Source organism: Ambystoma mexicanum, chromosome 2p, assembly GCF_040938575.1.
Source record: "Ambystoma mexicanum isolate Mex_15411 chromosome 2p, UKY_AmexF1_1, whole genome shotgun sequence".
Lineage (NCBI taxonomy): Eukaryota > Metazoa > Chordata > Amphibia > Caudata > Ambystomatidae > Ambystoma > Ambystoma mexicanum.
In genome coordinates this window covers 1,455,101,469-1,455,173,557 of record NC_090923.1, presented here as the reverse complement: position 1 = coordinate 1,455,173,557, position 72,089 = coordinate 1,455,101,469, and the positions used below count along the sequence as shown (strand labels likewise).

General features: G+C 46.1%; 1 long non-coding RNA gene across 1 annotated transcript; it reads right to left on the bottom strand.

The window, feature by feature from the left end:
* Positions 1 to 50,087: 50,087 nt before the first annotated feature.
* LOC138566080 (uncharacterized) lies at positions 50,088 to 58,783 on the bottom strand. Its single transcript, XR_011301835.1, has 2 exons — positions 58,715 to 58,783; positions 50,088 to 50,431 (listed from the first exon to the last, which is right to left on the bottom strand). It is a non-coding gene; the product is annotated as an uncharacterized lncRNA (long non-coding RNA).
* Between the last annotated feature and the right edge of the window lie 13,306 nt (positions 58,784 to 72,089).

Below are 72,089 nucleotides of genomic sequence, written 5' to 3'. Positions count from 1 at the left end.
CTCTTGATTCTATTAAAGACAAGGAGGCGAGCATTAAGCTTCATCTTCTTTATTCTCTACTCTCAAGCAGTTTTAACAAATATAACTTTGTACACTTTCAATTTAAATTTTTTATTTTTTTTTAAACAAACATCAAATCCCATCAATCCTGCAGTCCCTTAGTCTCTGGCCATGTGACCCAGTCCTTCCTGTTCCTCTGTCCTTCCTCTTCTTTGACTGCTTGAACTTGTCCTTTCTCTTTAACTGCGCACTCAACTGTTGAACTTGTGCTGAACTTCCTGCTTTGTACCAGTTCGATCTCTCACATACGAGCTTTCGAGGCTGTTCTAAGTGACCTGCTCTGATTCGGGCTTTCAGCTGTTCTTTTGCTCATCTCCTAAATCAATAAGAAACAAAATGGTATACGTTAGGGCAGGAATACACACCCTATTCTGGAAGAAATAGCCATGTTAATTATCAACAGTACTTCACAACCTGTATTTCATTATTGCATTCATTGTTTATTCGGGATGGGAATTTAATGCTCGCCTCCTGCTCTTTAATAGAATCAAGAGCTCCCTGCGCTATTAGCAGGGGGAATCTTCATTCTATGTCAAGACGGAGGCGAGCATTAAGCTTGTTCAAAGCTTCTTACTACTACTCCTGCCATTGCATTAATAGGTCGGTAGTAAAACGTTCTGAAAGTCGTATCACTAGCCCAGTCTGCGGCTTTCATGATGTCTTGTAATGATGCACCTAGTCCTAGTGCTTTCGAGGCCATCGCTCCTCTGGCTGAGTGTGCCCCGAATCTTGTAATGTCTACACCTGCTAAACTCATAATGTTTCTGACCCACCGTGCTATGGTGGCTGTTGCTACTCCTCTGTCTGGCTTTCTGCGCGCAATTAATAATTGAGTCGTCCCTGCCGGTCTTAGTTCGGCTGTTTTATTTTCGTATTCCTTTATACATGCCACTAGGCACCATTTCGGGTGCTCCTGCATGTACGGGTATGTGATGGTACGAGAATCCGTTTTAGTTCTTCTGGCTAAGCTGAACGTCACGCCTTCCGGCCCGTACGTTCTCCTATTCACTTCTAAGACTCTCACGTCTGCTACTCTCCTGCATGACACCAAGCATAGTAGCATGGCTAGCTTTTCGGACAGCTGTCCTAGAGAGAGATACTTGTTGTCGGGCCAGTCCGCAAATAGTTTCAATACTATTGCTACATCCCATAAAGATTCATATTTTGGTTGCGGTGGTTTCCTGAAACGTATTCCTCTTTCCTCTTCCTCGAATTACTGCTACGTTCTCTCCCACCGGTACTCCTTCCACGGGTAGGTGGCCTGCTGATATCGCAGATCTGTATACCCCTATTGTTCTGTATGCTTTGCCGTCCTGGAGGAGTTCCGCTAGGAAATTCAAGATCTCGACTAGAGGGGCAGAAACGGGATGAATATTTCTCCTTCTGCACCATGTCGACCATTTGTTCCAAGCTGCGTCGTAGCTCCTTCGAGTCGATGGAGCCGATGACTCTGCGATGAGACTTGCAGCTTGTGCCGAAATGCCCGGGAGATTCCAGCGTCTCCTGCTATCAATGGCAGTGTCCCCTTCACTCTCAGAGGGTGATATGACCCAGCTGGGTCCGTGAGGAGGTGTTCTCCTTGGGGCAGTATTCTCGGGTAATCTACCAATAGTTCCATGAGTGCTGGGAACCATACTTGTGATTTCCAGATTGGAGCTACCACTATCAGGTCCGCTGCCTCTCTGCGTACCTTTGCTAGTACTCGGTTCATCATTATGAATGGGGGAAAAACGTAAAGCGTGTGCTCCCTCCAATCTTGTAGGAAAGCGTCCACTCCGGCTGACGCTGGGTCCAATCTCCAAATGAAGAACCTCTCTTTCTGAGCGTTCAGCCTGGACGCAAACAGATCTGTGTATATTGGGCCCCAGATCTTTTCCAGTTTCTGAAAAATCATCCGGTCCAGCATCCAGTCGCTGGAGTCTGAGAGATGTCTGGAGTTCCAGTCCGCTACTACATTCAACGAACCTGGTAAGTATTCGGCTACCACCGAGATCCCTGATTCTAGGCAGGAATGCCAGAAATCCTTGGCTATTTCCGCCAGCAATTTGGACCTTGTCCCACCTAAATGGTTGATATATTTGACTGCCGAAATGTTGTCCATTTTTAGCAGGATACAGGAGTTCACTTTCCCTTTCGTAAATGCCCTGATCGCAAAGGATCCGGCTAGTAACTCTAGACAGTTTATGTGTAATTGGAGTTCCGATGCGCTCCATCTCCCTCCTGTCTGGAGATCCCCGCACCAGGCTCCCCAGCCTGCTCTGCTGGCATCTGATTCTATTATCAGGTCTGGGCGGTCGCCGAAGATGGCTCTGCCATTCCAGGCCTCCATGTTCGCTAACCACCATTCCAACTCTGTCCTGGACTCTTGATCTAAGAGTACCAGTCGGTGGTAGTGTAGGCCTTGCTGAAGATGCCGTATCTTCAGCCTCTGAAGGGCTCGGAAGTGTAATGGCCCTGGGAAGATTGCTTGTATTGACGCCACTAATAAGCCTACTACTCTCGCTACGGTGCAGAGTTATATGCTCGTTTTGCTGAGACATGCTCTTATTTCTCTCTTTATGTCTCTGATCTTTTTGTTTGGAAGTTCCAGTGTTGCCGACCTGGTGTTTATAATAAAACCTAGGAATTCTATCCTTCTCGCCGGAGCCTTCTCAGACTTCTCCCAGTTCACTAGGAAACCTAACGAAGTTAAGAGGTGTACTACCCATTCGGTCTGGTAGACTAGAGTCTCTCTGCTGTCGGCCATCAGTAGGATGTCGTCTAGATATATAATCATGCAAATTCCTTTTTCTCTGATCGCTGCGGCTACCGGCTTCATCACTTTCGTGAAAGCCCACGGCGCCGAGGAGAGCCCGAAAGGCATCGTTGCGAACTGCCATAACTGTCCGTCCCAGTCGAATGCTAGGAATGGACGGAAATCCCTCTGTATAGGAATCGTCAGATAGGCGTCTTTCAAGTCTATCCTCGCCAGCCAGTCGTTCTGTCTGAGCGAATCTTTGAGCTGGTGGATTCCTTCCATTTTGAAGTGGTTGTAGGCCACCCAGCTGTTCATGTGCCTTAGATTTATCACTGGTCTCACTTTGTCTTTTCGGTGAACCAGGAACATGTTGCTCACAAATCTTGGAGGCGCTATGCATGGTTCGATCGCCTGTTTCTCTGCTAGGTTTCGCAATTCCGAGTCTAGCAGCTCTTTCTCGGTCAGCGTAGTGACTACGGGGCGTGGTGCTTGGTCCTGAACGGGGGTTTCTGTGAATTCTATACACATGCCTTTTACCGTTTGACGGACCCAAGCGTCGTTGGAAAGCGAGCGCCAGTTTTCCCAGAATATCGCTGTCCTCCCCCCTACTGGTGGATATGTAAAGTTTCTCACCTGTGGGGAAGCTTTGTCCTCTTCCCTGTCATCTGCTTCGTCTTCCTCTAGGGAAGCGGCCTCTTGTGGGAAAGAAGGTATCAGGCTGCCTGGATTCCCAGTATTGGTTTCTGTTGTACTGAGGCCTTCTGGATGCTTGGTATCGACCGGTCGAGCGACCTCTGTAGCGACCGGCCCCGCCAAAAACTCTCCCTGGGAAAATTTTCTTCATCGAAGCCTGAGCTTTCTCCAGAGAGGTGTAGGTCCCTACGAACCTCCCCATCTCCTTACCAAACGTCTCTCCAAACAATAGGCCCTGCGCTGCCTCGCCGGCTTCGTATGACGACAGGTCTCTTAGTTTCCGGTCTATTTTCAAGAGGAGGCCTCTCCTGCGCTCCGATGAAATCGTGCAGTTCGCATTTCCTAATATACATACGGCCCGTTGGGCCTAGTTCGCTAGCACTCCTGGGTCTACCTCCTCGCCTGTATCTCTTGCTCGTTCAGCGAGGTCCATTATTTTGGCTAGCGGACCTGCCAGGTTGAGGAGTTTTTCTTGGCAGCTTCTCCAGGAGCGGTCTATGCCATTTCTTGGGTCTCTGTTCGATTTGGAGACGAACAACAACATTTTAGGGTCCAATTCCGGGGCTCCGCCACTTTGCCCGGCAGGTCTGGTCTCGGACATTCAGCCCTCAGTCTTTGTCTGACCTCTTTTTCGAGAGCTTTCCTCAATCTCTGCGTCATGTATTTCGCCACTTTCAGCGATGGCACCCACTCCGAGGATCTCGGATTTCTGATTTCTTCCGGTTGGAACATGTCCGCCGTTTCGTCCTCTTCTAGGTGGTGGAGTTTTCGTTGCCTTTTCTTAGGCGGAGGTTGGATCCCCTCATCCCCTTCGTTATCTGCATCCGCTTGAGTGGATGCGGGGGATATCGGCGGTTCCTCGTCTGGGAAGCCTTCTGGGGGTTCCTCCTCTGTACAACCCATATTGTCTTCCCCTGGGTAGGGGGCCCAGAGGCTCGGCACCTGGGAATCTTTCATGAACGCTTCCTTTAGTCTGAGGAACGCGTCCGTAGCCTGTGGGGCTCCTGCACTCGCCCATGTCGGTTGGCCCGTGGGGTCAGAAGAGTCTTTGCTCTTCCGGGCCCTGTTGCACCCCTTAGGGTCGTTAGACATTGCCCTTGTGGACGCGCTATCTTCCTGCTTGGTGCGTTCTTCCTTCTGGCTCAGGAATAGTTCTATGTTATCTAGTCTTTCCTGAAAAGGCCGCACTCCTTGTGCCACTGCCTCTGTCAGTGAATCTCCCAGCACTTCTTTGAAGCTATAGGCTAGGTCTTCTTGGTAGACTGAACAGGAAGGGCTAGGTCACATGGCCAGAGACTAAGGGACTACAGGATTGATGGGATTTGATGTTTGTTTAAAAAAAAAATGTTTAAATTGAAAGTGTACAAAGTTATATTTGTTGAAACTGCTGGAGAGTAGAGAATAAAGAAGATGAAGCTTAATGCTCGCCTCCGTCTTGACATAGAATAGTCTTTATACAGCTGTCTTCATAGGGGAACGTTGCCTTGGACATCCAACTGAATGTTGCTTTTTTCCTTTGGAATCTTCCTCAGGTTGTAACCATGGATAGGTACATCAGTCATTGTGCTCTTGCTGCTGGTATTTCAGATGCTATAAACGTTCTGGAGCCACTCATGGCATAGGGGATTAGTGAGCAGACATAGCAGCTCTTCCCAGTGGTTTCTTTACCTACTTTGGTCATGTGCTTGTACCACATATTGTTAGAAACTTGAGCAGTGTCCGTGAAATATAGGTCCACCCCTCCCATGTCTGTATCACCACAGCTTACCTCTCCTTACTGTGCTTACAGTGCTCCTCTGTACACCTCAAATGGTCGTTCCACCTGCTGGAGTTGGGGCAATGTTAGTAGAAGAAACAGCGGTAGCACTAGATACAAGGGATACTCACCAAAAAAAGAAAAAAAAAACAGCACTTGGAAATAAGAGACAAGACAAAATGAACACTTTTTTAATAACCATATCCATTATCTGTGCTGGTTGGATCCTGATGCAGCTTGAAGATATCAGTTGCCCGCCTGAAATGCGCAAAACTGAGCGTTAATGTATTAGTATTATATTAGTTCAAACCCCGTAGACCATGACAAAAATGAACAGTTCCCACACAGCTTTAAACCTAGGGTCACTGAGGACTGCAAGGACGGATGGGTTTCCTCTTTCTAACTGTGGGTAAACTTGAGAAAGGTATGCTATGAAGATATGGAAATACATATTAGGATGTCGTCCCTGAGACCTGTTGGACCTTCTAATAAATTGGACAAAATGGCCTTGGAAGCTGTCAGGATGGGGATCAGTGGGAAGCATGAAGGAAATGCAATAAAAATTGTTGCACCTTCACAATGAATATGCAGAAAGAAAAATAACAAACAGACAGTGTACCCTCGCTCTGGATGTGTAGGGAGTCCTTGCCGAGTGGGGTGTCCTCTGCTCGTCAGTGCTGATTCCAAATTATTTCTTTGCTCTTCTTGCTGAGGATTGTTGGCCCTGTCGATGTCGGTGGCAGGTTAGGCCACTGCTTTGTATGGCTTGATGTCACAGAGGTGATTCCAAACATTCTTCCCAACTAGTCTTTCCCCAGTCGTTTGGTCAATTGTTGAAGACCCATCAATATAGAGCACGTCTCCCCCTCAAGTGCGTCCTCCTGTACCTTGCGAGTGTCACTGAATTCTTACAGGTTTGCTGTCCAGTCGTGTGCATAGTCACCCTTCTGTAAAACATGGGCGAGAAAAGTCGCCGGGTTGACAAGTCTGCATCTCACTATCTTGAGTGCTGGGTTAAATAGTAACACCTCATAGCCCGAGGTCCTCTGTGTTGTCAGTGTGCTCTTTGGTCTTTCCAGTATAGCAAAGAGAGCATGCTACACATAGAGAGTAGTGCTGCATCCCATGGTAATACTCGCTGATTCGTCCACTGCGAATGCGGCTACAGCCAATGCTTGTTTGCATGGCTAGTGTCTCTCATTACTGGGTCTAATTTCCCGCTATAATAGGTTAGTGGCTTGTGCCCCTAGCTGGTCTTCTGTGTCAGTACTGCGGTCATAACTACTGCGTCGGAGTGAGAGAATAGAAAGAATTCCTTTTGATAGTCTGGGATCCCTAACACTATAGCTGTGCATATTGCTTACTTGAGCTTGGTAAATGCCTCATTCATCTCTGTTGTCCATTGCATTGCCTTCTCCCCTCTTTGTGCTTCCTTCAGTGCATTTAATAAGTGCCTAGTGTAAGTGCTGTAGTCGAATACCCATGCCCTGCAGTAGTTACATAGTCCCAAGACCAGCTACATCTATCTAACTGTTGTGGGCTTTGCTGTCCTGCGTATTGCATCTGCTCTTCTCCCAGAACAAACGGAGGACTCAGCTAAGGGCAAGTTAGACTGTCGTTTATTTAAAAAACCAACAGGGATCATACAGAACATTAATAAATCTCAGCTCCCAAACCTGTGTCAAGTCTTTTTGTTGCAAATTAACATCACAACATGGGCTCTTCCCTGAAAACCCTATCCCACTTTGTGGTTGGATGATTGGAGTGGTACACCGTATGGATTGCCCCTATGGATCTTTGTTGATTGGCCCTCTCATGTCAGGTGGCTGGCCTGCCCCTTCCCCAAGAAACTATCTATTATATTGTTGCAGGGTCGCAGGATTACCATTGGCCCCTGCCATCCACCCCTGGATTTTTGTCCCCCGATTGGCTGGAACTGGTCTTGCAAGGCCTGGGAACCAGCTCTCTTCTCAGCTCTCTTTGCATCTCTTCGAGGTGATGAGAAAGACTATGGGCCTCATTACAAGGTTGGAGGTAGCCTTGCCGGTTTTACCGGCAAGGCTACCCCCAAACTCGCATCCGGCTCCGGCACCTATGAAAGGGGAATCACTGGGCCATTCTGACCTCGGTAGACGCGGTAATTCCCCTTGCGTGGGTGCTGGAGCTTGTACGTCCCCATTCCCATTTGAACCCCCATAGGGCTCAATGGGAATGGGGAGGATGGTAGCAGCGGTACCGTTCATAACGGTCCCGTTGCTACCATCATGTTCTGCTTGCGGGTGCCGGTATGGCCACCTGGTCAGACCAGGTGGCTGCAAGGGCGGCCACAAGCAGAAGTCCTAGTATGGCGGTACAGTAGCAACAGTGTCAGTAACGATACTGGCGCCATTGTTGCCTTGCAGCCATACTCCTTTTGAGGCCCTATGTGTTCCCAATGTATCTGGTAGCCGTCCTGCAGGGTCGCAGGATTACCATTGGCCCCTGCCATCCACCCCTGGATTTTTGTCCCCCGATTGGCTGGAACTGGTCTTGCAAGGCCTGGGAACCAGCTCTCTTCTCAGCTCTCTTTGCACCTCTTCGAGGTGATGAGAAAGACTATGGGCCTCATTACAAGGTTGGAGGTAGCCTTGCCGGTTTTACCGGCAAGGCTACCCCCAAACTCGCATCCGGCTCCGGCACCTGTGAAAGGGGAATCACTGGGCCATTCTGACCTCGGTAGACGCGGTAATTCCCCTTGCGTGGGTGCTGGAGCTTGTACGTCCCCATTCCCATTTGAACCCCCATAGGGCTCAATGGGAATGGGGAGGATGGTAGCAGCGGTACCGTTCATAACGGTCCCGTTGCTACCATCATGTTCTGCTTGCGGGTGCCGGTATGGCCACCTGGTCAGACCAGGTGGCTGCAAGGGCGGCCACAAGCAGAAGTCCTAGTATGGCGGTACAGTAGCAACGGTGCCAGTAACGATACTGGCGCCATTGTTGCCTTGCAGCCATACTCCTTATGAGGCCCTATGTGTTCCCAATGTATCTGTTAGCCGTACCACTTTTGCCTGTGAGAGTGCTCTCCTTATTGCAACGTTGTTGACAAGTTCATGTGTTACTGCATGTCTGTGTTGCTGAGAACTATTCGTCTTCCCACTGTGGGTGAATAACCATTGTCTAGCTCGGCCACATCATGTGGTTTTAGGACCACGAAATCAAGCTCTTCTGGTCTGCAATTTATGAAGATTTATTCTGTTTTTCTGCAGATGGCCCTTGTCATTTTCAGTTTGGAATGTGCTGCTTATCTCTGACCTTGTCTGTGAGCCCTGGCCTTCTTGTTCTGTGTAGCTTGGTTCTGCTTTCCCTCGTCTCTCGTCCTGCAGCTTGTGGCCTTATGGGATCCTCGTTATACATAGACTGTGATTTCTACATATCTATACCATGCTATGTCTTCCCTAGGTTAGTTGTATTTGGTCCTTCCAGGTTCCTTATGTGATCCTGTATTTCCATAAAGTTAATGGCCCTAAGCATCTGCAAGCTTGCTCTGCATCTCTTCGTTGCCTTGCGTTCAGCGTTTCTGCACTTGGCTAATGAGAAAAATAATAAAAACTTTTGACAGTATGTATATGTATCCGTCCTTTATCTACAGAACTGTGTAAGCATGTTCTTTGTGTATTCACGGGTGTGTTCGTGTAATATTGTGCATGGCTGCAAGTGTACTTCGTGACTAACGTGGCTATGTCGTGGTGTCACTAATGACGTTGTTGAAGCACCTGTATCCATAAAGACATTCGCTGGGTAAGGTTTAAAGGACTGTCTGAGGGAATATCTTTCTGCATACGTGCCAGTCACTGGTCTTCCTGGGGATTGGCCGAATAGTGATGACTTTGTGCATTTTTGACCCTTTGGGCTGTCATGAGGAGGGGCATTCCAGGGACCCTCTCTTCACATGAGGTCAGTTCCAGTCACTACATGGGAGGTGGTAGGTAAATGACATAAGGGCCTTGATGGGAAGAACTGATCTTGCCAATCATAGGACGCTATCCCATACACTGGTTGGTCCAACTGTGTCAGTGCCATTTTCTATGTTTTCATTTCATTATTTAATTTCTAACACTTGGTTTTCTCTACCAGGATTGCCTGCTTACATTCAGAGAGTTGGGCTTTTAAATTTGACACTGAGGTTTGGCTCGCTCACAGTACTTCACTAGGAGCCACCAATCGTTCTCATATTTTCTGTACTTCATCTTGAAGAACTTTGTATTCTCTCTGAGAGTCTTGCGATATGCACACATTTTCATGGTGATTTTCATTTAAAATAGCCAGTTCTCTTTCCTGAGCATCTCTACTCTGTACTGCCTGTAATAGGTCAACCTCTGCTTGTCTCAAACGCTGCATCAGATCTATATTTTCTTCCCTGATTCTGACCAGTTCCAGATCAGGCTGAACTTTTTCTATATCCTTTTTCAATTTTATAAAAACAATTTCTTTGATCAGCTGCCATTTCTGTTGCTTCAGAATATTTACATTCTGTTGCATTTGATCAAACTCCTTCTGTGAGTCAATCTCTTTTATGATGAGCTGACTATTTTCATGTTTTAGTTCATTTATGGACACTTTTAAGTCCATCATTTTGTCCAACAAAACTCTATTGTAGATAGGCTGGTCATTCAATTGGTGTTGAAGGTGGCTTGTGGTTTCTACACTCTCTTTATGTATGTATTGCAGTGTAGCGAATTCCATTTTCCGCCTACACTGGCTTTTTGGGGAGTTTTAAAATAATTTTTAAGTTGTCAAATGATGTTTTTATATTTGAGTTCTGTAATTTTGCTTTGTTGTAATTTATTTTCTATTTGTGTGAGTGACTGCTAGGTTTGTAGCAGACTCACACCTTTATTTAGCAATCCCGCTTCTATTAATTGTAAAGGAAAATACAACTGAGCTATGAGTTGGACCATTTTATTTTGTTCTTCACAGATATTTTTGGTCATTCAAAATTCAGCAGAGCTTTATATACAATCCCACCTTCATTTCAAAAGTCTGCGCCTACTAATGCAACTTCTTGCACCATTCTGGCATGCCAGCACCTGGCCTCCTGCTCTGGCCACTCACCACAAATAAATTACTTGGCTAGGAGATGTTTCCTGGCATCTTCCATTTCAATGACACTCATTTAAAAAGTGGCTTTTTTGCAACCTTCTAAACTTTCTTTACACAGGAACAAACACCTTGCACTTTATTCCTGCTAAATTTCAACAATCCATGCCAAATCAAATTATTTTTGTATTAACTCTACACAATACACAATATTATTCCTCTGGACACCTACCCGACTCTCAGGGTTCCAGAAAACAGTGGCACTTTAACAGTGCATCAATAACCTGCTATGCACCTTACAGATGTTGCACCACAATGAATAGCCTATTAACAATGCACTTGTCATGAATCAAAACAGAAAGCTATATCCTGGATGAGCCCCCATTTATGTTGTAGATATGTAGGGGTCAACAATTAATGCTCAGAATTCTTTCTCTCCCCAATCAAGAGCACTACACCAATAACTTAATTTATCAGATTTTTCACTAGCTTTGCTTCTGTCTCTTTTCATACCAATATCAGCCCTCACCTCCGTGCAATAGAAAAGCCAAGAATGAGACCGGTGTGCAGAAAAAATATCTATTTATTATTTAGTCGACAAAATCAATATAGCACAAGAATGATCACTAGACACGCCAACTTACTCTGTGGCACAAACTTCAATGCAAAGAAGTTGAACACTATTAACTTTTGATAACAGAAGTCACAAAATATCCTAAATTCAAAAATACTTTAGTTATAATTTTCATAAACATATTACAATCAATCATTGAAATCAAAGAATACATGAGTACAATAAAACAATAAAAGGAAAACAAAAAGTATCCAATACCACACAGAAGTAAAGAATCACTTCCTCAATATTAAGTCTAAATATCCAAACTCAGATTATTTAAAATATTATGAAACAACAAAGAACAACAAAACAACAAGACAAATCAAGACAAAGACAAGACATAAAACATACACCCACATCCCAACCATCTCAGAATAAGAAAACACTCACACCTTGACGTATAATCATTCACTTCCATAAAATTCATTAAAAGGTCCCCAAAGTTCTTCAGAAATTGTTCCTTTTTGCTGTTAACGTAATAAGCACTTCTCATACCTTGAAAGAATCCTCATATCACACAGCCAGTCCTCCAGAGCAGGTTTCTTCCTCATTTTCAACAAGTCTATTTTTAATCCTGCTCTCCGGTAAAAAGAGACACATGTCGAATGAACACAAATTATGGGGTCACTCACAATACACCTAATGTAAAGAATTGAGCAGCGACCCTGGAAGTGAAGTAACAGTTTAACTTTACTATATTTTATGGATGGGGTTTACTTTAAATAACATGCAGCACTTTTCAAATGGCAAAACACATTTAATGTGCAGCGCCATTCCGCTCTGACATCCCTGTGTGCATTCTATTTCTAAAAGGGTTCTACCAAACCAACATTTAACAATATATAACAATATATTTAACAATATATCGTTATTTACACTTCGAGAGATGTTGTAGATTTTGAACTTCCACAAAATCACCCTGTGTCATTTGGCTATATATATATTCTTGGTAAGAAAATAATAGGGATCTACTTCCGTATGCAATCCAATAAATAAGGGGAAAGTATTTTTTCAAACAGATCACCAAAATACTTGGTTCTGTGGGACAAGTTTACTTACATTGCATTGAAGATCTCTGGGTTTTGTGCTCAGGAAAAAACATCAAGCCTCCTGGATCATCTCCTGGTAAAGGACACAGACCTGGTCAGACTCCAACATCCATCCCTCTATTTGGCTCTCCTGGTTATGGCTGGTTTTCCTCTTGTTCCTTCTATCTCCCAAGAAATGTTGGTTCTCCAGCAATTTTTCAGCTGTTCCCAATCAGATCATGTCAGACAGCTCTCTCCTATTTCCCATTAAACGTCTCCTTTTAAACCTCAAATCACACCCCAAAATATCTAAATTATCAGGTGCCAGCTCATTGGCTCATGATTTGGATTGGACATGTATTTGTCCTCCCCCTTAATCAATGCCTCTCCTCTTCCCTCTGAGTGTTCGTGAGGTTATTTGGTTCCATTTCTGGGAAGTATAACCCCACCCATCTGCATTAGCATTTCTGAGCCCTCCAGTTATGAACTTAAAAATCTACAACATGACAACTTTTCCAATTTACAAATAAGAGTCACAAAATATATTTCGAAGGGATTGTGTCCTCCGACGTATTCCTTATCTTTGATGTTATCCATTCCAGCTTTCTGACCTCGGAAATAAATTTCAGTAGAGGGCGCTGCGCGTCGACAACCTTTGAGTCCGTGTTCCTCGGCAGCCTCCGTAACAGCACCAACGTCATCATGGCTATAAATAGACTTGCTCAGCGTCCGTTGCTCAGTTCTGTTTATCCGCGCTTCGTGGGCCTCGGAAACGGAACACTTGGTTCCTTTCTTCAGGAAAACCTTCTTATTCTTTGAACATTATTACCATTGCACGATGGCTTCTTCATCCAAACCATCGACTCCACGGTCCGGTTTCAAAAAGTTTTGTGACTGTGGGAAGAACATGTCATTAACAGATCCTCACAGGATCTGTTTGTGGTGCCTGGGATCGGAGCATCACTGTTCGGAATGCGAGGACTGTATGTCCATGACGGCGAAAGCCTTGAAGGAGCGTAAGGGGAAGTTAGAAAGAGGTAAGGGCTTTTAAACTTCTACTCCCTCGAAAGTTTCTTCGGCTGAGTCGAGACATTCATCTCCTCATCGACAAAAGAAACATTCTCGTTCAAGGTCTCGAAGCAGTTCTCACCAGTCTTCGAGATCAAAACATTCTAAGAAGAGGCGTCGTAGATCTCCCTCTTCTTCTTCCTCTACTTCCCCAGAAAGAGTCAACTGCCCCAAGAAAAACAGCTCTACGGCTAAGTGGGAGGAATTCTGTAAAAAGATGCTTAGCTTCTTTGAGAAAGTGGCCTCGACCCCCTCAGAGACGTCTAAAGGTGATACCCTGGGTGAAAGACCCAAAAAATCAAAACACTGCGAGTTGTTGAACCCGGCGAGAGAAAGTACTTGAGAGCGTCATGAACCCTCGAGTAAAAGCAATAAGACTGCGTCATCAATGCCGTCGTCGAAGATTCCTTCGAGTCACAAATCTGCATCATCGATACCTTTGTTGAAGGGCCCTTCAACGCATAAATCAGTTTCATCGATGCCGTCTTTGACGCCACTGTCAATTCCGATAAAAAACAAACCTACAACTGTCACTATGTCACAGGCAGTAGAGGTGTCGAAGGCTTTGACCATGACGTCGAGGATGCCACCGACAATCTCAACGACACCTCGTAGGATTCCGATCCTCTCGAGTGCATCGAGGTCTTTTCAAACTTTTTCGACACCTTTTTCAGGATTGTCGAAGCCTACGACATCCACGTCGACAACCTTGACACTTTCTCAGGCAGTGACAACAAATGTAGCTCCTTCTGCCCTAGAAATGGGTTTTAAACCATATCCTAGGTCTGACTATTTTAGAGCCTTGTCCTCTATATATGAGGAAGGGGAGGATTCTGACAATGAGAGACCCTTTGGTTTACAACGGACTACTATATCCATGCCAGAGGAATTAATCTCTGAGGACAACAGGTTAAAAGACCTTCAAGAGTCTCTACATGAGGCAAGTGGTTTAGATACTTCTCCAGAAGTATAGTTTGCTAAACCAGACCCTGGAGAGCATGCTGAGACTCATTATAGGATTCTGATGGCCAGAATAATCAAATTCATGGGGTGGACTATACCTACACCTTCTTTTCAGCAGGATGACTTTACTGATATTTTAGATAAAGGTCCACAGGAGGATCCTGTTGTTCCTTTTCATACTGCTCTGCAAAGAATAATATCTGCTAATTGGGAAACTCCTGAAGTTAGCCCTGCAGTAAATAAAAAACGTTCTGCTAAATGCAGAGTATCGGCTGCAGATCCTGAATATCCGAGCAAGCATCCAAATCCAGAGATTTTGGTTGTACAAGCTGCAACTTCATCTAACAGTAAGTCGGCATACCCTACTATTCCACAGGACAGGGATGATAAAAGATTTGATGCCATGTCAAAAAAAGTTTTTTCGGCATGTAGCATGGCGCTTAGGTCGATTAACGCCACTTGCACGCTAGCAAGATTCAGCCACACACTTTGGGAGTGTGCTTCATCTGCGGCTGACTGTCTCCCAGAAGGAGAAGAAAGGGATGCATTCTTAAACATCATCAGGGATGGAAAAGATGAAATGTGCGAGTCCCTCCATACAGGCATTGATTCTGCTGACAGCATCAGCAGGGCCATGGAGGCAAGTACCACAATCCGCAGATGTGTGTGGTTGCCGAAGTCTGGTTTTGCTCCAGATGTACAGGCCAGACTTCTGAACATGCCCTTTGACGGCACGTCTTTATTTGGAAATAAGGCTGATGACAGCCTGGAGAGATTACAGACATCAAAGGCAGCAGCGAAATACCTTGGGTCTGCAATCCGGCAGACTCCAAATTGTCCCTCAGCAGCTTCCTGGAGGGGTAGGTCCTTTCGCTTTTACTCCGCATTCGGAAAAGGCAGAGGACAGCCAGCTCAAAGGGGCCAGAGACGATTCACCCGTGGTGGACGGGGAAAAGGTACAAAAGCCGCAGCAGCAGGTGCCACTTTACCCTCGGCATATGCGTCAGCCGCCTCTAAACCCCTCTGAGGTCTCCCCTCACAAGACACCAGTAGGGGGCAGGTTAACTCAACATCTGGCAGAATGGCAGGCTATTACGTCAGATGCTTGGGGATTGGAGACAGTTGCCCAAGGTTACTGCCTGCCCTTCCTACACACTCCTCAGAGTCATCCACCAGGGAACAACTCTTTGAAGCTTCCAGACCCGCTCCTTATGCAGGATATTTTAGACCTGCTAGAGAACGGTGCCATAGAACCGGTACCCGTAGCGGAGAGGAGCAAGGGTTGGTATTCCCCCTAATTCCTAATACCAAAGAAGTACGGAGGACTGAGACCCATCTTGGACTTTCGAGAATTGAACAAATTCCTCAAGAAAGACAAGTTCAAGATGGTAACCCTTTCTCAGATCCTTCAGGCCCTCCAGCTTCAGGTCTGGTTGGTATCTCTAGACCTTCAGGATGCTTATTTCCATATGTCAATCCAACTCTAACACAGGAAATACCTGAGGTTCGCAATTTGCAACTCTCACAATCAATTTCGAGTTATGCCATTTGATCTTTACCAAGCTAATGTCGGTAGTGGCTGCAAGTCTAAGAAGAGAAGGGATCCACGTCTACCCCTACCTGGACTATTGGTTGATCAGAGCAGTATCTCCGGAACAAGCTCAGATCCAGCTAGATCCATCTAGATTATGTCTGCCACTTCCTTCACAAGCTGGGCTTCTCCCTCAACTTAAAGAAGTCACAGATGATACCATCACAGAGACTCCAGTTCATTGGAGCAGTCCTGGGCACTTTCCTGGGGAAAGTTTTGCCACCAGAGGTGAGGGCTCAAGATATTCTACAGATGGTCATCAAGTTTCAAAATGCCCAACGTCTACCAGCCTTCGACTTTTTGAGGTTGCTAGGCTGCTAGGCCTCATGGCATCCTGCATCTTCCTAGTGCCAGAGGCTCGCCTGAGAATGAGATCCCTCCATTGGGCACTAAGAACCCAATGGTTCGCAATTCTCAGGAAGAATGTCAGATCTCCTACAAGTCCCGGACAGAGTAGCTCGAGACCTTCAGTGGTGGGGCTGTCGGGTGAACATCTTGAAAGGAGAACAGTTTTGGCACCAGGGCCGGGGATAACAGTAGTCACGGGTGCCTCACACACGGGGTGGGGAGCCCATGCCAACGATTTGACCATCAGCGGTCGTTGGTCTCCATCAGAGTCCAGACTACACATCAACCTGTTGGAGCTGAGAGCAATCAGACTAGCGCTGAAAGCTTTTCTGCCATCAGTACAGGGAATGAATGTCCTGATAATGACGGACAACACAGTGGCCATGCACTATCTTAACAAAAGAGGAGGCGTAGGGTCACTGCCACTGTGCAGAGAGGCAATGCAGCTCTGGTTTTGGGCAATTCAAGAAGGAATCTCTCTATCGGCAGTTCACCTAGCCAGAGAGAGAAACTTGACGGCAGGCCCTCTGAGCAGGCAGAGCACAGTCTCCCACGAGTGGGAGCGAGCTCACAAAGTCCTTCAAGAGATCTTCACCCTTTGGGGAACCCCTCAAGTGGATCTGTTCACCACCAGCATCAACAGGAAGTGCGATCAGTTTTGTTCAAGGGAATTTCCATCGAGAGGAGCTCTAGGGGACGCATTCGTAGTGGACTGGGAGTTTCCACTTCTGTACGCGTTTCCTCCAGTCCATGTCCTTCCTCAAATGATCAGGAGGTTGAGAATATTCCGGAAAGCCATGATCCTAATTGCCTTCGATTGGGCCAGGAGAACGTGGTACCCGGACCTTCTAGTCATGTCCATCTGTCCTCCGATTCGTCTTCCCCAAAGAGAGGATCTTCTCTCGCAGAAGGGAGGTCAGGCTCTCCATCCAGACATCAGAACCCTCAACCTTCACGTTTGGTTTCTGAAAGGTTGAGATACAAGGATTGGGATTTCTCGGATGACGTCATGAATGTGTTGTTATCGGCTAGAAGGCCAGCAACAAAGACTTTATACCGCTGCTGTTGGAACACATTTTGCAGCTGGTGTAGAGAAAATAATATTGAACCCTTTTCATGCAATACACCAATGGTGTTATCTTTCTTGCTTTACTTGGCAAATTCAGGTCTTCAAATTGGTACGATCAAGGGCTACGTCGCAGTGCTGTCTATCTTTAAGCGTACTGAGGAGGAGCCTTCATATTTCAAAATACCCCTGGTAATTCAATTTCTGAAAGGATTAACTAATGTTTATCCCCAAAGCCTTTTCAAGTCCCATTGTGGGACCTAAATTTAGTCTTAAAATTTCTGATGGGTACTCCTTTTGAACCACTTAATTCCTGTTCATTAAGATTTCTCACTCTTAAAACTGTTTTTCTAGTGGCTCTAACTTCCGCCAGAAGAGTGAGCCAATTACAAGCTCTATCTTGCAAACCCCCTCATACAATCTTTCATAAAGGCAAGGTTGTTTCACAAGTGAAGCCTAATTTTCTCCCAAAGGTGGTCTCTGAATTCCACATTACTCAGAAAATAACCTTACCTTTGTTCTATCCTCCTCCCCACCCAGGGAAAGAGGAAGAGAGGTTATACAGGCTGGATCCAAGGCATGCCTTGAGTTTGTACATTAGCAGACTTGCTAGGATAAGGCAAGCAGACCAATTGTTTGTAGGATACGCTGGACACAAATTAGGATTGCCAATCACAAAACAGACCATTTCAAGATGGATCATTTCAAGCATTCGAGAATGCTACAAATTGGCAGCAAAAGAACCCCCTGAACATCTTAGGGCTCATTCAACCAAGGGTATTGCAGCCTCTTCGGCCCTCCAAAGAGGGGTCCCAATTAAAGATATATGTGCGGCTGCCACATGGTCGTCCGCACATACTTTTACCAAATTTTACAGCCTGGATTCCTCTTCTAGCCCAGAGACAAGATTTGGGAACGCTGTGTTGCATTCTGTACATCTTTAAAGGGAAATATGTCATCTTTACTCCCACCTCCTCTTTACACTACTGCTATGGGAGTCTATCAAAGATAAGGATTACGTCTGAGGACACAATCCCTTCGAAGAACCAGTTACTTACCAAACTGGTAACATTCTTTCGATGGGATGTTCCTCCGACGTATTCCTTATCGCCCCTCCCATCCATCCCCGCAGTAAAACTTCCCTTGTAGTTGCAGCTTACGCTCCTTCAAGGTTACTAACCAATTAATGCAAAGCAAATCTGAACTTTTATACTCATGATGATGTTGCGCTGATACGGAGGCTGTCGAGGGACACCGACTCGAAGGATGTCGACGCGCAGCGCCCTCTACTGAAACATTTTTCTGAGGCCAGCAAGCTGGGATGGATAACATCAAAGATAAGGAATACATCGGAGGAACATCCCATCGAAAGAACGTTACCAGTTTGGTAGGTAACTTGTTCATTTTTGAATTGGTCTGATCATGCCGGATGTAATCATTACGACCCTGGCGGAAAGTGACTGACCGGACCGCCACAGCGTAAATAGCGTTTCCGCCATTGCACGATGGAGCAAAGTGCGGCTCATTCCGACCCATCGGGCACGAGCACCACGCCAAGGCGGAAGTGCAAAGTCCGCGATGGCGGAAATGACCCCAAAATGGCCCACACCGCCGCCGTACGTCGCCCTAGGTGCAATACCGCCACCCATCTTAGCGGACACCGCAGTGAGCGCCAACCGGAAAGTACGGTGACCGTAAATATACGGAAACAGAAGTAAAAGCATGGTCCCGGAACGGGAAACATCACGCCGTACACGTATAAAACCACAAAATCCACACAACCATTAAAAACACTACCCTGAGACACATCCCAACCCGTCATCCACCCTAGTGAAACCAAGAAAAATGGGAAAAGTAGCGAAGAAAGCGTGCGACCGCAAGCGGCAGGCCCACTTCTCCCGTGAGGAACTCACCGTGCTCACAGAGACCCTCCAGGAGAATGCTGCCGCCGTCTTCTCCACGCAAATGACCAGGACGGCACTTGCGAACAAGAAGGCCATATGGGCCCTGGTGGCACAGCGGGTAAGTGCGGTGGGGACCGCACCCCGCAACCCACAGCAATGCAGAAAGCGATGGGACGACCTGCGGATACGCGTCCGTAGCATACTTTCTGCCAACCGCAACATTGCCACAGCCACCGGGGGAGGATCGGAATCACCCATCAAGTTGACCCCCTGGGAAGAAATCTGTGCCTCCACCATAGGAATGGAGAGCATAGAGGGAGTCGGAGGGATGGAGAAAGGAGTGCAGACATCCGAAGAATCAGGTAGGTGGCCCAAATAAAACAATGCCAAAACCACAATGTCCAATCATGTGAAGTACCACGTGCCCACATAGTGCAACAGTAACACATGTCCAGGAGAACGTCCACATACATAGGCCTGATAGCACACTTTAAAACTCACATCACATACATAAATAATTAAAAATCCTAAAAACACCCTCTACACGTGCAGCAGGCACACCCTAACTGCAGGCTGCCAAACAACTGCACCCTCACTCCACACACAAATGAAACCACCTCCAAGGCCCCGACCCAAATCACCCTCAGGTACCACCCCAATGCATGTGATACGTTGCCATTCCAATTCCCACAGACCCATTAATAACGCTCGCCCTCCTTTACTCCACCACAGGGTCCGATCTAAACGACGAGCTCCAGGACACCCCTACCAGCACACCTGCAAAGAGGGCCAAGACCAACGGCCAAAGACCCTCCACCTCAGCTGCACGCATCACGACACGGAAGCAGCACAAATCAAGTGGCAGCACAGAGGAGGGAACTCCAACAGGCACCCCAGCAGCCAGCATGCCCACAACACCACCACCACAGGTCCCCCCAATGGATGCCACAGTAGGCACTGCTTCTGGTGGCAGCAGCACCATAGGGGACACTGCATTAATGGCAGCATGCTCCGACACAGAAAACGGGGATGTCGAAGTCAGATCCATCCATGACCTGTCCCAATCCCCCTGTCTGTTCCATCCCGTACACCATGAGGATACCACGCAGGGGCACCCACAAGACGACGACTGGCCATCCCCCACAAGCCCTGTGGCAGGGCAACATGAGGCGAACAGCCACTCTGTGACACCACCGCAAATGGCCATGGCCCAGCAGAGGCAACAGTCCCTCGACCAGTTAATCGTGCAACAGCAGCAACTGGCCACGCTCCTCAAGGACCATGCCGATGAATGTGGGGGCACTAAGGCAGACATAGAAACATCAACTGAGACACTTAGGGCAGAAATGGAGAGAAGTACAGAGACACTAAGGGCACAAATGGAGAGTAGCACCGAGAGCCTGAGAGTCCAAATGGAGAGTAGCACCGAGAGCCTGAGAGTCCAAATGGAGAGAAGCACCGAGAGCCTGAGGGGGGAACTGCATGCGACGTCCAAAGACGTATGTGCCGAACTTGCCGCAGTGCACCGTGTGCTCACTGAGCTCTCACAAACCCTTAGGGACATGCATGGACGTGAGCAGGCAGAGACATCATCCGTTGCAAGTTCCGTCCAGGGCAGCCCCCAACGTAGATCTGGGAGGAACCTGCGCTCCACAAGCAGGGGTGCCCCTGATACCCGCAGAGGGGGCTTGCAATAGCGACTGCCCACTGACAATGAGCATCTTTGGACACTGGTGTTCGGGGGGGAGGTAGGAGGGTGGAGGGGGTGTGTTGGGCTCACTTGGGTGGCGGGTCGATAGGGTGTTTAACATGATATCACATATGCCATAAACAATGCACGATCAACCAATGAGATGTGTGGACATTGATCTTTGTGTACGAGGCCATTATAGGCGTACAGTCCATATTGTGCATGTACCAGACACACACAGTGCCACGAGTCCCGTGTCCATGTATCAGCCACCAGGCGTGAGTGCTAGAAGCATGCATCTATGAGATGCTGACGAATGTCACGGCCCTCCTGTGCCTCGCAGACTCCTTGAGGTGCTGCCACATCCCCACCCTCATCATGACCATCTTCAGGTGCTTGCAGTTCTGCGTCAGGGGGCATGGGCACATTTCTACGTACGCACATGTTGTGTAGCATGACACATGCCATCACCATCTTTGCAACCTTCACATGGCGGTACAGGAGTGCCCCGCCAGACCTGCTGAGGCATCGGAAACGAGTCTTCAGTAGGCCGAATGCCTGTTCTATGACTACACGGGTACGTGAGTGGGCATGGTTGTAGTCCTCCTCATGCTGGTCCCGTGGGTTCCGGACTGGTGTGAGGAGCCATCTCTTCAGTGGATATCCGGCATCACCTGTATGTGGACGATAAACGAATTATGTGGAATGCCATTGCTACGTACGCACCCCCCCCCCCTTCCTGCCAGGTAATTGCCGCATCACATACCCCACATCATCATGCATGAAATGAGACTCACCGAGTAGCCAGGATCTGTTCCCTGCGTGTCGCTCCATGTAGCGTGGTATTGTAGAGTTCCTCAAGACCATAGAATCATGGGTTGATCCAGGGAATTGGGCACAACAATGTGTAATGATCCTGTTGGAGTCACACACCATTTGTACATTCAGAGAATGAAATTGTTTTCGGTTGCGGTACTGGGCCTCCATGGCATGTGGGACGACCAATTCCACATGGGTGCAGTTGATGGCACCAATGCAACCCGGTATGCCGGCAAGTGCATGGAATCCCACTTTTGTGTTGGTAATTTCCTGCTCCGAGCGTGGTAGAGAGATGTAGTTGTCTGCGTGCTGCAGGAGGGCATCGAGCACTTGCAATAGTGTCCGTGAGAACAGTGGCTGTGAAATGCCATGCAACTGTCCGACTGTGTGCTGGTAGGTGCCTGTGGCCAGGAAGTGGAGTACAGACACCACCTTCAGTAGGGGTGGGATGGCGGTTGGGCTATCTATCATGCTGACAAGGTCAGCCTGTGTCATGTCCACAATGGCGGTTATGGTGTCCCGGTCCAAACGGTAGAGGGTGTGGATCTGCTCATCAGTGAGGTTGAACGGATGTGCTCGGAGGCGTGGGATTGCGGGCTGCCTGCGTGGTGGTAGTGGCTGTGCTGGCGGCCCTTGCTGGCCCTGCCTTGCCCTCCTCCTCCTCCTGCGTCTCCTCCGTGCGGCCGGTTGTAGTTGGTGTTCGTCTTCTTCCTGAAGTTGGAGTACTTGCAGTGCTATCAGGTCCCCCAGGGCCAACATAGCTAGTCCTGCCGGTAGCATTTCGGAGTGGGTGTGGTTGTGGGAGGAGACTGGGTGTGCAATTTATGTGTTTTCAGGCTGTATGGCCTCCACCTGTGGTGATTCATTCCACCTGTGCAAGCTGCTCTCCCCTTTGGGCGAGCACGTCCCGCACACAACGCTGCAATTCGACGCATGGCATCTTGCTATTACAATCATGTATTTGTACCCGATGGCAGTGTAACATTGGTTGATATGTTCATTCGGCTATGGTCCCATTGTTTCACATACTATCTTTGCAGTCGCGAACAGACTTGTGAAGGGTCAGTGGAACGTAGTACTCGAGTAACGGTGGACCCTCATGCATCACTGTACCGAGGTTCAACGACGGGCGGGGCGTCCCATTTGTGAGTGAAGGCAGTTGCCATTTTCACACACAGCCGCACTAGATGGATTAATTTGTGATTTCAAGCGGCCACAGATGCCTTTTCGACGTGATGTTGCAAATGAGGAATTCGAGGGCGGCGCTTTCGGTTTTCAGCTAGCGGCGAGGATATGCCCACAGGTCTGACTGCAAATATAACGTTCTATTGTTCAATGTCCTTGGGACAGGGGCCATGGCGAGGATGCAATGATTGATATGAATAGTTTGGGATGCGCAATAGCGAAGTGGACGATGAGGCCGGACGTTCCCATATACATGTTACTTCACAACACTGGAATTACGGGCTGGGGCACAGTGGATTTTGCAGGCTGCATAACGCACAGACTCAATGGAAATTTCACATGTTATGTGAATATGGAAACAGGCGTTTTCATTACGGGATGAGGGAATGATGAATGGATGCATGGACAGATGATTTGATACAGAGTTTGCCATGTACAGGGCTTCTTGGAATCTGTCCGCCTCCCCTGCGCTATGTGATGCAGGGCTGCCATAGTGGGACCATCGTCTATCTGGCCTTGTTGAACCCTCCCTGTCTCGACGCGCCTTCAAACACTTGTGTCTATGCACGTTACTAATCCCATCTAATGGATTCTGTCTTAACAGACGCACGCACACAAACACTCGTTTGTGATGGTGTTTTCACCTCGATATAGATAGTTATGATTCGCAAGTGGTTTTTGGGTGGTGATGATCCTTTGGAGTGGGCTAGCATGCATATGGCTGTGGATTTGGTGTGATCATTGAAGTGAGTAATTCAAATGTAGTTCTGATGGCCATACTATTCTTTTTCATTTCATTTGGTTGACAGGTATCTCCTCCCCTTTTGCCACTGCCATCTGTATGCCACTCCTGCAGATGGATTTTACTCCCGACACCTGCTGCTTCGTGTTAATCAATGGAGCAGCATTACGATCTTATTTCAGCTGGACTAGTGCCTCCCTATTGGGACGGCCCTGCGGTTCTAGGCGCTTCCATGTTGCCTTTTCGTACGAGAATGTAGCCCCTGTGTACCATGAAGGAACAGGGCGTCACACAAGAAGTAGCTGGTCATTTATTGCGGATGCAGCCCACAATGGTGAAATGTGTTTTGGAGTTCATGGCCTAATGGCTGTATGGGCTTGGTGAATTTGTTGTGCATTAAATTTCTATTCTGATATGAACCGTGTAGCGTTCTTCTTTGCAAGTGATGTGGCATATTCCTATTTGGGGAGCGATGTATTGTGAGGAGATCTGCATTGGGTTCCAGCTTCGGAGTATAGTTGCGTGGTACTGTGCTGGGCGCGTTTGCCTACGAAGCCCAGTGAGGTCAGGGATAAGGGCTGCCAATATGACTGTTTTAATGATGTCATGCTCAGGGGCGGGGGATTAGCTTTTGTGTAACAGATGCCGGTCAGCCAGGTGGATTGGTGGAATGATGTGATTTTCGGAATATTGCTGGTCACAGGTGCCTGTGTTTGCGTGCGTTTCTTGGTGGGAGACTGAGGTCATGTCCATTGGAATAGCTTCTGTATTCGTGCCATCTGTGCCCTGCAGCTCCCATTGGCCCCTCTTGATATTCATTTGTTCGTTGGCAGGCATGGATGACTAGTACATTTCACTGGTTGCATTGTGTGACTTCATTGCACCTACGGGGAGTTGTACAATGTGGCCAGGGAGCGGTGTACAGGCACTCAGTGGGGCCGTTTACGGTTGGTTCGCGATGCCGTACTTCTCACCATGGCGGAATGGTACTTTCCGCCGTGCTTGATGGCGTTAGGTGCATGTCCGCTAGGGTCAGAATTCGCGTACCGTTGCGCCATGGTGGTAATTACGGTTTGGCATGGCGCGCGCGCGCGTACTTGGTGCAGTTAGCATTGGCGTTCACTACGGTGTCGCTAATGGCATCGTACTTTGCGGTGACGGGTCATAATCGCACCGAGCGCTATTCGATGGCGGTATTGCATTTCCGCCATCGTTTTTCGATCTCCGCCAGGGTCGTAATGAGGCCCTGTGTCTCATTTTGTCACAGAGTTACAAATGATCAATATTTTGCGATTTATTTCAAAAAGCATAATGATTATCAACACAAGATTTTATGGACAGTTCTCCAGCATGAGGTCTGGCATGGATTCACATTCTCATGAATATTCCCCGTTGTCGGGCTGGGAATCCTCAGTAAAAGAAAAAACAGTTTCACTTTCACTTAAAAACTGTATTTCTCCTTTAAACCAATCACTGTCCTCTGGATCATACTGCCCCCATCCAATGACAGTCCTCTTGCTAAGCCCCTCCTCTTGCAGCCATCTTCAGATTTTTACGGCACGTTTCAGTGTTGGGAGTCCTTGAATTTGCTCTCCAAGCTATTTGTATGTTTTTTTTTGTGTTTTTGATGGAAAAAGTTATATTTTTGTTTCAAAGAAGTCTGTGTGATCTTTGATTCTCCTGCCGGGACCCAGTTGTCGGTGAAGTACTGTGCCCCTCAATGCGAAGATCGTCGAAAATTCTAGAAGGCCATCGGGCCTACTTCGCGCCCTCCGACTATGATGGAGGAGAAGGAGGTAAGGTCTCTCTTCAGGCTCTGCACCAAATGCGACGGAATGTGTTTATGGAGGACAAGCACATGCAATGCCTCTACTGCCTTAACCCAGACCACAAGGAGGTGTAGTACAAGATATGTATTTTGTATTTGTTTATAATTTATATCGCGCACCAAACCCTGAGGTAAATGGGCACTTGAGAAACTTAGTGGTTACATACATGATGAGGAAAAGCAAATTACATTGCAATCAGGTGTGGGGATAGCGAGATGGACCCTGGTTACAGATGGGTCAGAAGGCAGGAGATAATGTACAATGCAGTAGAAGAGATAATATACAATAGTGAGGATGACCCATACAGTACAGACAGTGAACAATGCATAAATAGGTGGTGGTCAGAAGAGCATAGTACTGGGATCTTAGTGAGGGGGCTTACTGCTCAGCCAGTTTTTTATTTTGGCTTTGAAGGCGAGGATTGAAGGTTCTTGTCTGAGAGGGATGGGGATTGAATTCTATCGTTTAGCAGCTTGGACTGGGAAGCTGGCTCCTGCGGCTGTTTTTAGATTGAATCTTGGTACCACCAGGCTGTGGGCATGAGATGATCTGGTGGTGCTTGCTGGAAGGTGTTTACAAATTTTGTCCGACAGGTATTTCGGGTTTGTGAGACATTTGTGCATGATGGCCAGAGTGCGTAAAGTGATTCTGTCGCGGATGGGCAACCAGTTGACGTTATGTCTGTGAGTGTAAATATGGCACGATCTGGGAATGTTAATGTTAAAGGCATTTATACCGCGCACCGTTACCAACGGATTTGGTCCCCAGGTGCTCAGGCGGATCTGTAAACAAGAAGACGGGGTGAGTTAGTCAGGTGAAGAGGGAATAGGAAAGTGAGAAAAGTGGTGTGCTGTTGGCAGCTTCAGATTCACTGCGCGCTGAGCATTGGTGTGAATATCAGAACGATGCACGACCTTGTGTGCTGTTGGTGCGATTTATGTGTTGTTTGTTTGTGGTTGAGGTGTGGTGAAGTGCATGCGGTTTGCTGAGCGAGAAGGTGGTTGTGTGGATTTTCATGTGAGTTAGGTATGCAGAGATGTGAGCATTGGATTAGTGGGTTATATGTCCTCACTCACTAGATGTGATACGTGCTAATTTCCAAGTTCTTTGTGAATGTGGCGTGTGAATATCTCTACATTTCTATCTAGATGCAGCGCTGGCTAATATTCACTTTCCTGTCTAAATGTGATGCAAGCTAATATTCACAATTTTCTAAATGTGTCAATGGCTAACATACACAATCCTGTCTAACAGTGACACAGGCTAATATTCACAATTCTCTCTAAGTGTGGCACTGGCTAACTTTCACAATGCGGTCTAGATGTGTAAAGCTTACCTGAACTCTGCGGGGGTGCCCTGGCAGCTCCTAGTATCTTCTACTTTTCTTTTCTGAAGTGGCACATAGATTCTGTGGAAAAATAACAAATATTTCCCCTCTCAATAAGGCTTTCCTTGGTTAATCAATTAACACTGGGAATAGCTCTCTCGCAATTATAAGCTCACCTTTGATTTTAATTTTGAGAGCTATCCATCCTGTTCTTACAGGGCCGCTAGTCCTGAAGATGCGGGAACAGAGGGTGGAAGGATTGTTTCTATAGAGAAAGTGAATACCTACTTTGGAGTGTAGGAAGGGCTATTATGGAAGTCTGAAGGAAGATGGGGAAATGGTAACCTAATGTATGAACTACTGGGATAGGCAAGCCTACGTGGAAAGCTGAAAGAAAAAACAAATATCCAAACTTTAATAACCACGGGATACACTCTCCCTAAACTGCGGTTAGGAGCGCTTCAGGAGGGAACCAATCCTGTTCAGACAACGGTCAGGAAAGGAATCCCAAAGTAGCAGGAAAACAAAGGGTTAATTCCTAAGAACTACAATAGACAGCGGTGTTCTGTGCAAAGTTACTGAGGCGCGTAACACAGGCAGTGCACACGACCTAACTACTTAATATAATTCACCTCAGAACAAATTCAAAAAGACGGCAGTGCCCGTGCAACGTTACAGGGGCGCGTAACACCGGCAGTGCACGTGACCTATCTATGTAATGTAATTCACCTCAGAACAGATAAACTGCTAAATACAAGACAGAAACACTCCAGGCAATATGACGCCATGCAAAGAAATAACAACCCAGTAAGCGGTACTTGCGTGTTAAACGGTAACTCTTCACTCGCTTCAGAGGGGACACCGTCTGTGACTAAAAATAATTCACTCTAATATAGATGGGGACCAAGGACAAGAACAGAACTAAGGGCGGAGGCAGAGAAGGGAAAGTAAATAACAGTAAAAATGATGGGGAACTGTGGAAATAACTTTGACAGGAATCAGCTGTTTCTGGGGAATCGCAGTAAGCGTTTATCTGCAAAGCAGTCTATGATGCGAAGCGCGAGCCTCCTTGACGGCTGGGCTAATATAGGCTAACAAGGACAACGACTAGACCAGCAAGGTTAATTCCTGAAAGGCACAACCAGGCGGCCATTAAAGAAACCCGGAAGCCGCTATTTTCAATGGGAAATTACTGTATCAGTATAACTAGGGCAATACCCAATTTCCATTCAAGAAATACCCCTCTAGAGGTCTTTTCCCTGGACCAGAAATAGAACGCTAGCCTGTGGTCATGAGAAGATGTGACGCAGGCTAATATTCACAATTCTCTCTAAATGTTGTACTGGCTAACATTTATAATCCTGTCTGGAAGTGACGCAGGCTCTATCACATCCACAGCTCTCATATCCACAGCTCTATCAAAACGGGCACTTGCTAACATTTGCAATCCTGTCTAGATGTGACCCAAGCTAATATTCTAATTCTATCTAAATGTGGCACTGGCTAATATTCACAATCATGTCTAGATGTGATGCAAGCTAATATTCACAATTCTCTTTAGGTGTGGCAATGGCTAATATTCATAATCCTACCCAGATGTGGCAATAGCTAATATTCACAGTCCTCTCTAGATGTGGTATTAGCTAATATTCACAATTTTCTCTAAATGTGGCAATGGCTAATATTCACAATCCTGTCTAGATGTGATGCAAGCTAATATTCACAATTCTCTCAAAATGTGTCAATGCCTAATATTCACAATCCTGTCTAGATGTGCCGCAAGCTAATATTCACAATTCTCTCCAGATGTGGCAATGGCTAATATTCACAATCCTGTCTAGATGTGGAAATGGCTAATAGTAACAATCCTGTCTAGATGTGGCAATGGCTAATATTTACAATCCTGTCTAGATGTGCTGCGAGCTAATATTCACAATTCTCTCTAGATGTGGCAATGGCTAATATTCAAAACCCTGTCTAGATGTGGTAGCTAATATTCACAATTCTCTCTAAATGTGGCAATGGCTAATATTCACAATTGTATCAAGTTGTTAAGCTGGTTAGTATTAATATCCTGGTCTGCTATCTTCTGAGGGTAGGTTAAGTGGCAGGGCTTCTGGAGTAGAGTGATTGCTCTAGTCCCCACCCAGGTCACACCTAACTTGATGGTTGCTGATGGCTGACGGCTGGCCGCTGGCCTCCCCTGCGTACACCTGCTGACACCGTTTGGAGCTGTCACTGTAGAAGCCCCCCTTTGCCTTGGGGCCCTTAGCCGCAGGGGCTGCCGTGCAGAAAGCTGCCGTGGGAGGGTGTGTTAAGTGCAGTGATGGAGCCAATCAGGTGGGTTGGTGGGATGCACGAGGGAACAAGCCGAGAGGGGGAAGCGGGAGACCAGGAGGGAATCCACTGTGCATGGAGCGCATTTAAAAAACAATAATGCCCAACAACGTGGATAATGCTTTCAGGAGCCCACGGTGGCTCTCACTCACCTTAAATTCCACAGCAAAGTGCTTCATTTAATTGCCGTGCAGGCCTAGAGCCTCGCTAGGTGAATGCTCGCAGATGAGCCAATCAGTTTGGTGGGCAGGACACAGGAGGGAACAAGCCTGGGGACCGGGAAGCAGGAGACCAGGGGGAATCCACTGCGCATGGAGCTCATTTAAAATAATAATGCCCAACAACGTGGCTAATTCTTTCAGGAGCCCAGGTTGGCTCTCACTCACCTTAAATTCCACAGCAAAGTCCACAGAGATACGCCTCGGGTTCTCCAAGAAGACGACGCAGGACAGGCACAGTAGACTTGCGGCGTGGCTTAATGCCAAGGCATCTGACCTGTGCTCCTTGCAGGGTCATCCCTCATCCAGGACTAGCCAGTCCGAGGAACAGTCTTCTAAGTCCTTTGAGGGCCCCTCATCCGTGGGACACAAGATAAGGCCAAGAGCTGCAAGTCCGAGTCCACTGGGTTCGCCGCAGAAGCGGGTCCCAAGGTTGAAATGGCACGACCGACATCACCTTCTGCCTCCATTGCCAACCGGCAATAGAGCTCCTCTTTGAAGAGGAAATCCTCTATCCCCGGCTAAACTGTGGGAGAAATCAGAGAAGCCGCGGACGGAGGAGATGAAGGCCGAGCAGCCCAAGCAGGCCCAATCGACACAGGCTAAGACCTAGTCAGTGACGGAGTTGGTGACTGCTACTGTCACAACAGCTTAGGGTGCTGACCCTGACAAAGTAGCCCCTGCAGCTCAGAAGGTGTCCCTACCCCCCAGGCGTGACACCGCTGCAGTGACTTTGGCAAAGTCTGCTGGCACGCCAGAAGGGGGAACCGACTCAGGCCCCAGTTTAAGACCCTAAAGGATGAGGGGAGGGGGATGGGGCGAGGAGGCCCCCAATGCAACCCCCATAGGCCGTCACCCAAGCCATAGAGGTCTCGTCTACAGACAACGAAGAACAGGAGTCCTTACCCATGGTCTACAAGGATGTTGAGCAGGAGGACGACAACGTCGCAGAGCCTAGTTTCCCTGTTCCGCCTTTGCAGCTGAGGGACATTTTCATGGACGTACTGTCGGCCCTCCAGACCTTGGTGTCAGAGATCCAGATGAGGATGCCTCTGGCTCTGGCACCTGGGGTACCCTAGGTCCCCGATCAGCCACCACAAAATAAGAGGACGTGTCATCCGACGCCCCCATTTCAACCTCTGCCACCTCGTCGGGTCCCTTCTCCCCCAGCAGACCCAGACACAGGCACAGGGACGGATATGACCACAACAACGACAGACAATGACGAGGATCTCGTCGCAGCGGACAGCAAATCTCCACATTTGGATGCTCCACATAGGGTGTCCCCACCGGATGAGGTGGGATCGTTCCACTCCATGATCTCCAGAGCCTCTGAGCTCTTCTAGCTAGTGCCTGAGGAAACCAAGAAGGAGGGCTTCTTGTACCAGATGCGTGAGGCCAAGAGGAAGACGGTCATTGTGGTGCCCCTTCTGGACGACGTTTGGGAAGAGGGCCTGGCCCTCATGAAGAACCCTTGCATGGCTCCAGCCATATGGGATAGGCTGGAGAAGTGCCTGAGGTCACAGCCATCGCCGTATTCTGTGGTATCGGCGGCCACGAGAAACGGTCAGCCATCCCGTCCTCGTCATCTTCGGTCCCTTTGGACAGCGAGGGGAAGAGGACGGATGCCAGGGGAAAGAAATTGATTTATACCGCAGCATCCACTATCAAGGTGGCCAACCCACTGACAATACTAGCCAGGTACGACAGGGAGTTGTGGTACAAGCTGGGGCCTATTCAGGAGTTGCTCCCCGATGATAAGAAGATGGAGGCAATCGCTCTCTTCCAGGAAGCGGAGGTAGTGTCTGATCATGCCATCACAGTGGCATTGGGCATCGCCAACACAGGGTTCCAGCAAATGGGGAACAGTGTCTGCCTTCGTTGCCAAGGCTGGATGAAGGCTACAAATTTCCACCATGAAGTCCAAGCGAAGGTGCTGGACATATCTTTCAAGGGAGAGAACCTAATTGGGAAAGTCGTTGACGAGTCCCTCCAGGCCATTAAAGCGGATACAGAGACGGCCCCTTCCCAGGGCATCCTCCAGCAGCACCGCTCTTCTTTTCGCTCCTCCAGGCGAAAGTTGAGCAGTTCTTCAAAAGGCTTCCCTTCATCGTACCGTCAGAATTCCAGATCCACAACTCAGGAAGCCTACAGAGGCTGTTCCCAGCGGAGGACAGCGTTGCGGTCGCCTGCAGGGAAGGACGCTGGCTCCGAAGCAAGCCTGAACTGACCGGAACTCGGGCCCCCACTTGTGCACCCCGGTGGGAGGCCAGCTGATGAGGTTCATCAGCGAGTGGATAAAGATCACCACCGACAGATGTGTGCTGGACAATCTCGCCCAAGGACACACCCTGGAGTTTCAATGCAGTTGTCCGCGGATCCCTCCAGTTACCCGCTAAGAGTAGCACATCCCTCTGCTCCTGGACGAGGTATGGGCCATGCTGCGAAAAGGGGTGATAGAGCTAGTTCCCCAGTGACTCCAGGGCTGCGGAATCTGTTCCAAATACTTTCTGGTCAGAAAGAAGACCAGGTGCTGGAGGCCCATCCTAAACCTACGACGTCTGAACAAGTACCAGAAATCCCAAAAATTCAGGATGGTCCGTTGCAGTACATGCTCGGCCAACTGGAAAGAAGAGACTTTGTGACGTCGTTGGACCTGGAGGATGCCTACTTCCATGTCCCCATTCACAAGAAATATAAAAAGTTTCTACGTTTCGTAGTGCAGGAACAGCACTACCAGTTCAAGGCCCTACCTTTTGGCTTGAAGTCGGCCACCAGAGTGTTCACGAAATTCCTGGCACTAGTAGCGGGCCATCTACGTCTACAGGGCATACATGTATACTCATACCTGGGCGACTGGCTGATTCGCACCCGCTTGTGGGAGCTGGCCGAAGGACACCCGCAAATGACCATCCGGCTACTTACAGATCTGGGATTCTCCATCACCTATCCAAAGTCCTGCTTATTGCCATCACACAATGCGCTGTTCTAGGCACCAGACTCAATACAGTGTCTTGCCTGGCATCGCCCTTGGAGGAGAGGATAGGAGCCATTCTGGGGAAGGTGCAACGGCTGTCGTCGATGAAGATGGCCACAGGGCGGTCCAGGAAGTCATTGCTGGGCATGATGTCATCCTGCATCTACCTCATCCAGCTCTGCAGGTTGCAAATGAAACCCCTTCAGGAATTCCTGGACACCCGCTGGATACAGGTGTCTGGAAGCTTCACGGACAAGATATTTCTCAACAACGAGTTCCATCGGGCAATAATATGGTGGGGCGCTCTCTTCAACATCGCCCAAGGCAAGGAATATCAGAGCCTGCTATACCAGGAGACGGTCACCACAGATGCCTCCCCAGAGGGAAGGGAAGTGCACACCAGATGTCTGCACTGCAGGGGCCTGTGGTTGCTGGAGGAGAAGGAGGAGAAGGATCTTCATAGCTACATCCTTGAGCTTCAGGAAGTGTTCTGGGCCCTGAAGTCGTTCCTCCCATTTCTGAAAGGCAAGGTGGTGAGGATCTTCATGGACAACACCACCACCTTGTTTTACATCAGGAAGCAGGGCGACACTTGATCCCCGGCGCTCCCCAAGGAAGCACAGGACTTGTGGTGCTGGGCCATCAGACAGGGGATGTTCCTCGTCCCTCACCACCTGACAGGTGTCAAGAACACCATTACAGACTCCCTCAGCAGGGAACTGCGCTCCTGAGTGGGAGCTTCATCAAGAATAGGTGGACCACCTGTTCGTCAAGTGGGGCAAGCCACTGTTTGTGATGGCGGCGAACTCCAAGTGCAAGAAGTTTGCCAGCAGGTTCCACCAGCCGAGGAGCCTAGGGGATGCGTTCTCGTTCCCGTGGGAAAGGCTGTTCCTGTACACGTTCCCCCGTTCCCTCTCCTGCTATGAGTCATGAAAACACTCAGTGTCCATGCAAGATGATACTCATTGCTTCAACGTGGCAGAGGCCGATTTGGTATCCAGACCTTCTCAGCCTGTCAGTTTTGCCTTCGGTCAAGCTGCCAGTTGTTCTGGCTCTTATCACCAGAGAAGGAAGTGTAATCCTTCATCACGACCCAGGATCGCTGAACCTAACGGCTTGGCTCCTGCAGCCCTAGAGTTTGGAGGATATGAGTTGCCTACAGACTGCAGGGAGGTCCTCGCCAAGGCATCGTTGACTTTGAAGTGATATGGTCACAAGGGGAAGTGTTTTATACTACTACGTCCCGTCCCCTTTCCTCCATACTTATGGGACATCCCTCCATCCTGTGGGATGGGACCGGAGCACTTTGAAAAAGCATCAAAATTTAGCACATTTTTTTGTCCTTCCTCTCTTTCTGTTTGGGGCACAGCACGCGGCAGTAACCCCACCCATCTTAGCTCTGCTCCGCACATCAGCCATCAGTCCTTTTCTCCGCTCGTTCGGGTCTGGACGCACTTAGCATCTGCAGAAGTTTTTCTTTCTTTTTTCCTCCTCTCTGGCTCTCGCTAGCGATCGCGTAATAGTCGTTTAAACTAGACTTTCCAGATTGTTCCTCCTGTCATCGACGCTTCACGAGGGCGGATCCCCATCCTCTTTGTTTAGAGTGTTTGGGTCCGGATCACCGTTCGGACTCCTGGTTTTATTGTGATTCCCTTTCGGTCCGGGTACTTCAACGTCAGTTAGAACGTTGGGAGGAGATGTTTCGACGTACTCCTCCTTCGCATTTTCAATCTTTCATCGACAAAAAGAAGAAACACCCGGTAGGTTTTTTACTTTTCAGAGACACCTTCCTGGGTTCTACCTGAGCTGGGAGGAGCGTCGACCGCTCTATCACCGGGGCTTGCCCCGAGGTGCCTAATTGTACCAGTGTTTTCTCTGAGGGTCTCCTTAAGGGGCCTGTTGATACCGGTGTATGCTCCGAGGCCCCTCCTGTGGGGGCTGCTTGTAGACCTAGTTCTACTGAATCGTGGGGTACCGGAGCTTGCTCTGAGGCCTCTTTGCCGGCTTCCCTCAAAAGTACCAGGGTGCGTCCCGAGGCCTTGGTTGGGCTTGGTGTTACCGAACGCATGTTCGAGGCCTGCACTTTAAAGGCTACTACCGGACTTGGGTCCGAGGTCCCTCGTACAGAGGCTAAGGAAACCAACATTTCTGAGAGGCCCGAGAAGGCCTTATCGGTGAAAGCTGTTTCTCACCGTTCCCACTCTTGTGGCGATGCCAGAACTGTTGAGGGGGCAAGGAGTCGAAGTTCCTCCTTTACCGGCAGTGCCGAGGTCCTTCCTGTGAAGACTAGTTTGGCTATTGGTATGTTGCAAAAACATTCCAGACCGCATAGCAACGGCTCAGCCGAGGTTCCTTGCGTAAAGGCTAAAATGAAGACCCCTTATCCACCGACGGGGACCCCTGCCTCACTTCCACACGTGCCTTAGTTGCCCTCAGGTGTCAGCAAAATGGCGGCCGTTCCCGCCACAACCACGGCGGCCATTTTGGCCGCTTCTCCCACAACTACGCCATCAGCCTCATGTGTGGGGAGCAGTTCTGTAGGTGAACATAAGGTTCCATTTGCGCACCCGTTCCGTCCAGTTTACGACTGGAACGCTCGAATGCCTCTTCCGCATAACATCTCGCTGCCTGTGGGTTCGGCGCCCTTGATTTATGTGGACACTTCAGGGGATGGGCTGTCTTGGCAACCCTCTCCTCTGCGTCCGTAGAATTATCCCCCTCATGGGAAGCCTTCTCCGGCAGCTCCAAAGCTTTCTCTGGAGGACCCTTTTTTCGGCAAATTTCAGGTACTCATGCGTACTGACCCATGAGGGAGTATTTCAAGGGTCTTTTTAGGGAGATATGCCCGCCTGCGCCTCCGACTCCACCCGCGCCTCCGGTGGTTCTGCCAGCGCCGACCTTGCCTACGGTGCCTCCCCAACCCTTCCGCCCTTGCTTCCACTTTCCCACGTGGACAAGGCATTTCCTGACACGTTTCAGAAGGACCCTGACCTGTCGGATGATGCGCAGGGCTATCAGGACAGTGAAGACAAGCCCTGCTCTATTAGCGCTTTTCACGACCGGGTACTGGACATGATGTGCCTATTGGATGTTCAGTGCCTGAGGCACCCGCTCCGCTTGAGGGTGTGCTTTCGGGGGTGTTCACCTTGTCTCCTTCGGAGCGTACCGGCCCGTTCTTGCAGAAGGACGTTTTGGCCGAGGTCCATAGGGTCTGCGAAAAACCACACTCTGGACTTTTAGTCAATAAGAAAATTGAAGCGCGATACAAGCTGCATTCTTCGGAAGAGGTGGCCCTATCACCTTGTCCGCCCCCCTCCTCCACGGTAGTGGCTGCGACCACTTTACAATCCAGGCCTGCAGCATCCTCTTCTACAACGGCTACTCAGGTCCTGGGGAAAGAGGACAAGCTCCTCGACTCCCTTGGGAGGAAGATTTTTGCTAACTCGGCCCTGCAGCTCCGGCAGGCCAATGCAGAACTGGTTTTACCGGGGGCGAATATGAAGATGTGGAAAGGTCTGTCGGAGTTCGAGGAGTTTATTTCCGTCGAGAAGCTGGAAGACTTTAAGGTGGGATTGTCCGATGCCAGGGTCTTGGCCCAGGATCTGCTGGAGGCCGCGGCTCATCATGTCGACACTTCGGCTCGGGGCCTGATGCTAGGAGTTGATACCTCTCGACAGGCGTGGTTGCATGCCACCAAATTCTCAAAGGAGGTGCAGGAGAAGGTGTTGGACCTGCCGTTTGACGATAAGGAGCTTTTCCATTCCACAACGGATGTGGAGCTGACTAAAACAAAGGACAGCACCCAGACAGCTAAGTCCTTGTCCGTCCTGGTTAAAACTCCTTTTAGAACCCAGAGACCGTTGTCGCAAAGCCGGCCTTCCTCTGGTTTCAGAGGGTTTCTAGATCGGGAATCCCGCAGAGTGGATACCCCTTTGGGTAATTCCCGCCGGAGGCAGCAACGGACTTGGTTTTTCTCCTGCTCCTCAGCCTCCTCCTCAAGTTCAGATGGTAACACCAGTGAAAAGCCTGCCAAATGATGGTTCTCCGTTCTCGCACGGGAGGACGCATTGCGTCTCATTGGGAGGCGTGGCAGACCATCACCGAGGACAGGTGGGTCTTGTCAGTCGCTCGGGTGGGCTTCCGCTTACCCTTACCCCCTACTCCACCCTTCAACCCTCCTTTCCAGCAGTTGGGGTCACCCTCCCTAAAAGCCGAGGTTCAGAAACTGCTGGACCTCAGAGCTGTGGAACCCGTTCCCCTTGGGGAGCGAGGGGAGGGCTTTTACTCCCGGCTGTTTACAGTGCCCAAACCCAACCAGGCTGGCCTGCACACCATCCTAGACCTTTCCCAGTTCAATCTTTCCCTACCCCAAGAGAAATTCAAAATGATCAATCCCGGCCAGATACCGTCCTCCTTGCAGATGGGCGATTGGCTCAGCATGGTGGACTTTCAGGATGCGTACATGCATATTCTGATCTGGAATCCACACAGGAGATATCTCAGTTTCTCGGTGGGAGAGGAGCACTTCCAGTTTCGAGTGCTTCCTTTTGGCCTCAGCTTGGCGCCACGTGTCTTCACGAAAATGATGTTGGTGATTGCAGCCTATCTTCGTCTGCAGGGTATCCATGTGTATCCGTATTTGGACGACTGACTCTTACGCAGCCCTTGCCTGTTGAAAGCAGCAGGCAATCTTCAGTCTCTCCTTCAGCTCCTGTTCCATCTTGGGCTGTCGGTAAACTGGCGGAAATCTTCCATGACGGTCTCACAGGACTTGATTTTCCTGGGTTTCCGCTGGAACACGATCGACTACAGAGTGTACCTGATCGGGGACAGAATGGCAGATCTGGTGGCCACGTGTCAGATGTTTGTGCAGTCGGAGAGTATGTTGGCCTGATGGTTCCAGAGGCTTCTGGGCCTCATGGCCTGGTGCGTATTGGCTCTTCCTCTTGCTCGTCTCAAGATGAGGCGGACTCAGATGGCTCTTCCGAGTTCTTGGCGTCAGGCTGTGGATCCGGACTCCAAGTTGATAATGATTCCGGCTTCCATGAGAGCGGACGTGGAGTGGTGGTCGTCTCTCAGCAACCTGCCGGTGGGGGAGGGTTTTTTGGACCCAGCCCCTATGGTGATGGTCACAACTGACTCCTCCCTTCTAGGGTGGGGTGCAACGTTGGATCTTCTTCAGGTCTCGGATCTTTGGTCGCCTCAGGATAAGCTCCTCCACATAAATCATCTAGATCTTCTGGTGATTTTCTAGCGCTCAAAAGCGTTCACACCGATCATTGCCAACAAAGTGGTCCGTATCCGCACGGACAATGTGGTGTCAATGTATTACATCAACAAGCAAGGAGGCACAAAATCTCCCCCTCTTGTGAACCTGTCCGTCCAGATTTGGGAGTGGGCGGTTCGTCATGGTGTCTGGCTAGTTGCAGTACACATTCCGGGCCAGCTGAATGTCACCGCAGATGCCCTCAGTCGGCGGACGATGGTCAACTACGAGTGGGAATTGATCGCCGAGATCCTCTTAGGGATTTTCCTGCGTTGGGGCACTCCAGAAGTGGACCTCTTCGCGACAGCAGCAAACAAGAAGCTTCCTCTATACACCTCCAGAAACGGTCTGGGAGCCTCCTCTCTGGGGGATGCTCTCGAGATTCCATGGCACAACATGAGGGCTTACGCTTTCCCGCCTCTGCCTCTTATTCACCGGACAATTTGCCAGCTGAAGAACGCAGTGAACTGTTCTCTCCTGCTCATAGCCCCATGGTGGCCGGCCAGGTTTTGGTGTGTCCACCGATCAGGTTACCGTTGAGTCCCGATCTTCTTCACCAGGGGGATCAACAGCTGTGGCACCCCTCCCCACAATCGTTCAACTTGGTGGCATGGTGCCTGAGTTCAAGTCTTTAGAACATCTCAACCTGTCTGCAGATAACATGCGCATTATTCAGGCAGCCAGAAAACCCTCGACTAGGTCTCAGTACAAGAGCAAATGGCTCAGGTTCGGTCATTGGTGTTTACACAAACAGCTGGATCCAAGGGCGGCTACAATTGACACTGTACTGTCCTTTGTATCCCACCTAGCAGAGTCAGGAGTTCACATTCTGTCCTGCAGAACGTATCTTTCGGCAGTATCTGCCTACCTATCTACGGACCAATGTTCTTACTCTCTGTCTAATCCAGTGGTTAAGAGACATTTCGCAGGTTTGACATGCCTTTATCCCCGGCTCGTGTTAGGGAGAATTCTCATTTTATGGCTAATTTCCCTTACCTATAGAGACCCCCAGAAGCTTTGCTGGATTTGAAGGGTTTATTTTTTTCTCCTGCTAGGAGTGAGACCCTTTTTCCCACTTTTAGGCATTTTTGATATGTGTGTTCTAGGCTATTTTTGTGTTTAATACCTATGGAGTTTCTCTCCCCTCCATAGGAACCATTTTTATTCACATGTTACACAGCACCCTCCATGCAGTGACACCGGGGTGTCGTAGCGACCCCCAAACATAGACTCCATACCCTGGGACTGACTACTGTCTCCCAGGGCATGTAAAGTCCCCATTGACTTTATTAGTCAATTTTTGTGAACTAAACCAGTACAACCCATCTTACTATGGAAGTACTGGGAAGGGTTAATAGTTTTTCCCTTATGTTCATTTTCGAGGGGGTACCGTACAGTCCCTCTCTCAAAAGTTTCTGGCTGGTGGCAGTGGTTACTACCGTACATATTCGACCGCGAATATTTCCCTATGGGATTTTCCCATTGTTCGAGGCTACTACATTTTCTGACAGCCTCTAACATACCGCTGGTGTATTTTAATATTAACTTTACTCCGGTAGGTTTTATTTGCCAGAACTTTAATATAACTTCTTTCTCGTGTCTTTCTCTAAACTCCTAACCCAGGTCGGGGATCCTTTGATTGTCCTTTTGGCAGGCTTCTGCCAAGAAGCCCTCCTTTCGGCGCCACTGAGTCTAGGGTGGGTCCATTGTGTGGGAGGGGGAGTAGGACCCCTGGACAGGGTTGCCTCAGCAACCCATGTCGCACTCTATCCTGATAGGCTGGAGGGTCTCCCACCAGATGACCACTCCACTGTGTGAGTGACAGCTAGGCTGTATGAATGGGGATCTTTTTGCATAAAAGCAGGGTCCTGAGGACTGGAAGAGCAAGACGTTGCCACTGGAACTAAGAAGCCGAAGAAGAGAGAAGCCAAAGACATCTGCAACGACTGAACCACCGGTGAAGCCCTGCTGCAGCGTCTCACCACTTTTCTCCACACGACGAGAGAAGATCTTCATCTACAAGAGCCTTCTTCCCTTGAGCTGGTGGGGCCAACCAGTTTGCCAATCGCCTTCCCGGACCTGCCTTGGTCGAATCACCAGTACCCAGTACTTGGAGACCGGAAAGCCAGGCACCCATCCACCCGGCCCACGATTTAAAGGTGCGTACCTTTTATTCATCAGGCAACACCGCGGCTGGTTTCAACCCTGGGTAGTGCAGTAACTCGAACCTTCCTCCACGACGAGAGCCTCTCTTCCTCTGCTGGATTCCCCGAACTGCAGGAACTACCAGGAACAACCGCCACCGCAGGAGCCACTTCTTCATTTTAAAGGTACATTGTTCCGCCAGGCCGCCCTTTCTTCGCGGTAGCTCTAAAGGTGTTTTAATCCTTTACCTACCTGTTGGGTGGCCGCCCCGCCCTCTTAACATTGTCTTTCAACTTCTGCACCCACCTTTTGAAATCGTTAACCAAAGACTTGACTGCAGCTATAAGAACATTTTGCTCCTGGGCCCTTGCCCTGTACCACTGACTCTGGCACAGGCCTACTGACTCTGGCTAAATTTGTTAGAACTGCCTTCTCTAGATTGCTTTCAGCTAGAAATGTGTTGGTGCACCTACTTCTTATAACTACCCTTTCCTTCCCACTTTTAAACCTTGTGAAATACCATTTTGCTCAGTTTTCATTTAAGTATTTCCTATACTGATGCACTGCCTTGCTTAATATGGTTCACAAACTTATGGAAAGTGTTGCTAGGGTGTGTAAGAAGATATTTCTGTATAACTTGTGTTTTCCCTCTCTTGTGAGAAATTGGTAGCGTGCCATTTGTGTTTGGTTTACACTGTGCTGTTTTGCTCAGTTTTCACTCTTGCTCAAACTTGTCTACAATTTAACCAGGGAGTTGTGTATACTTTCTTTGACTGAATTTAACTTGCTTTAAGAACTGTGATAGAAGTGTTTAACTAGAAGTGTATAAAATAAATATATATCTACTTTTTAATACAAAGCTTTGGTCAGTGTTTCCTTGTGCCATAGTACTGTAGGCCTATTGTGTAAACCCTGAATACTGCTCATCTCCCTCTTGAGGTGGGTCTGACTGCTCAGCCACAGCTATCAACTAAATCTTTGTGGTACAGACTGATACCAAACAGGATTTATTGCTCTCACCTGTAGTCTTAATCTTCTGTAGTGCTTCCTAAGGGAACTGCACAGGATTCTGCCTAACAGTTCGTAATCCGCACGCGTCGTGGAATCTGAATGTGGTTCTTACGGCGTTGTGCCATAAACCATTCAAACCAATGGCCATGGTGGACCTCAAGCACCTGTCGTGGAAGGTGTCCCTTTCGGTTGCCGTTACCTCAGCGAGGCGTGTGAGTGAGCTCCAGGCTTTGTTGGTGGAGCATCCCTTCTTGGTTTTTCACAAGAATAAGGTGGTCCTACGGACAAACCCTTCTTTCCTGGAAAGGTGGTCTCTGATTTCCATCTGAATCAATCAGTCTCCCTGTTGATCGCCTTCCCAAACCCTGCTTCAGAAGCGGAAAGGGTTCTGCACTGCTTGGATGTCAGAAGGGCTCTTAAAAATTCTATCTAGACAGAACTTCCGAATTTAGGAGCTCTTCTCAACTGTTGGTGACCTTTGGTAATCCACAAGGTAAGCAGGCCTCTAAGGTGACTATCTCCAGTTGGATCGCTGCTTGTATTACAGAGTCTTACACTGTCAAAGGGCTGCAGCCTCCTAAAGGTATTCATGAACACCTGCTGCGGGGCAAGGCAGCCTCAGTTGCCTTTCAGAAATATATCCCCTGGGAGACCATCGCAAAAGCAGCTACTTGGGCCTCCCCATCGACTTTTTGTAAGCATTACTGCCTAGACCTGAGCTCCAGATCTGATGCTCAGTTTGGCCAGGCCGTGCTGAAGAACCTTTTTCAGTAAGGGGTTTTCCATCCACCCGTAGTTCCTGTGAGGAGTACTTGGGAATCTCCCATAAGTATGGAGGAAAGAGGACGGGACGTAGGAGTATAACCAGGTTACTCACCATAGTGACCACGTTACTCCTAGTCCATAGTCCCCTTAATCAACAATTATGAATTCCCCATAGCCCCTATGGTAATCTAAAGTCATATGCATAATTTTAACTTCAATTATAAATCACATTTCTTTTCTCCACTTAGCTGTAGGTCCCACCATCTGTTTCTTTGTTAGTTTAGCCTGCAATAAAGAAACACTTGAGATTCTTTCAAAGTTAATGGCCGGAACCTGGCGGTCTTTGGTTGCATGTCATCCTAGCGAGGGACCACAAATTGAATTATAATTCTGTGTATTTTTCACATCCATAAACTGGGTGTTTTGTTTTCACAGTGTGGGTCAAATCACCACCTTAGCATTTTGGTCAGGCACAAACTTTGTCCCTTTACTGGCTCTTGGGGGAAGGCAGAGCTTGACCCTTGCATCTGATGGGGGAAGATAAATAGTTCTTGGCCTTCGAATCTCATGGGGAAAGGTCATTTGGGCTAAGCACAGCTTTTACCTCAATTATTCCTAGGAACAGATAAATGCATGATGCTTTTACATTCTGCATGTTTATACATTAAATCTGCTTTACATCTGGCAGTAAATAAGAGACATCTCTTAATTTTCCGTGTGCTGCTTGTGTCGGGTATATTTCCATGGGTTAAAAGGTTGCCACCTTCATTAAAGTGGGTCCTCATATTAATTCTCTCAATGGAGTTTCCTATTTAAAATGTTCATTGCTTCCAAGCTGCAGATTGCACACATTTCCATGAGAGCTCTCTGTGTTAGCAAAGCTGCACTTTAGGCATCAGTCACATGTAATGGAGAGTCGTTTCAGGCCTTTGGCAAATAGTCACTCAAATACAGTGCCCATTTAGTGCATAGACAAGGGGGTGTTAGTAAATAAAGTGAAAAGCTGTCAACTGTATGGCCATCAGTTTCGCCCTGTGGGCTTACCCCTATGTACTTTTTCAAGGCAAAAATGAATGTATATGTTGTCCAAGCACAACTTTAACAAAAACAATTCTACTCAAAAAGGTTTTTTGAGGAAAGGAGCTTCAGCGGATGGAACAAGAGAAAAAAAGACAAATTGAAACAAAAACGAGAATGTTTATTTTTCATTATTACGTATGAGTAAGTCACTGTCCGCTGAAAGAGCTATATATTCATTGGACTTACCAACATGGTATGTGCAACACTTACCTGGACTCCTCTGGAGCATAATATCTTCCCAGCCTGTGCACCTGATATCTTGGAGCCTTTAGGATTCTTTTTCAGTGTTAAACAAACAAATGACAACTATAGAAATGCTATAACCTCTATTAACTGAGAAAATACTACATGAAATGTGTATCCCCTTAATCACTCCCTTCTAACTCTAGGGCTGCATTCCCTTCTCACCTGTGTTTTATTACTGTGGAGCTGTCCAGCCGGCTTTTCTACAAGGGCATGTTGAGATGGAGAAACAATAGTAACTTGGCTTGCTGATGAACTCTACAGCTTCTTGCCTTGAAATGTCTATTCTTTTAAGAATGAGTCTTTGGGTAAGTAAGCAGGTGAAGATGCTGTAATTTTTAAGGGTTTGAGTTGATTCCTAGGTTGGAGAGATCTCTCTTTCTAATTACTTTGTTCTTTTTCTCTTTTTCACAGGTTCTAGGAATTCGGGGAAAAGAATTATGGCTGTGGATGGCTGCAAAGTTACTCAGGATGAGAAAACATTTTACAACCTAAGTTCGCCAATACGGAGTAATTGCAGCCTTCAAGGTGGAGCGCGGTAACAACTGTGAGGTGAAAACTTGGAGAACCTTCAGATACGTAAACGCTCTTTAAACATTTTCTCAGTTAAATTGCTAAGTTTGTTTTTTAATGAAATACCTCTTGTGTTGTCTGCAGGTTTTCGGAAAGCTGCGGAAAAAACCTTCGGAAGATGCGGCGGCTGCGGAAGAAACCTCTGACTGAAGATGCTGCGAGCGGAAAACTGCTGACTGAAGATGCTGCGGCTGGGAGTGGAAAACTGCTGACTGAAGATGCGGCGGCTGTGAGTGAAACGTCTGACTGAAGATGCTGCGACTACAAACAAATAAAAGTTCTTAACTGAAGATAATAGCATTGGAGATAACTTCTGTCGGGTAAGTCCCTTCTGTGAACCGTTGTACTCTGTAGATTTTCGTAAAACGAATGTCTCTATTATCTCCTTTTTTTGACAGGTTCTGTGAGGAGAAACGCTGGTAACGTTACCCGCTGTCAGCGGAGCAGACTCGAAGCGCTCGTTCCAGCGGAGGCGGGGCTTAAGTAGCTCCTCTGCAAATATGAATAGAACTATGCTGCTACTTGTAAATAGGCCTTGCGGCGGCCATGTTAAGTGTATGAAATTACTGTTAAACCTCACGGGAGTCTATAGAAGTATATGCTGTGGATGGTGTAAATGCCATATTTGCCAGGCTAACACCCACCTTTGACCTGCTGATTGGGATAATGTTCCTTGCCTAGCCTGAATGCCTGAATGAGGACTATGCTCAGTGACTGGGATCATGACAGTATGTTGGGATTGGCCTGAAATACAATAATTAAACAAGTATTGCATGCCACTTGTCCTTATCCATTTGTGTGTATAAGCAAATTTCTTCTGTACAAGCTCCCAGTCAGCCTATTATTAGAATCATTCAATCATGCCTATTAAGGCAAAGCAACAGAAGAAACATTTCTTTAAATTTGTTCACTTTTTAACAATGCGATATAATGTAAGTATGTCTATCTACTATGATATCATTTGTTTAGATCGGTCCACGTGCAAAATCAAAAATTGGCTTACCGCCACCTCTAGTCGACTTATATGATGTTCGCAATATATGGTAATACAAAGATCGTATATTCTTAAACTTCCATTACGCATTTGATTAAATTCCTGCAAATGTGCCTGTTTCTTGGCAAATAATGTATGTTTTGAGGCTGCTGCCTAATTGGGCCATGTATAACTCGATATAATTAATGATAACATAATTATATGTTCAACCAAAAAAGAGGAGGCTTACTACTGCATCGGCTCAGCACCTATATTTGTTGCAGTCCGCATTGATGACTGTATTGGGAATCTATTTCTTCAGTCTCCCATTAAGCCTTTGCTTAGGCTTGGTCAAACACGCCTGTCAGCACAAAAAGATAAATTAATGAGGCTATCACATGGTGGGGCCGTATGTGGCTGGATTTAATGAGGCTGAGTACTGAAGAGGATTCTTATCGCCACATCACTCAGCAGACTGGTGACAGTGGTCAATTTCACAAAGTCCAAACAAACCTGTAATCAGGCTTGCTGCGTTATGCCTGTTAAGGCAAAAAGATAGTAAGCGTTAAGCATGGATACCCCTCATCCACACACCTGCATCCTCCTTTCCTGTCACTCTCTGGCTAGCCTCCCTTGGCCCTCTTCCTGCTCCCACCTGTGAGGCTAAGAACCTCAGGTCATCTTCGACTCCACACTCTCCTTTTCTCCTCACAACTCTGATGTCTATAAGAAGTGTAACTACCAACTGCACCTCCTCAGAGTTATTCTTCCTTTCCTCTCCTTCCCTCAGATGCTCAATGTCTCTAGAGCTCTGGTTCTCTCTAGGCTGGACTACTGCAACAGCCTCTTTCTAAATCTGCCTGCTTCTACTCTCCGCCCTCTGCAACTCATCCAGAAGAGGACTGCAAGACTTGTCCTTGGCCTCAAGCCCAGGGATCGTATCTCTCCAGCACTGACATCTCTGCATTGGCTCCAAGTGGCTGCAAAGATTAAGTTGAAGACACTCTGCATTGTCCACAAGGCCTTCTGAGGCATGGGTCCTTAATACCTCCAACTATCCCTTCGTAAATACCTTCCTGCTCAAGCTCTTTGCTCACCCACCTCCAACTCCCTCAGGGTCAGTCGCTTCTCCAAGCAACGTGTTGGTGGTAGATCTCTGTCCTCGGCTGGGGCCTCCCTCTGAAACAGCCTCCCTGCCTCTTGGAAACTTGAGGAGAACCATCTCCTGTTCCGGAAGCACCTCAAGACCTTCCTCTTTGCTTCTGCCTTCTCTCTTCCTCTCCCCTGCTGATTTCCTGTCTGATACTGCACTGGTCACCTGGCTACCATCTGATTTAGGTCCCAGGTCCCTACCCACCCAGTTGCAGTTGAAAATAATGAAAGTACAATCCTTAATACAAAATATTTTGAACAAATTAATGAAAATGAAATTAATAATGACACTGGTGACTCACAATGACATTATGAAAGAATTCAAGAATTAAGATATTGTCAAATCTTAAAGGAAAACCTCTAATTCATTATTTGTGTTAAAACCACATGACAACGCAATTTGCAAATATATCTATATTCTTTTTTTCTCAAGGATGTCTCTTGATCTCCTCCGATAGCAGGTTTGACGTTTTCAATCGCCAGAAATCTGATGTCTTTTTTTATCAGCCATTTGATGGTATTCTCCGCAATGTTGGGCCAGTGGATATTTAGGGTCCTGACTATTGATGGTGTTGGGATCCTCTCGAACGTGTGTTCTTAACTCACCAGTAACGCTGGCTACACACTATTTTTTTACAAATACAAATAATGATGTACACAACAAATTTGTTGTGACAATTTAAGAATTGATTCATGTAAATGTTGGGCAAACCAGGTGTCATGAATTTATGAATATTGTTCCATGCATAACTGCACATGGAGCATCAGCACTTATAAAATCCTGAGACGGGCTGTGCTTGTGGAAGCCAATGGCCAGATTGTTTCAGTGGGCGAATGAAGCTAGTGCACAATTTAGTGCGTATTGTTGGTGATTTCGTATATACCATTTGTGGTTTAGCACCCACATAAGGTTTACGACTTTCCTCTACGGTCAGTAGATGACAATGTTTTTTTAAAAATACTAAACAGTTGTGGGCTGTTGTTACAATACCGAGTAATAAATCTGACTTGATTCGGTACATCATGTATTATAATTATCCTGTGCATTGAATTTAAGCACAATCAAATGCAATGTTGAGAATCATTATTGTATTTTTCTGTGTGCCTGCTTTTGGGTAGGCTTGTTGCTTTAGGTTTACATACATTGTCTAGCATTTGGCTGAATGCTATCTTCCCTGCAGTAGCAGCCTGGTACATTTGATTTCATTGTGATCAGGTGCTGCGCTAATGGCCTTAGTGCCCCATAGGTTTGCAGGGCCCATTTAGTGCTTGTATTTTTCTTCCTCTGAAAACAGCATGTTGATGTTTGGCAGTTGCAAGTTAAATGCTGCCTTTGTGTCTGCCAGCCAACAATGTGCCTTCAATGTTCTGCACTTTTAGGCCTCAGTCAGCCAGAGGCAGTTCATTTGGATCTTGGGAGCTGAAAATAATACCCCACATACTTCTACTGAGGAATGGCGTGGGATCATTCTGGATCCACGGGCAAATATATTTGTCTTAGTTTGGTTCAGAAGGCCACATTGTTGGTAACTCACAAAAATACATCTTCAATGCGAGCGCAGATGCCCAACCTCCCACGCGGGTCCACATTTCCTTCCCTACTGTGTTCCCTTCGTATAACCCTCCATATACCCTTTAAACTTCACACTGTAACCCTATCATTGTATCATGTTAGCACATGGGGCTCATTATTGACCTCCTCCCAGCTCATCAAAATGCTCGGAATGCACTGTGTAGTTACTTGTATTGACTTCAAAAGCTGACCGGGAAACAATGTAAAGCATTTCTCCTTTTTCAAGAAACTGCAATATAATTTACAAGGAAGATTTCTTTAAAAAAAGATACTCTATCTCTTCCTCGCTACTTTTTCAACGTGATAGTAAGATCCGATTTAACTCACCATGGTTACTAAAGATGAAAAATGGATCAATGCTATTACTTTAGAGCAGAGGGCTTGTTCACTTTTTCTTTGGATCTAATTACAGTTCATGCTAAAACTATTGCATTCAGTCAGGTTTGCAATTCAAATGGGCATCCTATAAAGGCAGCCTTGTTCTTTAAATATTACAAAATAAAATCAGTTCATTTACTATCACATGTAGTGTATTTATTTCACACCCTGTTAAACAGCATTTTTACTTCATCACAAAAACTGAAAATGAATGTTTATGTTACTAATATGTGCTAATATCTAAATACACCTCAGCCAGGGTCATTATTATTTGAAAACAATAACTTTCCCCACTTTTCCCACCATAATCACCCATTCTTTGCTCTGAAAGGCTATATATTAGGGCTCAGCTTCAAATGGGATGCTTCCGTCTTATCAAGACAGGAGCAAAACAAGGTTACATGTTAGTTGGCCTGGCCTGGCAGGATAGTGGACCAGGCATTATAAAACGTAATGGTATTGCCTACTAGGGTCCCTACCTCCATCCTATTTTTTTTTAAAAAACTGAGGGGTGGAAGGTGTGGCAACTTGCCGTGGAGGGGGTTAGGAGTGACCTTTGTACAAAATAAAAAGGAGGGTATATTTGTGCAAGTAGACACTTGTATGTAATTATTTGGAAAGTGAGAATCCAAGCGTGTGGAGAGTCTTAATGGTCAAAGTAAAATGGTGACCCAGATTGACAGGCACCCTTTCTCCAATGTAGTGAACACTCATTCTCTCCCTTGTACTCATGAATTCTGATTGCACTCACAGAAGACCTGCATAGCCATGCATTCACCTGATATGCGTTTAAGGGGCCAATGCAGCTGGCAGGGCAAGGGCCCTTCCGTCCCTCAGACCGCATTGCACCCACTTGATCTGGCACCAAAGCAGTAACCACACTCCCAACCCCCAGAACATGTATATGTGAAATGGCTTAATGCATGTTGAATAATATTTTTTCAGGCAGAGTTACAGGGCCATCTAGCCTGCCAGAAGAAGCAAACACTAATGGCAGTGCAAATCAGCTGCCAAAAATCCCCCGGTCCTGCCGGAGAAGGCACTCTTCAGGACTTTGTGAAGAAATAAACAGCTCTCTGACCCTTATGGGCAATTATGAACTACTAGTACTTAACTGGGGAGGAACCTAGGAATGCTCCAGGGGCGTAATTTCACCAAAAGGTCTGGGGCAGCGGAAGTGAGATCACACGACCCTTGGCCCCAGCCTGAAGTGACATCACGGGAAGCAAAGGAACCCAAACTTTCACCCCTTGACAAAACAGGAAGTGGCATCACATAGTATTGTTCCTAAGAACACTATGGAAAATATGGTTACAATATCACTAGAATGTTATTTACCTTTCATACAAGAATGGATCACCTTACGTATCTTTAATATCAGTGCGTATAGACCCATATTACCACATTACTGTGAATGCAAGCAGATGTCCAAGGCCAAATGATAATGATGTGTTATTATGTAGCACTTACGCGTAAGCGCTTTATATAGAACAAATATACATACACTATCGCCCAACCTGTGTTGGTACTCATTTATCGACCTCAGAAGGATGAAAGGCTGAGTTGAGGTGTTTGAGAACAGACTAAACCAGTGACTCATCCCCTGAAGTGTGCCTGAAATAAAACTTTAATGAGTCTAGCAATTATTGTATAGAATTCCAGAAGAACAATTTGTTGTTCCTATTCTTTCTTTTTTAGGGTCACTTGTGGAGCCCCCTGTTTTTTTAAGAGGCCTGAACAAGAAAGACTCCCACTCCAGAAACAAACAGCCACATGGCACTGGCCACAGCCCAGGAGCTTACATGTAAAAAAAATTTAAAACATATATAATTTTTTTTTTCTTTTCTTTTTAGGGGTAGCAAGCGAGACCAAAGGAGTAGCAAGACCTCAGGGGTCGCAGCTGCGACCCCTGGCGACCGCCAGATGACGTCCCTGGAATGCTCAGTAACAATTACTGGAGCACAGCAGGCATTTGACTGGAAAGTAATGCCTGGAAGCAAAGCATTACATGGAAGTTATTCCCGAAGTGAAACTTTACCAGCGGGCCTTCGCTGATGCAAATCCCTCTTTCCTCCGCAAGGCTCGAATAGTGGAGATGAGGAGAGAGGAAAATAGATGTCCTTATCCTCCTGGGCCATTGTCTCCAGTACAATGAGGAGTGACTCTGGCCCTGAAGAGTCTCCTCTGCAGACTGGAACAACTCTCCAGCTGTGCTAGATGTAAGGTGTTGAGACATTCATTGGGATGGATGAAGCTAGTTATTTCCTTTCTGTGTCTGTGAATTCAATTTTCTACCCCGAGGGAGCGCGCCAACGTGGCTTTCGCCTCAGCTTCTTGATTGCTTGTAAAATATCTGCACGGCTGGGAAATGAATAAAGATGATTCTAGTCATGGAGCCATGGAAATATTTTATCTTCATTTCTCCTGAAATCACTAGTTTCAGCAAGTCACTCTGCCCTCTATGCCCAGCAGTGCCAGCGAAACCTACATCAACACCACAGTACCTCTTCGGTGACACTTTGCTATATAAGACATGTGAATAAGGACGTCTTAATATGAGCCAGTCCAACCTAACATCTGCTTCATTCTAGCTCCATCATCTCACAAACCTTAAATGAATGACAACTAATTCATAAAACTCATCTTCTCCCACCTTCCCCAACACAGTATACCCCTATCTGATGAAAATGTACATAATAACCCTACCCTTGCTGACCTCCCATGTCCCACAGCTACCTTTCATTTTCATGTGCACATTTTCTGGGTGTTTGGTGAGTGTGTCAGTCCGTCCATTCCAGCAACAAGGTTGCCAGATGTGTCCTTGGTTCAAATAAGTCCAAGCTGGCATCCCCAGCTAACAACACCAGTTCTTACCAATAATTGTGACCACACACGCTTGTGTCTGGAGCAAGGGAGGCCGCAGGTTTATTAACAGCAGTTTACTTCGGCTAACGTTTCACTTCTTTGCATCCAGGAATTACTTTCGAGTCAAATGCCTGCTTTTGAGCTGAATGTTCTTCCAGGCACGTACTCCAGTAATTGTTACTGAGCGTCCCCTGCCACTTCCACAGTTAAGTACTGCTAGTTCATAACTGCCCATAAGAGTTATAGATCTGTTCATTTCTTCCAAAGGTCTCGAAGAATGCCTCCTCCTGCAGGACCAGGGAATATCTGATAGCTGGCTTGCACTGTCATTAGTGTTTGCTGCTTCTTGCAGGCTATGTCGCCCGCTAACTCTACCTGCAGAAATGTGAAACAACATTCGTTAAGGCATTTCAGATATAGATTTGCTGGGGTTGGGAGGGTGCTTACTGCTTTGGTGCCAGAACAAGGATGTGCAATGAGTTCAGAGGGATGGAAGTGCCCTTGCCATGAGAGTCGCATTACATCAGTTGAACGCATGGCAATGAGAAAGCACTGTAAGTAAGCCTTCTATTGAATGCCCATATGGAGGGGACTGGGCGGTGCAGCTCCACTATGCTTCTGCCTCTTCTATGAATAGCTTTGGAGACTGGGCCATTGATCTTTCCCCATCAATTGAGCTTAACCTGAACTGTAAACTTCCTGGTGACAGTTCCCAGCAGACCTCTCACATCAGCATCAATATCATTACTTCCTACACAACTGTCTCCTTACTCTGAACTCTCCACATACAACAGCCTAGGGTTTTGGCTGAATCATTCCTCCTCCAATCTTCCTGTTCAAAGGGCAGGCGTCTGGCTGCGCTCTGTGTCTCCTAAACTGGAGTGTGTGTAGAACACAAACCACATATCACTTCTCCCCACTAACCCATCCTTCCTCCAAACAATCCGAATGAGCTCGCAAAGGGGCACGGGAGGTCATTTCACCAAAATGCCAGGGGTAGCGGAAGTGACATCACACAGCCCTTGACCCCCCCTGATGACATCACAGGAAGTGATGTCATTTGACCCCACCTGAAGTGATACCGCGGGATGCGATGGCACACAACCTTTCACCCATTGACAAAACAGGAAGTGGCATCACATAGCATTGTTCACTACGAAAAATATGGTTACGATATCACTATAATGTGATGTACATTTCATACAAGAATGGATCACCATATGTATCATTAAGATCAGTGTGTATTGACCCATGTTACCAAATTACTGTGAAGGCAAACAGACGTCCATGACCAAATGATAATGATGTGTTATTATATAGCATTTACGCTTAAGCGCTTTATATAGAAAAAATATACACCCAATATCACCCAACCTGTGTTGGTACTCATTTATCGATCTCAGAAGGAGAAGAACAGACTAAACCAGTGACTCACCCCCTGAAGTGTGCCTGAAATAAACCTGAAATAAACCTTTGATGAGTCCAGCAATTATTGTATGGAATTCTAGAAAGACACATTATTTGGTATTCCTATTCTTTCTTATTTAGGGTCACTGCTGAAAGTGTTAGACTTGTGGCACTCCTGTTCTTATTTTCTTCTATTTTCTTAAGGGACCTGAACAAGAAAGCCAGCCACTCCAGAAGTAAAGAGCCACATGGTGCTGGCCACAGCCCAGGAGCTTGCATTACAAAAAGAAAAACAAAACCTTTTTTTTTTAGAAGTCACAAGGGAGACCTCAGAGGACCCAGTTGCGACCTTTGGCGACTCCTAAATGACATCCCTGAAAGGGGCACTTGAGCCACCTGGGGGGAATTCCGAGGCTTCACCTTCCCTATGAACAACATATGCTCAATATTTAATTTGTAAAAAAATGAATGCTAAGGCCCAACAGTTGTTTAAGCTAGTCCATTGGCGCAGTGTAGTAGCTGCTTTGATGAGAGGGCCTGAAGAGTAATTGACGTGCTCCACACAATAGTTCTGCTTTAGAGCTGAAGCAGCTGGTTGGCAAGGAATGGGCTGGGGCGAATTAAGCAATGCATATGCTGCAGTGGGCATGTTGTGGGAGCAAAATGGGGCTCTTCTATTGTTTAGTTACCGCCCTCATGTCCGCCCGTAGCACACTGGAGTAACAGTGGTCTCGATGATTAAGTCTGCATTTTGCTTTCTTTGTGTCAGGGGGCCTGAAACCATTTGCTCTCTAGATGTTTTATTTATTTATTTATTTCTAATGCACCGGAAGCCCGCAGGCATCGAGGCGCAACATGCACACACGGCGACAAACAAAAGAGACGGGACAGGGTCAGCAGAAAGACAGGTACAGGTAATTCTTGAATACAAATGTTTTTAAGGCTTTTCTGAAGGTCCTGGAATTGTGCTCCAGTGTCAAAGAAGTGGGAAGAGAATACCAGAGGTTGGCCGCTTTGACTTGGAAGTATTTTCCCAGAGCATTCTGACGTTTATAGTTTAAACCTATGATCTGCATTTTGTTGGTGGATCGTAATGCTCTGGTAGGACGGTACTGCGGGACCAGAGTTTTCAGGTAGGAGGGGGCTGCTCCATACACGCATTTGTAAACGAGATCCTGAATAGAAAGCCAGTTTAGCTCCCTTCTGTGGGTTGAAATGTGCTCCCGCCCGTTGAGTTTATTAGCAATGCGCACAGCATTCTTCTGTAGCACTTGACATTTCCTTATATTGGTAGATGAGGCTCCTAGCAGTAATGAGTTACAGTAGTCTAACCTTCTCAAGACAGTGGCTCGAGCGATAATCGCAGTATTGTCTCTAGTAATAAATGGATGTACATTTTTGAGTAGGTGGAGAGAATGGCTACAGCTTTTTGTCAATAGATTGACGTGGGCATCAGAATTTAAGGAGGCCTCCAGATAGATAGCCAAAGTGTTCACCTTAATTAGCACTGGATTACAACTTGTGCCTATTTGAAAACTAGAGTAGGCAGTACTTAGTTTAGCCTGTGAAGCCTTTGAAATAAGGATCAACAGTTTAGCCTTGTTGCAAGGTCTGTAACTTTATTTTTGCTGCAGATATCCCATGTTCAACTGACAGATCTATGTTAAATTTACCCTTAGCAGCGATGCCTTTGGTTGGAGTAATAGTTGAGGCTAAAACCTTGTCCTCAGGGCAATATGAATCTACATCCACGTTGATTAATAAGGTAACAAATTGGCTCAGCACCAACATGAGAGGTCCTCCGATCAACCTACAGGAAGTCGGCATGGCATGCAGAATCCCCTGGATTGGGAATACCATGAAATCACTGGCTGCGGACTGCATAGCTGTTATGTTTTCAAATCCTGCATTGGTAAATCATAATATTAGTTTAAATATAGGCAGGAGCCAGGGGGTGTCTGGCCCCAGGATAGTTATTTATTCATTGTTTGCTTGTTAGGCGCTTATACAGTAAGTAAAACCTGTTTCAAAGCACCCTGTTTCAAAAAATTCCCCTCTTTTTCTTCTATCCGATTGATGCCTATCTCTCCCAGCGTGACAAACTCACCTCTTTGGTAACTCATAATGGCACTAATAGCAACGTCCCTTACAACTCTAGTGCTATAGTGGTGCAGTTCGGTGTCCGCTCATTTGGTCGAAAAAAAAAGATCGAATGACCATTTGGTCGAAACCAAATGGTCGGAAAAAAAAATGGTCGAAATTTTTTATTTATTTATTTATATATTTTCTTTCGTTTTGTTTGGCTAAAAAAAATGAATATATAAAAAGGGGGGTTGGGGGGGAACCCCCCCCCCCAAAATAAAAGTGTACAAAAAAAAGAAAGAAAGAAATTCGACCATTTGGATTTCGACCATTTGGTGTCGACCAAATGGTCATTCGACCATTTGGTTGTCGACCAAATGACTGGTAACTGTGCAGTTCAGCAACATGCAAGAGGTGGTAGGGGGAAAACAACCTGCCAACGTGCTTGCTCTTCCTTCGTCCATCACATGCCCATCACTGCTGATAAGGTCACCCAGCCTAGATCTTTGCTACATGTAGCAGTCATGCCACTTAGGAACTATTTTGAGGCACTATCTTCCATTGAGGAAGTTGACTGACTCACATCCTTCGCAACCTGCAATACCCTTAGGGTCTCGTCTCCAACATTATGCAACCAAGGGCATCGCTCTGTAATTGACAACCATATCTCACTGCCATCCTGGAACATTGCTGGGCTAGAACTAAATGGGATGAGCCTGATGTTAAAACCTTTTTAATGCAATATGATTTCATTTTGTTACAGGAGACGTGGACCTCAGCAGATCTGTTCTTGGATGGGTATGTCACATTTCAAATCAGAGCCCAAAGGAATCCTAAGCACTGACAGTTCGGTGGCATGGCCATGTTCAGCAAATACTCTCTGTACTGCATTAAAATTGTAACCAATCCTATAATGACACGCTTACAAGTGGTTAAACTCTGGTTACACAATGTACATGAGATGGTCATTATTAGTTTTTAGATCGATTCTCGGCCGGGTAACGACCTGGCGAGAGCCAATCAGAATGTGTGTTACATTCTGCTTTACTCTAGCTGGGTACTAATAGTTTTTATAACAGCTAACATTAATCAAATTCGGGAAACTGTTTAGCTGGCCTTAAATTGTTTTTGACAATCAAGGTATTAGCAGCCCTATAGCCCATGCCTGCATAATTATTGGTGGGGATTTTAACATGGAGGTAGGGAATGGGTCGCCTTCTGATCGGTTTGATACAGCGGAAGACCTAGCTATACCTTCCTCCCTCATGTATGATCCATGTATGTGTGTGAACGGATTAAAACTGGTATCTTGGCTGTACGAGTGGGGTCTCAGATGAACTAATGGATGCACTCCCTAAGATAGTGCAGGGAGGTATACGTTCGTGGGGAGTCAAGACAACTTAACTATAGACTATTTCTGCTTCCCAGCTGCCATCCGAGTTTTGATTGAACTTTTAGATTGCAGAGGATGTAATGAGTGATCACCTACACATTGTATTGAAGTTCGAATCCCCCCTGTTATGATTGGTTTTCCTTGCTTGGTCTCTGTTCCCTGAAGACATGGGGCCTCATTACGACCCTGGCGGTAAGGGGTTTACGCCAGCGTTAGCTGCGCCGACCCCTTACCGCCAATTACGAGGTCCCTTAGCGCCATGGAGCTTTTAACACCCGCTTTTAGCGGGTGTTAAAATCCATGGCGCTAAGGGACCATGGAGTTAATTACGCCACCGTAATTTACGGTGGCGTAATTAACGCCTTCCCCACTCCCATTATGCCCTATGGGGCAAAAATGGGAATGGGGAAGGGTAAATGGGGATTGGGGACTTACCGCCCCGCCAAGGTCGGAATGGGGCGGTAAGTCCGCCAACCACCATGGCGTAAACGTAGTTTACGCCATGGTGGTAAAGTGAAGGCCCAGGCGGTAACTTACCGCCTGGGTCGTAATGAGGCCCATGGTGTGTGAATGCATGGTGTGATGTCATGAATGGAATGCTATGAGGGTAACTGGAATGTTTGGGGTTGAATGTGATTCCACCCAGGGCAGTGTAAGATGTAGCCTGGGTGGTGGGAGCCAGTGGGCCCTCCTCTGTACTTCCTGTCTCCTGAAGTACCCGATGTCACCTGATCCTAGGATATACTGAAGCTGTAAAGTGATTAAAGCAACCAGTTCAACATACCTGTGGCCTAGCTGAATATCTATACATTTGAACGTAACACCCCCTCTCTAGAACTCTGGATGTTCTGTTTCTTCTTCTTCTTCTCATACTGTTAAATGGAGTAGGATAGAACATCGTCAGTTGCTGGAAAGACTAATAATAAAGAATTTAAATGTGATCACCATAATTCTCTCAGGGGAGGTGGATTTCATCCTGGCCCTAGCAATATTTAATGATCTGAACAGCAACATATCATCCGGATTCAAGACTCCATGCCGAACATCTGGCGAAGTAAGTGTAAAGGGGTGGTTTCATAAATATTGCACTATGGCCAAAACATTCCTTACTGATTCAATCAGAAATTTTTTAACACCTAGATCCAAAATGGTTGTGGCTAGAGCCAAATGCAAACTGGCTCTCCAATCCCACAAAGAAAATGAGAAAATTACACATGGAGGAAGCTAGTAGAAGCATTGGAGGATTTGAATTCCAAAATATTCTGGGATCTAATCACGCTCGGGCCATCCTATAGGATGAAGCCTAGTAATCCTAATTCAGCTGTATTGGACAAGGACTGAGTAGCACATTTCCCTTACTTTATAATTCAGACACTGGCAGTTCCCAGCCAGACAAGACTCTGCATGCAAGCCTTTTCCAAGTTCCTGGCAGTCAGCAATAATGTTTCCTATGTTTAAAAAGGGAGACAGGGTGAACCTAGCGTCCTACAGACCCATATCCTGGCTAGACTCCCTGTGTAAAATATTTGGGTGTGTTTTACTAGCAATATTGTGAGCCTGGGAAGCGGATAAGAAAATCCTGTCTAAATTTCAACTAGGATTTCGACTGAGCTTAAGCACATCAGAGCAAGCTGTAAATCTAGATATGATTGTGGCGGGTTCTCTTTCATATGGTCGGAGTCAGTATATTTGGCGTTCATGGACCTCAGCATGGCCTTCCACAAAGTCAATAGGACAAAGCTGTGGGGCGTGCTCAGGTCATGGATTGCCCCAGAGAATTGGTCAAGCTTTTGGTCAATTTGCATAACAATACTAGAGCCTGAGAGAGGAGCGGTGACCAAGGATGTTGTACGGACTACTTTGCAGTTAATTCAGGTGTGTGACAGGTCTGCGTCCTGGATCCTCTTCTCTTCCCTTCTCTTTGTACATAAATGGGCTATCTGAGACTTCAGTCAATCTGAAGATAAATGTCCTGAGGGTAGGGAACTGCAGTCTAACTGTGCTTGTGTACGTTGATGATACGGTGCTCAACGGAAGAACACCTATAGCCTTACAGCACCTTATCATAGCGTGCACTGCTTTAAGAACAAACTCAATCTTCAGGTCAATGCAGGCAAATCTGCAGTAATGGTCTGTATGCCTGCAAGGTTATGTGTCTTGATGCCCAGCATGTATATTAACAATATAGAAGTCCCATGCGTAAAGGAATTCGACTACCTCGGAAAACGCTTTTCAAATAATCTCCGGGGAGCGTCATCATACCTTTAAACAAACTATTAAATTTAAGCAAGCCATGTGCAGGGTTTTGTGGTTCATGAAGTTATACAGAAATCAGCCACTGGACAGAATCCTGAAAGTTTATCATTTTAAAGCAGCCACAACGGCAGGGTTTGGAGCCTCACTTTGGAGCATTACTGAAACGGCTGATTTGCAAGTGGTAGAAAATGATTTTATCAAAACAATTCTTGTCCTACCTCGCTCTGCCCCAAACTTTGCTTGTCATCAGAAAGTAGGACTTGGTTTTCTGACCAATGATCTAACCATGCTGCCTATATTTCTTTGACTGCGCATCTGGATACATCCCAAGGCTAATCTTTCCCAGTCTATTATTCTGGAACTGCTCACCAAAAGACTGGCAGAACGTATCGCATAGTTAACCCATTTGAAAACATACTTGTGGACAATCGGCTGCTTGAGCTATTTATTGACTCCAGGAAACCTAGACCAGCTTGCTGCATCCCAAGTGAGTGAAGGCTAGGCTTCTGGCTTTCACTCATGAGAGACAAGAAACCTGTCACTCCCTCTAATAGGCAACATGGCATTACTACTGCAAGGTTATCTAATGTGGGCGAATAACCCATCTCAAAGGTAAGGCATCACTAGAGCAAGATTTGACTGTTTGCACCTCATGCAGGTAATGGTGCTGGGGAAGGGAAACTCCCTTGAGACATTCCGCCCTTTGTGTCTAAAGGAACAAGAGAACCTGCTTCTCTTTTAGTTTTTTTGCACGCCATACAACAACATACATCAGCACTGTTTGATTTGCTTTATGCCGTGTCGCCGCGAACACTCTAGAGCCTATTATAATATGTGAGGCAGGCTTTGTACAGAAGAAACTGCACACTAAATGCATATATGCAAAAGGTCTGGGAGCCCCTCTACCAAGAACGAACATCGCGGTGAGGAGTAATGACCAGCAGTGACCTGTAGCAGTAGAAGAGGTTCCACTGGTCTTGTAGATGCAGCGCGTGGAACAAAGCCTCAATAAATATCCAACTCCCCTACTAATAGCAACAGGGGAGTTGTGTGTGTAATGGGCTGAGCCCAAAGGAAAAAGAAACAAGTTTGGGGAAAAAAAACAATCCAGATGGTAAGTGGTTTGATGTCCCGTTGTGGAGCTGAAACGTAGTAGCGAAGGAAATCCACAAGCAGGGGAAACCACAGGTAGACAAGCTGTTGGCCGCTTTCGAATAGATGAAGAGCGAGAATTTAGGAAGTATCTTGAAGGGTTGTGCCAAAATGACACAGAAGACACAGAGCATTGAGAGCCGCAGGGCTGGAGTCCACAGAATAGCAAGCGTAGCGGGTAGCAAGGGGAGAAGAAGCCGGACAGCGGGGGAATCAGTTGAGAGAGTGCAAGGCAGCAAAGAATGGGAGCCAGGAGAAAACTAGATACCTGGAAGGAAACTAGGGCGAAACGGCTACGGCCGCGGAGCAAGAAAAAGGGCTCCAAACTAGCATATGGCTTAACAGAATGAAGCGACCCGGGGAGTTACCTGCTGTCTGTATTTCATACTGTCAGCAAGGATTTTCCCATCCCACAAAGCAGTGCGGCTCCAGGTGGCCATTTTAGTAAACACTAGAACGTTGCAAGGTTTCCCTGGGAGTGCACAAACCATGCGCCATCTTGAGGGTGAAAATAGCCCAGAGGGATGTCTTCTCCTCCATCGTTGCCAAAGGGACCAAGAACTGGCAGCGTTCCTAACAACGGCCAAATAACCCGTTCTCTGTGTAGGTTCCCACTCAGGAGGGTCTACAACCACATAACCATCGCATGAATTGTTCTTGTATTATGCGTTGATAAAGCCAACTATGAAATGTTAAGTATATCATGTGGTAATTTTATCCTGTACGTTGCAGCTCTAGTAATGACTAGGTGAACATGTGAAGGCAGAAAATAGAGAAGTTAGAGGTACTCATGAAATGTTCACATCCCTGTATATAGAATGCAAGATGGACACTAAAGTGATTTTTATTGAATATTATTCATTGTTACTATTTGATTAGTGATTAATATTGGGAGCAATGTACCTTTAGATGTTTACTGATTTATTATTTGTAACTTTTAGGACACTTTGCCGAATAAAGTTTATCACTATTATTATTATTTTCTAGCCACTGTCAGATGGACTTTGGAAATGTCCGCAATGTATGTTGGGGTTGTAATACTTTAGTGCAAAGGACTGAGGGCGTACAATGGTGACAGAATGATGCAATGTCGGCTGTCACCCTGCACATCCTTGGGATTGGTTCTAAATCAAGGAGGAGGCGACTGGGAAGTATGTGGGAGGTGTCCTGGGACTTTGACACACTCCAGCGACGTGACAGGATTAAGGAGGTTGTATGAAGGTGAGCTAAATCGATGGGACGAATATGTGACAGAATAGTGAGTGAGGGAAGCATACATGCAAACAAGTTAAACAGTGAGTTTCGCTTACTGCCATGTTTGTGTTATTGCTCTGCGATGAATGATGTGTCCTGCTCCTGGATCGAGGAAACAAAAACTGGCGACAAGCTGCTGGTGTGTATAATGAACCTATAGGTGCATAAAAGCCAGCAGTGCTCTGAATAGCTGTGCACTCTCCTGACCGTTGTTTGCATTCTGGCTGCACTCGCCACTGGTTGGCATCCTGCCAGCGCATGGGAGTGAGGTCTGCTGCAATTTTCTCCCGAAGTGGTGCAGGCCCCACTGATGACATAGGGTTTTCTGCGTGTCCTGGATGAATGTTCATGTTGGGGACCTGCTATCTCTTCACTCCTTTCATTTGGTGGGCTGCATTCCTTGGGTTTACAGCGGGAGCCCATGTAGATATTCTTACTGCCAGAACACTTCACAGGCTCACAGCAGTACATATGGTGTCCATATTGGCTTGGGCTACAAGCCCTCTCCAAAGATTGTGCGTATGCTCTTAGTCATGGGGGCCATTTTTACCACAGGGAACTCATGTCCACATGCATTAGTCATGCATATGTTAATGTTAAAAGTATTTATACCGTGCACTGTCACCACTGGAATGGTCCCCAGGCTCAATTGCTAATGAATGCTTTGTCGTTTATTTACATTACTCATTGCGGAAAGGGCTTTTCATTATTGGATCAACTCATCAAAGGCGTCTGCAATGAATTCATGATTGTTTTTTCTCTGATACCCATTTAGTTCAAGGCAAATACCTGCATCTATTGTCACGTCAGTTAGTCTGCAGTGCCAAAAGTCTGACTGCTTCTCACAAACCCATCTGAAGGTTTGCAACAGAGTATGTCTGATGCAGAGCAAAGGTGCCGGGCTCTGCATTTCATCCTTCGGCCCCTTTTGATATGTCTGATTTGCTGGAACTGCGTCCCAGGTGAGCACAATGAAGCTGTCATTTGGAAACCTAATTGGAGTTGCAACAAGATGCCTATCAAGACAGTTAAGCTTGTAGTCACTTCATTAACCTGGATGGAGACGAAGTTGAAGACTTAATGCCTAAGCTTAGTGCCCATCGTGCAGTGGCTTAGAAAATGCTCTGGAGAATACTGTGATCCTCAATAGAACATCGATCACGAAAGCCACACGTTTAATGCTGCATGTCAGCTTCCAGGGGAATCAATCAACATGTTTGCCACATGACTATACAAACTTGTTGTGTAATTGACTTTCATAAATGTAAGATGATGAGGCAATATGCCCATGTATCGACAATGGCTGCTCGTCAACTGACACTCGTGAACATACTCGTAATGGCCACATCCGAGGTGAGGGCAGCGGCGCAGACTGCCCAGATGGAACATGGGAAGTCTGTCACATATAAAATAAAAGCCTTTTCGGAGCCAACAGCAGCTACCGGGACCCATGCTTTCACCAGTGCTGTGAGAAGAAACACAGCCTGACAGAAAATGTGCCCTCCCATCCACTCTTATTGGAGTTTTTAAAAGGGCAAACCAAATCAGTTGCTTGGGTTCGGGAATGTGTATAAAAATAGCTACATTGTTTGGTTTGTTTGTTTTATTATTTATAATGAGCGCCAGACCCAGGGGGTGGTCAGTGATAATGTCGAATCCAATAATGTTGTCAGTCAAAATGTCGAAAACAAAATGTCGAAAAAAATAGTGTAGAAAAGCAATAATGTCGAATTCTTCGAAAAAAATAAATAAATAATTAAAATGTGTTGAATATGAGGGGTGAGAGGGTGGTGGGGGGGTGGTATGGGGGTGTTTGGTGAGGGGGTTGGGGGGACCCCCTTAGTAAATGATATTTTCCTTGTTTATTTATTTATTGAATAAATAAATAAATAAATATATAATTAAAATGTGTTGAGTATGAGGGGTGAGAGGGTGGTGGGGGGTGGGGGGAGTGTCAGGGGGGTGTTGGGTGAGGGGGCTTGGGGGAACCCCCCTAGTAAATGATACTCTTCTTGTTTATTTATTTATTGAATAAATAAATAAATATATAATTAAAATGTGTTGAGTATGAGGGGTGAGAGGGTGGTGGGGTGGTGGGGGGAGTCGCAGGGGGGTGTTGGGCGAGGGGGATTAGGGGGGACTCTTGTTTATGTATTTATTGATAGTGCTAAATGACATTTTCTTTCAACATTTTTTTTCTAAAAATTGACTCTTTTCATTATATGTATAGGTTTTCGACATTATTGTTTTCGACATTTTTTTTTCGACATTATCACTATGAACCGACCCAGGGGTATCAGGGCGCAGAAGGCAATAAGGATATTTTCAGCTTTCGTTACAGTGCTGTACAAGAATTTACAGAAGGTAAATAGGCGACATTTGGTTAATTATATAGTTATAGCTAAGTCACAAGTTACGTACAGGCATAGATATGTCAGAATTATGTACAGGCAAGGATAAGGCCTAAAACAGTCAAGTGGAGGAGGTTGTAAGGAGGTGGTGATATGTACAAGTGGCCTGGTAGTGAAGTCAGGGTATTAGTGATAGTTTTCTATAAACCAGTTGATGATGTTGCATCTGAAGTGGGGGTATGATTGGTCTGCCCTTAGGGTGTGGGGTATGGAGTTCCACAGCTGGGCAGCTTTAGTCAGGATGGTATTTCACCGAAATGTGTTCATTTCCCAAGCTTCAGAGGAAGGTTCAAAAGGAGTCTCGGGTAAAAGTTCAGTCAGTTCTCGTTAAGCCTGGGTCCTAGTCCCTCCCAGCTGATTAACACCACAAAACAGACATCAGGGCATATACAGGCTGGTTTAATCAAAGAGTCCAAAGTAAAGTGTTTCTCATGTTTACACTTGTAAGTGCTTGTGATTCCTTGTCAACTGTTTCAATCTTTCTCTTTAAGCACAATCTCAGCCTTTGTTCCTTGGCAGTGTGCTTGTGTAGCTAGAGTATGGTAGGGAGACCTTTTGCTCTGTCACATGTTCAAAATAGAGTCAATTGGCTCGTTTGTTATTCAAGATTGTGTCTCACCTCAATCTCATATCTAAAGAATTATACCTAATGTCTCTTCAGACATCGACATTAACTTACTCCTTGTGCATCTCCTACGCACTCCTCCACATGCTCGTTCCTCCTCGTCCCTTACTCACACACCCAGGGGTGAGTTCATAGCTCTGTTCTTATCTTTCCCTCGAAGTTCACCCCAGCTCCTCCGCAACTGCTCCTTCTACCTCCTTGATTCCTTTGGTCCACACCTCTTTAACTTCTCTTATGACCACCACCACCTCAGTTGTATCATTTTCTCTTCCTCAGGTCTCTTGTCACCTCCTCCTACTCAGCTTCTCGTGTGACATATGTCCTGCTAAGCTCATCAAGGACTGTGCAGACCGTCTCGCACCGCTCCTGACGGCCTTCATTAATGCTTCATTCAGAACAGGCATTATCCCATATAGCCTCAAGGAGGCCTGGGTACGCCCCCTCCTAAAAAAGCCTACTCTCGACCCCCTACAACCAAATAACTACCGACCCATAACCACTGTGCCTTTCCTCCTTAAGATACTGGAGAAAGCCACCCATTGCCAGATCCAACGCTGCCTGGAAACACACTCTATCCTCGGGACTAGACAATCTGGTTTCCGAAAAGGACACGGCACTGAAACAGCCCTGGTGGATTTGAAGAACCAGATCACCCAAATCATGGACAAAGGCAAGCCAGCCCTATTGTTACTCCTAGACCTCTCGGCTGCTTTCGATCTTGTGGACCACAAGACCTTCACATCTCACCTTACACACTCAGCTAACTTCTCTAAAGAAGCAGCTCTTTAGGTCACCTCCTTCCTTGAAGGCAGATCAATGAAGGTATTCTCAAACATAGCAAAGGCCACTCCAACCACCATCCACTGCAGAGTCCCACAGGGCTCTTGCACAGCATCCACACTATGCAACTTGTTCACGAAGCCTCTCTTTGACAAGCTCAACTCACTTGGTATCGCGTACACGAATTACGCTGATGATACACAGGTACTCTTACCTCTCTCTGGCTCATACCTCAAAGACTCTGAGGCACTGCACACAATCTACTCTACCATCCAGGCCTGGTTGGTGGTCAATGGCCTCTGCCTCAATGGGGATAAGACTGAAATAATTATACTAGGTCAAAAAAATACTCTAGTCAAACTTGACTAACTGTACGCCAACTTTACCATTCATAACACTATCATCCCTGCATCCACATCTGCCAAGACTTTGGGGGTCTACTTAGACTCCACACTATCTATGACCAGGCAGGTCAGCACTATCACATCCTCATCCGCACACACCACCAAGCTCATAAACGGCATTAAACCATTCCTATCCAAACCCAATTATCTATCAATAGCTAGAGCAACTATTGAGGCTAAACTAGACTATTGCAATGCCTTACTAGCAGGTACATCCGAAAAAAACCTAAACAGATTACAAGTCACGCAGAAAAATGCACTTTGTGCAGCTTTAAGCATCCCAAAAAGGGAGCATATCTACCAGGCTAGACAATCAGCTCAATGGCTCCCGGTCAAAGAGCGAATCACCTTCAAAATCCTCACCCTCACACATAAATGCCTCACTCTCTCTGCACCTTCATACATATCAGAGACATAACCAAATCCTCCTCTACACCACCCACTAGGACACAATACACCAACCAACTTCACATCCCACGAATCAATAGGGCCAAAGCTGGTGGCCTAGGCTTCCCTCACACTGCCGCCAAATCCTAGAACGCACTACCCACACACGTTAGAGCAGAAAGCTCGCTCCTTACCTTTCCGAAGAAAACTCAAAACCTCACTTTCTGCACTGTAAATTGCAACTGTTTATTTTAACTGTAACATTAAATTGTCTGTAAAATAGCTACCACACAGTAAATTGCATTATTTTAACTGCAACCTTAAATTGTCTGTAAAATAGCTACCATACTGTAAATTGCAAATGTTCATTTATCTGTAACTAAGATATGTTTTAACAAGCGCCACGATGCCCCCGTGCTGCTGCCCGCTCTACAAATCTGAATAAAATAAACATCCTCCCCCTCAGCTCCTCTAATGACCTCCTCCCTTTTAACTCATTGCATCAATTTCACTTCCTCCTCTCCACAGTCCCCTGGGTCGTTCTCTTCTCAGCCCTCTGGCTCTTTCTCTCACTGCTTTTCTGGGTTTTTCAATCCCCCGCGTTCTGGCTCCTTTTCTCCCTAGTACCCCGAGTTCTTCTCTCCCAGCCTGGGTCCTTCTCTCACCAGCACGCTAGGGCCTTCCTCCGCCGCACAGTCTTCTACAACCTTTTCTCCACATACCTCAGGCCTTTGATCCAGAGTATATTTCTTGGATTAAGCCTATAAAGCTTGTGCAAAAGCCCATTCTTGTCATGGACTGGAACAGGAAATCTAAGTGAACTTCACAAACACATCCCTACACCTGCGCACAAGTGGAATACATCACTGGCCCAATTGCAGATAGGTTAAATACCTTTAATTCTTTAGTGTAAATAGGATAATGTTAAAAAGGGCTAGAGGGCGGTTCAGTTCTGGAGGTCATCTTTAGGGTCCTTTCATTGAACACAGACCCTCTCACATTGCTGATAGTCATTCAGCAAACCATACCTGCATGCCCAAGTGGGGAGTAATGCAGAGGCAGTGTCTCCTCAGAAGATGCTGACAATCGTGTCATAGAACTCAATAAACCTGTCAAACAGGTGACGATTCTAAACTATGTACAATCCACAGACATGAATATTACAGTACTCTCCATAAAACACATCTGACTGTAGAGAAATCTGAAAAATGAAAACTCAAAAGGCAATTCATTGGGGCGGAGTGCCACAACTGCTCTGACATTAGATCAATCGGTCTTAGTATTCACCGACACAGAATATCAAAATCACAAGCAATCCACAGAATGGGAGATACTGCAGAGTTTGGTTCCGAGGGCCTAGGTTAAGATTCAAGCCAGTATACTTAAAATATTCGATGTCTACACGGTGAACAATGAAGCAGCTGAAGTGCTTCACACCTTAGCTAAAGAGCTGAGAAAGAACAGCAAAGATGATTCATTGCTGGCAGGAGATCATAATGTTGGACATGACCCATTTCTGGACAAAGACACCAAAAAAAGGGGGACACAGAAGAGATAGAGAGGCCCGACAAAAACTAGAAGAAGGCATGGGTCTCTCCGACTTCAAGTGAGTGGTCAGTTCTACAGTAAGAGATTACTCTTAACATTCACATGCCCACACGCACTCTCTTGACTATTTCATCATATAAAGATCCATTGTAGAGGCATTAGTAGTTTTTTAACAGGAAAAGGAGGGCAACACACAACTGTGTATGGTTTTCAAAAGAGCAGTGAGTAATCCCTGAACCGGAGATGAACATAGGTGCCCAGTGACTGTGGAGATACAGGGTAGGTCTGAAAGACAGAAGGATAGATCGAGAAAAACATTCTATCCCTGCCTAATCCCTAGCGTAAGAGCTTTCTTTAGGTAGCACTGGTGCAACGCTTACAAAAAAGGGGATAGGAGAAGATGGTAAAGAGAAATAATTTTTGAAAAATCGTAACAATTTAGGAATTGTTATGCCTCTGTATTTCCCAAGTCACTGCTATCATCCGGATTAGGTATGGCCGGAAAAGTGTTTAAAAAGAGTCGAACACCTAGGGTTGAAACACATAAGGACAAAGGGTCGATCTTCTACCTTAGGTCCACATTTTCTAATATCCCGTAGATGGATCGAACCGTCCTAGGGTAGCTCTGATTTAAGAATTCAAAAGCTCAAGGTAGATCCTGCAATTAGCCAATACAGTGCTATAGCAGGTGTTCCCTATTCAGGGTGAGCTTTTTTGCAACAAAGACAAACAGCCCACAGCAGCCGTCCAGAAAGTACTATGTGTAGGACAGGGTGTGGGACAGATAAAAAACGTGTACACAGTTGTTCATGGTCTAGGTAGAACTAGTTTTGGCCTCCACCATGTAACAACCACTGTCTACCGGTTTCAGTGGTGTATATTTTAGTGAAACCACTTTCATCAGAACAGTCTTCTTGAAAAGCAAACGAAAAAACAAGCAAAAAAGCCAACAAAAAGACACACAAGTTGGTGGTTATCAATGTTCAATCACCAATTTCAGCCACAGGGTGAATACTTTACCCTGCTTCTTATCGCCATCGCAGGGAAGGTAGAGAAGAGAACCTTCCAACTGCAATGGGTCAGATGTGTTACAAGGATTTGCAAGTTTTTTGTAAATAAAGGCTGGTGTCCGTGTGTGTCCAGCAACACAGTGTCACAAAACAGATTCTCACAAAACAGGTTGCTTTTGTTCTGCTTGAGGCACCGACCGTAACGTAGCTACACAGTCCGGAGCTACTGAAATCAGAGGCATTAGTAGAACACAGCAAGTGAGCAAAATATCCCTCAGTCAAGCTTTGTATAGAATGCGATTACTGACTACCTCACAGCATCATAGGAAAATGTCCTGCTGAATTCGTGTTATGGAGGAAAACCTGAAAATAATTGAATTATCAGCATTTTTTGAGCCCAACATGGAAGAACTGGCAACAAAGGACAGAGAACCCAAGTCCAATCAACATCCCAAAAAAAAGAGGAAACGTTCGAAAAGTAATATCAAGCCTGCAGGGAGCTTTATTACAGCATATTTTGAGAAAGCAAAACCAGGGCACACAGACGTTGGCCTGGGTGAACTGCATGACAATACAATAGAAGAGTTGGAGCAATTTAGAAGTGGGGTGCTGTGCCCCTCTAATTCTATTAATGAGGTGGGAGGCAACCCCGCCATGGACCAGGCGAGTAGGCAAACTATCTTAAACCACTTGAGTCAAGATAATGCAGAGAGATGTAGTCCTAATGACAATGCTCTTGTGCAAGCTTCTCCTAAACCTATTGTAACACTCTCCAGACAGGCTAATGAAGCAAGTAGTAGTACTGGTGATAATCGAAAAATTGATAAACAATCTTTTGTACCCTCAATAATAGGATTGGAATGTTTCTTTATCTAGCATGTCTTTGATAGTTTTAAATAAAGTGAATATTTTGTCCCTCTTTCACAAAATACCTACACTAAGGAATTTGGCCTCTTCGGATGTGGAGCAGATTGAATTCATGAATGACAAGCAAACTGATAATGTGTTTATCCATTTGAAATCTAGAATTGTCAGAGCAATGTTATTAGAAGCGCCAACTAACTTTTTGACCTTAGGCCACAATTTATTTTGTCCTAGTGAGCAAAAGAGTGTCCATTTAGAATCTAACGCGCAGGTTTCTTTTTTGGAGAAAAATCCATCTGATGATATGTCCCTTTAGGGGTCTCCAAATTTCATGCTGTAGTGTCTTCCCTCGGAAAAGGGCAGTACATTTTGCACCATCAGAGGTTCATGAGGTAGTTCAGCTAACCGATTGGTCATGGCTGCCTTCAATCTTACAACCAGATATGGCGACCAGTGGACCTAGTGTGAAACCTTTTTAACGGGATATCCCTGAAGGTTTTATCATGGAACTCTTGCAGCCATAAGTCCTTATTTAATGTTATACCTGATTCTCCAGATTTTGAGATACTTTATGTTATATTGCAACAGAAGGTGTGGCTGAGAGAGTTATCACTTCTGCAGCCTTATATTTATAAGGTTGTGGGATGTAAAGGGCCGTCCTTTGGACAGCCTATTAATTGCAATAAAAACTGACTGAGGAGCACTAAAGGAAGTATATTTGCCTGGTCTACACTCTGTGAAATTGATTTTAAAACATTCCAATGTGTTTATTGATTTATAGTTCATTTACATGTAATGGAATCTTTGGAACATCTGGCAGAAAACTTATCGTCACGGTACGGGGTGGGGTGCTACAAAGTCATATTCTTTCAGGAGGTGATCTCAATATGTGTTGCCTGGGTTTAGACACAAAAGCCCTTATTAAAAGTTTGCTGGTATACTGCCGGTAATTCCGGTGGGATACCGTCAAACTGCCCCTACCGTTATCAGCACCTGACATCCTGGTATTAATGGGATATTCTAGGTGTTGGCAACAACGCAAAATCCCCATTCCATGGAGTCTCATAGGCAGTGATAGAAGTGTAGCAGAAAAGTAGTGGAACTGTGACTTTGGCGGGGGACACAGTAGTAAAGAAAGGGGCACCATGCAACACATTTTTCAAGGATTGCAGTCATGCTGGTTGATAGCCAATTGAGTTGAAACAGATTTCAGTTTAGCTGCAACTAATATCTAGTGGTAAAGTGGAGAAGTGTGCTTTAACTTCACAAAGAACAGGTCTGGAATGGTAAAAGTGGTTGCAAAAGCCTGTAATTCCCACATTTATTTGCTGATAGGGACCTGATTTACCTCCAGCTCTTGGCTGGGGGTAAATCAGTGCCGCCACCGTCAAAGTTGTGTTTTGCCGGTCCGGGTAAAATTGCTGGTGCTGGAATACCAGAAATTCTACCTACAATTTTTCTGGACCGGTAAAACTGTAAAGACCCCCAAAGTCTTGTCCCATAAACAGGGATAGTATGAATGATAGGAAGGCTCCAAGCGAATACAATCTGAAATGGGCTAACTTTTTTAATGTGGGTTGTTTAAACTACGTGAAAATGTAGTGAAGGATGGCCCCCTGGCATAATGGGGCAAAATGTTCTTATATCGATTATATATTTTGAACTCTCCCCAACTGTTTGAGCACTGACTTATCTTGGAAGCAATTTCGATGACTGACAGTTATTATATCTGGTTTCAGTTTTTTTTAAATTTTAGTTATAGACTCTAGACACTCTAACTAATCCACTGCCTCTAAACATCTTCTGTAAGAGTGAACCACATCATCCGGCATACCAGAAAAGTTTACAAATTTAACACAGGCGTGTCAGAAGCATTTGGAAGCGTATCTATTGAGGGAAAATTTTGCCTCTTGACACCAGTTCCCTTTCACACTTTTATAACAGATTCAATGCTGCTGGTGTCTGATTGTAATCAGAATGACACCTAAACACAATATTAAAAACATAGGACGGATCACCAAGTTTATGCTATAAAAAGGTGAAATACACCATAATGTTAGATCGTTTTATAAAGCCAACCTTAAAGAAGACATGTATCTAAAGGAAGCATCTGCCACCAAACAGGATTATTAATCACAAATCATATTTGTTGTGCAGGGATAGTCAGGATATGTTACAAATCCACTTGGGCAAGCGAGAAGCTGACTTTTGGTTATTAACTATGAAAGATCAGGGCATCTAGGCATACGTGTTGACCAAACCTATATTGGGGAAGATTTAGATTCTCTGCTATGAAAAAGTCAACTTCTAATTTTGGCTGAGATAAATTAGACCTCAAGTATAGTCCAAGAGAATGTTGAACACCAAATCTAAGAACTCTAGAGCCCTGGGGCATGACGGTTTGACCCGTCATATAATGAAATGTTCCCCATAATTGTGGGCTGAGATTTATAATGGTTCTGTTTAAGGAGATTATCTTGAGAGGCTTGTTTCCTGCATCGTGGCACATAGCACATGTTCTCCCCAATTGTAAAAAGGGAGATAGTTACAGACCCATAGCTCTCCTAGATGTCAGTAGCAAATCATTTGAATCTGTTGTCTTATGAGAGCTAGAGACTAGGGCCTATGAACTGGGCAGAATAGAAACATTTCAGACTGGTTTCAGGAGACAGCAAGCATTGATTTAGCAGGATTTGACTGAGTCAACCACTCTCATTTATGGAGAAACGGGCAGAAGGGGGGGTTTCCCTCAGACTTTTTGAGTGTTCTAGTACATATCCATTTGAATAACCACATTATAACAAGATTGAATTGTCATGGAGCTTTGTCAGACATGATACCTACCCACAGAGGCTTAAGACAAGGACACATTTTAGCACCATGTCAATATATTTTATACATCTCAGACTTTGGTATGCTGCTGGTAGAAACAAAGTTTTCCCCCAAGGTTAGGCATAAAGGCTTGTTTATGCGGACAACATTGTCCTCTTTGACCATACCCCTGAAGCCTTACAACATTTGTTAAATGTCCTCCATAACTATATTCAGTTAAATGAATTGATGAGAAACCTCTAAAAAACTAAAGTCATTCAATTCTCTTGAAGTACAAAATACCTACGTTTAAATGGGTAATTGAGAAAACAAATCTGTATGTGGTTACCTAATTGACGTACTTAGGTTTCCAATTCTTTCATATACTACATTTAAAACGATTATATTCATTAATAAAATCATGTGTCCTTTTTAAAATGATTATATTCATTAATAAAATCATGTGTCCTTTTTTTAGGCCCACACGAAAAGCTTAAAATCTAGATACTGTCGCTTTCCTTGATTCCACCTATACAATTCTATAATGGGAAAGTAATTCCATGCCCTGCTTATAGCCTAGAAATTTTACATCTGGAAGATCGGACAAATTAGGAGCGTTGGAGGGCACGTTATAGAGACAGGTTTTATTATTGCCAAATTGTGCTCTGGCCACGGTTATTAGATACAAATTGAGTTTAACTTCCTTGAGTGTGCATGTCCAGTGGAACCTCTTGCTTCTGTACCATAGAATACTGGTCCTGCCAAATGATTCCATGTTTGAAGATCTGAAATATATTATACTGTTGGGGGTGAGGATGGAGTGCTAAACAAGCTGGCGGAGAAGTGTTAGTTGATCTTAACTCGTTTGGGGACTTTCAGTGCTGATTTCATTGTCAATCCTTTCACTGTAAAACAGACACTTTGGCAGTTGGGTTAAAACCTGGACAGCAATTTCACTCAATTATATCGGGGGCTAGCACCTGAGGAAAAAATTGGAGTTAACCCCCAGTTTATCTATGCAAATTCCCTAATGCACGATGTTGTGAAACATCTTGATATTTTGCTTTAATAAATTACCTGTAGGTAAAAGCACCAGTAGGGAAGGGACACAATATTTAGAATGAGCAGTGTAGCTGTTGAAAAACCCCCTTCAGCAAAATGAAACATGGAAACATATATTCTTGGAATGTCTGGGTGTCACCAATATCTGGCGCCTTCGTTTTAGGTCGTTTGTACCTGAGAGAATTCTGGTCCTTGCTTTTTGCAGGTAATCAGAATTCCTTGACTATGGCTGTAGTAAGATTTATTAACTCAGTTTTATCTGTATATGCTACAGAGGGAACTGAAACATATATATTGATGTTGCTAAATATTTTTTGAAAGGTTGTATTATATGATAGAATAAGAACAGGATAAAGGTTTTATTTTGTTTCTAAATGAATGAGATGGTAAAATTGTTTTTTAAACTAATGCACAGTTAAAAATAAAATACAAATATATATTTCGAGGGGATTGTGTCCTCCGACATATTCCACATCTATGACAGGTAATGACCACAGCTGTGCTGCTTCGGAAAATCTTTCAGAGTAGGCGTCCTGCGCCAATGACGTCGATATGTTGTCCCTCGAGGCTCTCTGGCGAGGGTCGAT